Here is a 56,135-nt window from a genome sequence, read left to right as displayed (position 1 = left end):
CAGCTTGGGATTGGTATCAGCCACACTCAGGCTATGCAGTGATAAATAACTTTTTACTGCATTTTTACAGATGACTTACGGCTTCACTGTTAATTGAAAACATCCCTCCCATGTATGGATGTCTGTCATCAGTGTCTTCCTGACTGAAACCTTTGACCAAAGCAATGCCCAAGAGCAGCAGCCAAAGAAAGACAGACCCTGGGGAACAAAGGTGATCTGTAATGGACAGCCCACAGATCAAAGAGTCCTAGAATGGTTTGGGATAGAGTGGATCATATTTATCATCTAAACCCAGCCATCTGTCAAGAGAAAGGATAGTTTCACTAGACCAGGCTGCTCCAAGCCCCATCCACCCTGCTCTGAACACTTGAAGGGATGGAGCATCCATAAGCTCTCCGTGCACCCTGTTCCAGCGCATCACCACCCTCACAGGGAAGAATTTCTTCCTAATATTTAATCTAAACTTACCGTCTCCCAGTTTAACCCCGTTCCCCTTTGTCCCACCACTGCAGGCCCTTCTGCACAGCCCTGCCCTTCACTCGCCCATGGAATTCCCAGTGGAGAACACACATATCCATACCCGGGAGAAATTGGGATGTGCTTGGCTGATGTCTTATTTATGTCCTAGAACTGATCACCTAAAGAGACATACACTGGAGACAGAGAATAGCACAGGGGGACTCGAGGAAATGAACTTCTTCTCTAGAAGCCTTTTGCCACAACCAAGAGAAATGAGAACGACCAATGGGTGAGTCAGCAGGACCAATTAGACTTCTGTCTCAGGTGGCAGATAGAGGTACCCAGAGGAATGTATGGATTATCCAGCACTTGCAGAGGCCAGTTCTGCTGCACTTGGAAGGGCTCCATCCTGGCGTACCTGGGGTCCAATTTCCCAAGCCCAGAGTACAGTGTGGCTTGGATCCATTCTGGGCTGTGCCTTCCTGGGCTTAGTGTGAGTACTGGTCCACACAGTGGAACTGCCCAGACTGGTCCTGTTCCCTGCAGAGCCCATGGTGGGGAGAAGAAATACTCCTCTGAGGGCACAGCCCTGCCCCTCAGTGTTCCCATGTGGTTGCCCATGGAGTGCAAGGTGTGTTGGAGGACAGATCTCCCACGGCCAGAGGCTCTTGGAAGGCCAGGCACAGCCTGGCCAGGAAGTGAGAAGCACTGGGGTGTGAAGAGAGCTGGGGCTGGCCCTGCCTCAGAGCACTGGGTGAGCCAGGGAAGATGAGTACGAGCAGGGTCATTCTCAGGGTTTGTGCTGGGATAGGGCTGGTGCCCGTCCTGTACCACTGAAGCTGCCCAGTGCCCAGTGAGGTGGACAAGGATGGTGTCTGTGCAGGAAAGCACAAGGGGAACTTCACATGGTCCATGGGGTGTTGTGTGCCTGAGCCATTATTCTGAGCCCAGCTTTGCCTTCTGGAGTCCCTTTTTTTGCAGCCAGGTGACCACGGATAAGCAAGGGATGCCAGGATTTAGAGTTTTTCTTGGGGCTGAAGTCCAAGGTGTAAAATGATGCCATTGAAAACCATACGCAAACGTGAATCAATGAGGAAGCGAAAAGTCATTTGCTCCAATTCATGGTAGATGGACACCTGAAATAAATCCATGAAGAAATAAGGGATAATTGTCTTGCAGAGAGCCAAAGTGGCTGTGGGGTTGCTCTATGCATCATCTGCCCAGTTCCCCTCTGCCTGTGAGTGGAGGTGTGGTGGCCAGAAAGTGGCTCTTTGGGCACTGGGTGCTCAGCTGTGGTTGGCCCTGGGGGTGTTGGGTTCAAGGAATGGAGACTGCACTGCGTAGCCTGATCATGGCAGATACTGATCCCAGCCGGAGAGTTGTCTCAGCCCTGGATGTCTGGAGAGCAGCTGGGCCCTGCCAGGGCCTGAAGGACTGTGAGAGGTATGGGTGTCATCTGCCATTGGCCATGTGTGCTGCTCATGGGCACTAGAAAGGGCAATGGAGAAGAGGAGAAGGAAGAGATGAAGTTGTGGGCTTTCCCCAGACATTGTGGTTTCCCATCCTCACTGCTGCCACCCTTTGAGCCATGGTGTCCCTAAAGCCCTTTCACTGTACAGTTAGCAGGGATGATTTTGACGCCTCTATCACAAAACGCAGTAAACAAAATCTACTCAAGGGAATTCCAACCTATAATTTCACCAATTTCTACAATGAACAGACAGAAGAGTTGCCACAAAAGATATGAGGACTCAGAGGCCCAAGCTTGGATGCACAACAACTTTAATGAGTCTAAAGAAGCAAAGGAGGTGGCTCACAGAGAGCAAAAGGAGCAGCCACTAAGAGGCAGTGGAGCTCCTGCAGGGTGTCCATCTGCCTGCCCTGGAGACGGAGGGAGGACAACAGATCCCTCTGGGCTGGTCTGGGGAGACACAGAAAGCAAAGGAAAGAGATGGAAGAGTGGGAGATGGAAACATCATCATGAAGCTCGAAACACAATGTGCCGGAGTTCTGTTTTCAGTCCAGCCCCATGTTGTGAGGTCTTGGAGGTTCTTGCCCCAGGACGTTGCCAGCAGCTTTAGCAGGGCCGACACCTGTAGCGGTTGGTGATGCAGGAGAGGTCAAAGCCCCCGGAGTTGATGGGCACTCCGTCACAGCTGAGGATGCTGCCAACGGCAGCGGAGGTGGAGGATCCCACCACGGTGTTCTGTGGGAAGGAGCTGAGGATGGGCCCGGGCAGGGTCACCACCACAGGGGAGGGCTGGATGGCAACAGTGGAGCTCTGGCACTGCCTGACACAGCACTCATTGCAGCTGTTGGCCAGCGGGGTCGGGCCGCAGGGCTGGCAGCAAGGGTTGCAGGGCTGGCAGCACGACATGTCTCTGGCTCACAGGGGCACCTGGCACACAGGGCAGGGAGAAGCACAAAGCAGACACACATGAGAAGCAGCCCTGCACCCAACCCCCCTGCAGACAAGGCACCTCCTGCACCACATGACACTGCCCAGCCCAAAGCCCAGCAGCCTCCTCAGCCAAGTCCCAGCCTCTCTCTGCACAACACCTTCTCTCCCCTTCCCTCTCCCAGCAGAAGCAGCTCCCAGCCCAGGGCTAACACAGCCCATATCAGCTGAGACCTGCAGTGAGGAAAGACGTGGTCTTGAAGCAGGAGGAGAAGGAGAAGAGGCTTCCCACTCACCTGATTCCCGAGCAGAAGGAGGTGAGAGAAGTGGATGCGAGAGCAGAGACTTGGGCTGCCTTTTATAGCAGTCCTGCACTGCCCCAGGCCCACAGGCACCTTTGTGCAGGTCGTAATTTTCTGACCAGCTCATGTCAGTTGTGAACCATCCCAGCTAATGGTAGGGGCTGTGTCCTGGTTTCCTGCACTGCTGCCTTTTCATTTCCTGGTACATGCCAAGTGCTTTCCTACATGAAGCACCATCTCTCTAAGTGCCAGGATGAGTGACTCCAGGATTTGTAGGGCAGAAAGATGCCATTAGAGGAAGAAGTTTTAGATGAAGGGCTGTTGGCATGGCTTGAGGGCAGGTGATTTGCCCCAAGGTCATTCCTGTGGTCTTGTCTTTGGCAAAGTTGTCAGGAAATGGACACTGCTCTTGTGCTTCTTGTACACGTGCCCAAGGACTGCCATGGGAGGGGACATGACACATCCTTGTCTTTTGCTTCCACCTCGTCTCTGTGCTGGTCACTCTTACACTCAAGTGGGCTTCTGCTGGGGGGTTGACCCTATTGCTACTCTACGTGTACTCTCAGATCAGTGCACTGGGTCCTTCGTGTCATGCCCCCTCTGTGCCCTCTCTGGGTCCTCTGTCCTTCCAAGGTGTGCTGGAGTCCTGCCCTGCCAGGGTGCTCCTCTGCATCTCCTCTGCAGAGCCTTGATGTTTAGTGGCTCCAGGCCAGTGATGAGCAACCCAGTTTCAGAGCCTGCTCTTTGCTCTGGGTGAGATGGAGACTTGGTGAGTAGAGCAGGAAGGTGCTGGATGTCAAGGTCTTGGACTCCCTGGAAGAAATTCAGGGGAGACCTTATCACTCTTTATCATTTTCTGGAAACAGGTTGTAGCGAGGTGGCTGTTGTGTCTTCTCCCAAGTAACAAGGGACAGGACAGGAGGAAATGGCCTCAAGTTGTACCCAGGGAAGTTAAGATTGGATCTTAGGAAAAATTTCTGCTCTGAAAATCTTTGAAAGCTTAGATGTGGCACGAGGGAACAGGGGTTAGTGGTGGAGTGGGCAGTGTTCAGCTTACAATTGGACTCCACGATCCTAAAAGCATTTTCCTCCTTCTGTGACTGTGTAGCTTCCATCAGCAGTGGGCATTTGAATTGGACAAGTAATTGTGAGGGAATGAAGAAGTCAGTGCAACCAGGAATTACCACACATACAATGAGCCTTTTCTTCTCCATGGATCTTCTAACCCTGGTGGGGAATGGCCTCCTCCTTGTCACTGTGTGGAGCAATCAGTACCTGCAGACCTTCCTGCATTTGTTCTTCCCCGTTGGATTTCCCATGTGGAGATCTGGTCCATCACCACTGCTGCATCCAAGGCGATGAAGACCTTCCTTGTCACCAGGGAAACCATTTGTTTTGCCTGCTGGCTGGCAACTAAACATCAACCCCAGCCAGTAACCAAGGCCTAACAGCCACTCGCTCACTCCCCCACCAACAGGATTGAGGATAGAATTGGAAGGGGGAAAAGCTAGAAAATCTGTGGGTTGAGATAAAGACAGTTTAATAGGGAAAGCACAATCTGTGTACAGAAGCAAAGAAAGACAAAGAATTAATTCTCTGCTCCCCATGAGCAGGCAGGTGTTCAGCCATCTCCAGAAGAGCATGGCCCCATTCTGATGACAAAACCACCATGTCTCCAAATGTCCCCCCCTCCTCCTTCTTCCCACACCTTTATATACTGAGTATAGTGCCACATGGTCTGAAATATCCCTTGGATCACTTTGGGTCACCTGTCTTGGCTGTGTCTTCTCCCAGCCTCCCATGTACCCCCAACTTCCTTGCCAGCGTGGCAGCAGGACAAGCTGAAAAGGCCTTGGCTCTCTGCAAACTTAGCAATAGCAGAAACATCTCTGCATTATTAACTCTGTTTTGAGCAAAAACTCAAAACATAATCCCATCCCAAAACCTGTGAAGGAAGTTATTTCTACCTCAGCAAGAAACAGCAAACCGTCATTTTCTCCTTCTTCCTGACTACCTGAGTTCATGATCCTCTCAGGGATGTCCTGTAATCGAGATGTCACCATCCGCAAACCGCTCCATTTCACCACCCCCATGAAGAAAAAAACCTGCTTCCTGCATGCCCCAACCCCGTGGACATTGGGCTTGTTGTCATCTCAACCCAGGTGTTTCTCCTGCTGGCTGGCTGTTCTGCATCAGGAAAGATACTGCTGGTATCCAAGTCCCCTGGCTTGGCCTGGGGTTGTCCTGATCCAGATGCTGTTGCCACTGTGTTTTGTTTTTGAGGAGATGAGTAGAGGTCATGATGTGAGGCACTGTGGGTTCCCATCTCCACTGCTACCAATCTTTGGAGTTGTGGTCTCCCTGATGGCAACAGTTGTGGAGTAGCCTGGGATGTCTCCATCCAGCTCTACCAGTGAGTGCACAAAGGAAAACCACTACAGAGAGTCCCACATAGGGCTTTCTATAACTTTGTCCCAAAGTAGATTGGGAGAGTTGCCACAGAATGGCAAAGAGGATACAGGGCCCCAGGGTTGCATGTACAACTTTAATCAGTCTAAGGAAGAGAAGGAGGTGGCACAGAGAGCCCCAGGAGCAACTAATAATATGCAGTGGAGTTCATGCAGGGTGTCCATCTGCCTGCCCTGCAGAGGGAGGGAGGGTGACAGATCAACATGGCAGTTGCTGAGGAGACACAGACAGCAGATCTAAGAGAGAGAGGATGGTGGAAGAAGGCAAAACCCTCCAGAATCTCTGTCTGTCCCTCACACAGCAGTCCTTGGGCATGTAGGAAAGACGCCCAGGAGCAGTGCCCATTTCCTGACAACTTTGCCACAAATCAACCACTCAGACATGACCCAAGTGAACATCACCAGCCCACACTACACGTGCCACCAACCCTTGATCAGAGTCTCCTGCCTGTGCTGACGTCTTTCTGACCTGCAAATCCTTGGGCCTCTTATCCCAGCATTTCCAGAAGCTTTCATATAGGAAGGCATGCGGAATTAGGCAGGAAATGAAAAGGCAGCAGTGCAGGAAACCAGGACACAGCCCCTACCATTAGCTGGGATGGTTCACAATTGACATGAGCTGGCCAGAAAATTATGACTTGCACAAAGGTGCCTGTGGGCCTGGGGCAGTGCAGGACTGCTATAAAAGGCAGCCCAAGTCTCTGCTCTCACATCCACTTTTCTCACCTCCTTCTCCTCAGGAATCAGGTGAGTGGACAATGCCATTCTTCTTCTGCTTCAGCTGATATGAGCTGTGCTAGGCCAGGGCTGGGAGCTGCTTCTGCTGGGAGAGGGAAGGGGAGAGAAGGTGTTGTGCAGAGAGAGGCTGGGACTTGGCTGAGGAGGCTGCTGGGCTTTGGGCTGGGCAGTGTCATGTGGTGCAGGAGGTACCTTGTCTGCAGGGGGGTTGGGTGCAGGGCTGCTTCTCATGTGTGTCTGCTTTGTGCTTCTCCCTGCCCTGTGTGCCAGGTGCCCCTGTGAGCCAGAGACATGTCGTGCTGCCAGCCCTGCAACCCTTGCTGCCAGCCCTGCGGCCCGACCCCGCTGGCCAACAGCTGCAATGAGTGCTGTGTCAGGCAGTGCCAGAGCTCCACTGTTGCCATCCAGCCCTCCGCTGTGGTGGTGACCCTGCCCGGGCCCATCCTCAGCTCCTTCCCACAGAACACCGTGGTGGGATCCTCCACCTCCGCTGCCGTTGGCAGCATCCTCAGCTGTGACGGAGTGCCCATCAACTCCGGGGGCTTTGACCTCTCCTGCATCACCAACCGCTACAGGTGTCGGCCCTGCTAAAGCTGCTGGCAACGTCCTGGGGCAAGAACCTCCAAGACCTCACAACATGGGGCTGGACTGAAAACAGAACTCCGGCACATTGTGTTTCGAGCTTCATGATGATGTTTCCATCTCCCACTCTTCCATCTCTTTCCTTTGCTTTCTGTGCCTCCCCAGGCCAGCCCAGAGGGATCTGTTGTCCTCCCTCCCTCTGCAGGGCAGGCAGATGGACACCCTGCAGGAGCTCCACTGCATCTTAGTGGCTGCTTCTTTTGCTCTCTGTGAGCCACCTCCTTTGCTTCTTTAGACTCATTAAAGTTGTTGTGCATCCATGCTTGGGCCTCTGAGTCTTCCTTCATCCTGTAGAAAGCCTTCCATATTGCTTAGGGAAGAGGGTGGAAGAAGCATAAGATGGGACTCCCTGTAGTGCCCTTTCCTTGGGAGATGACAAAAACATCCCTGGCTACTCAACAGCCAAAGATCACCAGCAAGACCGTGGCACCAAAGGCTGACAGCAGTGGTCAAGGGAAACAGCAATGGCTGGGCACAGCCCACAACAGCATCTCCTCCTTCTCCTCCCCTCCATTATCTGGTCCAGTGTCCATGTGAGATACATACCTCAAACAGTCCCTCAGCACAGGCAGGACCCAGCTCCTGCCTAAGATGCAGGGTAGTTCACAAGTCCGGATTGGTATCAGCTGTACTCAACATATGCAGTGGGAAATGACTTTTGGCTGAGTTTATGCAAATGACTTATGGCTTTACTATTAATTCATAACATTTCTCTCATGTTTGGATGAATCTGACCCACAGAAAAGGGAAAAGAAGAGAAAGTGAGAGAGAGAAAGGAACAAAGCATTCTATGAGCAATCTCTCAGCTTTCGGGGTAACCTCTTTCTAATCCCCCACATCTTAATATACAATCTGATTACCAAAATAAAAGGCAAAAAGGTTAACATTAGATGAGCGATCACAGCACGTAACATCTTATTAAGTATTCCAGTTGCTGTTGGCGACCATCCAAATAGAATGTCCCAACAATGGTGTTCCCCATCTTTCTTCAGTCATTCCTTCACGTGGTGGATTTCTTCTACATCAGGAGGAATGGTACTCAAAGTTTTCTGTAGAAGTCGGGTTACAGGAAGAATCCTGGATGAACCATCCTGGGAAATGAAGTCCCAAAGTACTCCCACACATGGGCAGTGAGATACCCATGGTGATTGGGTCAAGGGAGTCACGTGTTACTTTGAGGTGCCTATTAAAGGTGTTGTCTCATTTGAATAAAGACGATTTTGTGCTGAACCCCCAACCAGCCAGCTGGGTCTGTATGGTTTATTTATGTATTACATTAATATGCCATATCTGGTGCCCATGCGTGGAGCAGAACCCTGTATCAGGGATGAATAGAGACTGCCTTGTAACAAGGAAAAATTCGGTAGCATTCGAACAAGTTTGTTTTAAAAACTTGGAACGCTTCTTTCCGAAAAAAAGCCAGACGTCATATACTGAGCTAAAAGCAGGCAGAAAATGTCATTAAACAAAGGACGTTGAATACCAGAGCAAAAAGACGACTAGGACATTGTGCAGGAAAGAACTGCGTGGGAGCTCTGAAAATATGAGTATTGTGAGACCTGAGAGTATTGTGAGAGTATTGAGAGACCTGTGAGAGCAAGCTTTGAAAGAAAGAAGAAGTAAAGCTACAAAGAACTTGAGGTAAGAAGCCTGGGAAGTTAAAATTCAAGGGAAACGACAGAAATTACTAGATCAGGATTCCTGCTAAGCAGAAGTCCTTAGTGTGACTGCTTGGAAAAAATTTGGAGAGACACGAAAGAAAGCAGAGATAGAAGATGTGGACACTTTAAGAACCTCACAAAGAAACTTAAACTTGTCCATGGAGAAACCTTTTGTTTCCCCCACGAGCCCTAACAGACAAAGGGCTCCTCCAAGACACCAGGAGCAGACAGAGGACCGCGTGCAAACCTAAAGGACCCAACAAAGGACTTGGGCTGAGTTTTACGCGGGCAGGAGCGAGCACGTGGCACGGACTGCGGGGTTGTTGGGGAGAGGCAGACCTTGAGTCCACGAGGCACTGCCAAATTGCAGGCACGTGGCAGCCACGCCGCGATTTAGGCGTCACCAATTTGCCCACGGCTAGATTGTCGAGTCTCCCAGCTTGAGGAAGTATGCTTAAAACGTGTTATTCTGCTAAGCTGAGAAACAACAGAGGACATCAGGAGGGAGTCGGTTTTGCCCCCTCCGAAAAAGGACAAGCGCTCATGCAGTGCAGGGACAGAGCGCTGCCCCTGCGCCGGCTGCCTCCGTGCCGCTATTAAAAAATCCTGCCGTACTCGCTACGCTCCGCAGAAGCAGTGCCAAGATCCCTTAAATAGGCGCCAGCCACAACGCCTGCGGGCGAGCGGCGGCACGGGGTTTGATAAAGCACTGTTCGCAGTGTTTGTCGGCGGCGGAGGCGTGAGGGGTCGAGCCGCAGGGCTTGCAAAAGCCCCGACGGCTGCAGTGATGCCGAGGCGGAGCACGGCAGTGGGGGCTCTGGGTCCCGTGCGGTCAGAGCGCAGACCCGACACGGTTTGGCGCCGGCAGCGACAGTTTCGCCAGCGCCTGAAATGGACGAGGGAAAGCTGCCGAAGCCGTGCCCGGAGCCGCGCCGGATCCCGGCCGTCCCGGATCCCGGCCGTCCCGGATCCCGGCCGTCCCGGATCCCGGCCGTCCCGGATCCCCGCCGTCCCACATCCCGGCCGTCCCACATCCCGGCCGTCCCACATCCCGGCCGTGCCTCAGCCCGCGCGGAGCCGGTGGGCGAGGGACGAGCGGCAGGAGTGTGTGTTTTACCTCGCTGCAAAAGCCCCTCCAGCGCCGCCCGTGTCGCGCTGGGTATGCACGGGGGGCGGCCCGGGGCCAGCCAGCAGCGCGGAGGGACAAGCCCCCAGCGAGCCGGCGGGGCCGAGGCCACACGAACTGCAGGCAAAAGGCAGAGCCCTATACAGGTCTGCCGTGAGCAGAGAGGGAGACACGCAGCCCGCAACCGGCACCGACAAAAGACCCCCTGTAGGACAATTCTGCCGTCCGCGGTGGAGAATAATACAGAACTAACAAGCTCCGGGGAGGCCGGGGCCAAGTAATACAGCCACACCCCTTGCTGAAACACAAGCAAGGCTGGGATGCAAACAGCTGAGCTGCCCCTCTGCACAGCTCAACCTCACAGCTCGTGCTGTGTGTCTCCAAGAAGCATACAGAACTAATTAACTTTGTATCTTGTTGTCTTGAAAACCTTTAGTAGAAACACTGCATCTTAAAGGTTTTGTTTCTATTTTTCATCAGTTCCCCAGGAACTTTGCTTAAACTGTGAAGTTGTTAAGATTGTTAAAGTTGTTAAGCCCTCAAAGACACCTGAATAGAAGCAGTTGATGTAACAAAGTGGTTCAAATAACGTGTTTAAAAGGTTCTTAGCATCTCCACACCCTGTTAATTAATGCATTGAGATGTTGTTTATCCCAAAAAGGTATGCCTAGTGTCAGCAAAATGCAAAAATAACTACTTGTGGGTTATAGCTGTGTAAGAGACTGAGTTATCATTTAAGAAATTGTTAAAGTTGTTAAATTCTTAAATACATTTACATCTATTAATAGAAGCTCTGTTAATAGAAAGCCCTTTGCAGGACTGTCAGTCTCTCGAAGCTGGGAAAGGTGAATTTTTTGTTCTTTGCCCCTGTCTGGGGGGCGGGGGGAGGAGGGAAGAGTGAAACTTTTCAAAAACCGAGATGTTACTCCTTATCGATCATTTGTTTGCTGGCAACCAGGTGGAGAGAGATTCTGTCGTCTCCAATCCTTGTCCCAGTCCCTGTCCGAGAGGAGGGAAAACAAAGCATAACAAACTGAAATCTCCTCCATCACCCAGTTTAACTCTTATTAACTTACATCACTATGAGGGAAGGAAAATTTTCTTTGTTGTCTAGAACCCTTGAAATTGCCTTTTGAGTTTGTCTCCACAAAACCAGGACACCAGATGCCTGCCAGAACAAACAATGACAAACTGCTTTCAGTGAGAATGAAGAAAACTTTTCTGATTCCTGTGATATCCACGAATGAAAACTCTCAGAGATCGGAAACTGTGGAGTGGGAACCACTGAATGCTTGCTTTCATGTTTGCAAGTGCAAAATCTTCTAGTGCCAACGTGGTAAAGGGTGTTTATTCTCTGTTTTCTAATTGTTTCAGCAAGTGAAAAGATTCCCCAATAATTTATATGAAGACTTATAGAGGATTTAATGTGAAAATTGAGAATGGTAAACACGTATTTGATCCTTTCTACCCTTACAGCATTAAAACGTGCAACACATGGAGTTACACACAGCCTTCAACCTTGAGGTAAAAAGACAGTAAAAGCATAAAGTGACTTCTTCTTTACTTCAAGAAGGCCATTTCTAGACAAAACTGCAGAGAAACTGAGTGTTTGCCTGACCTTTACATCTGTTTCTTCTGTGCTATCCACCTAAGACTGTCTAAATTGTTATTAACATGTTTGTTAAATTCGTTATTGTTATTAAGGGCAAAAAGCAGCTGCCAAGGATGGATAGACAAAACCTGAAATTCCGGACACTGAGGGCAGTTTGGTCTGGTTGTTTACAGGAGATGCTGAGTTTTGAGCTGTGTTAACATATTGCAATGGTAACTTGTGCATGTATCTTTGAATTTATTAACTTTTGGTTTTCTATAACAAAAAAGGGGGGAAAGAGAAAATGCATGTGCATAAACAGGTAGACATCCTTTAGGTTTGTTAAGCCTTATATTCCTCTCATTAATTTCTTTTCAGATTTTCAAAACAGACATGATGACCAGAAGTGACAGATTAAGAAACATACAACCAATAACCACCTATAAATCTAAAATGTGTAGCTGAAATGTAAAAGCAGGGACATAATAAAAATTCTCAGTATGCATGGATGAGGAATGAATGAAGTGGCCACTTGGTATGAATGTGAAAGCTGTATAAATGAGAGAAGCTGTGTGCACATGTATGTATGTAGACTTGGAGATACTTATGCTTCATGTGCCTTGAGGAAGTTACACGTGCACATACAACACTTGTTCTCTAAGGGCCCTTTTCTTGAAATGGAGTTGAATTTCTCCTGGTTACCAATTACACGCAGGCCCTTGGGGAAGTGAGAGTTGATGTTCTGCCCGGTTATGCAAAACCCCTCAGATTAAGAAAGTTGTTGTTTATCACAAATACACACAAACCCTTAGGAAATAAAAGTTCAGATTTATGTCAGGCAAGTTTCAAGGATTACAGATAAAGGTTCAAATAAGTAAGTTTGTTGAGAGACTAAAGTGGGCAGTGAGCTGAGTCACTGTGACACAGTGGTGATTGTTAAAGGGAGTTTACAAAGTTTAAAATGTACTGTTATATGCAATATTCTGTACTTCCTCATAATAATAAAGAAGAAGGGAGATGTAGGAGTCGGGTTACAGGAAGGATGTTGGATGAGGCATCCTGGGAAATGAAGTCCCAAAGTACTCCCACAAATGGGCAGTGAGATACCCATGGCTATTTGGTCAACTTTGAGGTGCCTATGAGAGGTGTTGTCTCGTTTGAATAAAGAGGATTTGGTGCTGAACCCCCAACCACCCAGCCGGGTCCATATGGTTTATTTACCTATTATATTAATACGCCATATTTTTCTGTCCATTTTCCTGACCTTGTTTCAAGGGCAGTTTTCTCATCCAGGCAAGATTCATTCCCACAGGAATAGGCTGCAGGTCTTAACAATTAAGTCATAACAGTTGGTAAGATACAGCAGGAGCTGAATAACTAAAATCACATCCCATAATGTCAACAAAGTTACAAACACAAACCTTGGGGTAACAAGAATAATAACTTGTAACAATAACATTGTCTACAAATACCACATTACAAGGCTTTCCCATACGGGCAGAGCCATCCCTTCAGGCCCATGCTCTGTGTTCCAGGGGATTAAGTGCAGCACCTTTGGGATTTACTCCTGACACAACGACCGGGTGTATGGGATATACCAAAACATTGTGCATTGTTAGAACAAAAGCTGTGGTTTACTGTTGGTGGGGTCATAAGTGACAATACCTAATTGCCACCAAGAGTGGAATTCCCTTTCCAATTTAGTTGCATTATCATAGGTTATCTTTGGAATGTCAGTAGGCAAATTGTCCTCATCTCATTCCTTTGTAATTGCTGCCCCAGCAAATGGCCCCCCCCAGCTGAGCAGTGTTTGTGGGGCAGAATGCACATAGTTACCATACTGATTAGCATAAACAAAAGGAGGGAGTGTCTCCATTCTGTGGGGCGACCTTGTTGATGTGTGAAGCAAATTTGTTTCCTTCTGGCAATGATTATCCTCCAAGAAGAATAAGCAGACCTTTGGTGGTTAACTTGATCTTCAGTGGGATGTGCTGGTGTCATTCCCAGGAACATTCCTGGAAAGCGAAAACATTACAAATCTCAGCAGAGTTGGTCCAGACAGGTCTCCCCTTAGTCTCCCAAGCTGTCTAACAGCTTGGAGAAGTACCACAAGTTCCTTTTCCCACTCAGAATATCTCTATTCTGTCTCTTTAAATGCAGTTGAGTTGAATAATAAGGAGCTCTTTGGTCCATCAGGGCCTATTTGACCCTGACATTCCTCGGGAGTAATCTCAGCTTCTGCTGCTTCCTCTACCTTTTCAGGGGGGCCTCCTGAAATTAGAAAATTACATATTTACATGTCCAGAGGGAGTGACACTGTAAAATTTTGACAAGTACAGCCTGTGCAGTCATGGGGGAATGTTTATACCCCTTTGGGGTCTGATAAAGCTGTTTTGCCCTCCCTCCCAGGCAAGTGCAAATTGAGCTTTGTCATGTTCCTGGCACTGAAACATAAAAAACCATTTCTTTTACATCCAGGCTTGCCATCCAGGAGTGGGATGCCCTCTGAATTTGAGTTACAAGTTCTGCAGAATTTAGCACAGCAGCAGTTAAAGGTGTGGTGTTGGCATTTAAACAGCTGGAATAAACTGTAAACCACGACTGTCTGTTTGGCCACAAAAGAGAATTAGAAAGGGAGTGTGAGCAAGTGATAGTCCGTCTTTTCTCCAGATCTGTTCCCAGCCTGTCAATGCCAGCACTCCACAGCTGCTGGTAATGTGGCTGCCAGGTTTGCAATAGTGGATAGCACAGCTGTTAGTGGGGCCAAATGAGCCAGAAGGACAGAAATTCCACCTCATGTCACTGTAAAAATCCAGCAATCCCTGAATCAGAGAGGGCAAGCACTCTGCAGCCTCTGGATTTCTTTTAGGGTCGGGGTTAACACTGGAACAGAAGGACCACACACTCCCATCCAGGGGTGGGACGCCAGGTTTGATCGTTCTGAACATCAAAACCCAAAATAGTTTCATTGTGATCTTCAATTAAATAGCCAGTGGCTGACATCCACTTCTCACCGAGGAGTCATAATTAACCTCAGCAGTTCATGTGTAGCCCTTGTTCCATTTGCTACAGGGATTTTAAATCTTTGCTGTCCAGGTCGCACACGCGGCTTCTCCGCATCCCACTGTGTTAGTATTGAATGTTGTGCTCCTGTATCTATTAGAAATTTTATTAGTTGTTGATAATAACCAATTGAAATGTGAATGTCTGGGCTATTATTGTAATTGCATTGATTGTTTTCCACTTGCTGGATTTCCGTCTCACCTGACTTGTGGCCATGATGCTCTTGCAAAGCAGCCTGTTCAAATGAGCAATTTTTCGTGTGTGATTTCCTGCTCTACCCTGAAGTTTTGTAGTAGATCTGGCTTCATGCATGGGAGAATTTGGGAGGGATAACGAATCATCTTTCCCTTGTTCTTTGTTATCAGGATTACCCCTCTTGAAAGAATCCTGGACATCCCACTGACTGTACTGACCCAGCTGGATGGATGCTGAAACAGGACTGACATCCCATCAGGTGGATTAACACTGAAACCATGAATGAGATCCTATCAGCTGGATTGATGCTGGAAGTAGGACTGGTGATCTCTTTTTTCTCTCTTTTCCTTTTTCTTTTCCTTTCTTTCTTTCTTTTTTCCTTTCTTTCTTTCTTTCTTTCTTTCTTTCTTTCTTTCTTTTTCTTTCTTTCTTTCTTTCTTTCTTTCTTTCTTTCTTTCTTTCTTTCTCTCTTTCTTTTTCTTTCTCTCTTTCTTTTTCTTTCTCTCTTTCTCTCTTTCCTTCTTTCCCTCTTTAATTCATCTCTCCATCTTGAATTTCTCTCTTCCTTTTCAATCTACCTCTTTATCCAAACCCCTCTGCCATGTGTTTATATAGTAAGGCATGGACTAACATGTCAATTTTCAAGCCAGGTATCTAATTTCCTACTAACACATTCTGATTGTTTGCAGACTCTCTGATTTTTGTTGTTCCTTTCAACTATGAGCAGTTACGAATCTTAAGTGCTTTCTTCCCCTTAAGAATGGGACTCCACAGTCTGTATAACTTGATTATGGCAGATACTGATCCCAAATTGGGAATCATCTGATCCCTGGATGTCTGGACAGCACCTGGGCACTGCCAGGTGCTAATGGACTGTAGGAGGTATGGATGTCATCTGCCTTTGAGCATGTGTGCTGCTCATGGACCATGAACAGGGTAATGTAGGGGAGGAAAAGGAAGAGATCGGGTTGTGGGCTGTCCCCACATATTGTTTTTTCCAATCCCCACTTCCACCGTTTGAAGCCTCTTTCCCTGGAGGCCATTGGCCATGAACTAGCCGAGGATGTCTTCATCACCTCAAAAGGGAAAAGGCATGATATAAAATCCACTGCAAGGAGTCCCACTCCTTGCTTCTCCACCTTTTACCCTTAGGAGACTGGAAGAGTTGTCATGGAAAGAAGCAAGACTTGGAGGCCAAGGTTAGGATGCACAACTTTAATGAGTCTAAAGCAGAAAAGGAGTTGGCTCATAGAGAGCACCAGGGACAGCCGTTAAGATGCAGTGGAGCTCCTGCAGAGTGTCCATCTGCCTGTCCTGGGCTGGCCTGGTAAGACACAGGAAGCAAAGGAAAGACACGGAAGAGCAGGAAGAGGAAACATCACGAAGCTCTAAACGCAGTGTCCCAAAGCTCTATCTCCTGCCCAGCCCCATGTTGTGAGGTCTTGGAGGTTCTTGCCCCAGGACGTTGCCAGCAGCTTTAGCAGGGCCGACACCTGTAGCGGTTGGTGATGCAGGAGAGGTCAAAGCCCCCGGAGTTGATGGGCACTCCGTCACAGCTGAGGATGCTGCCAACGGCAGCGGAGGTGGAGGATCCCACCACGGTGTTCTGTGGGAAGGAGCTGAGGATGGGCCCGGGCAGGGTCACCACCACAGGGGAGGGCTGGATGGCAACAGTGGAGCTCTGGCACTGCCTGACACAGCACTCATTGCAGCTGTTGGCCAGCGGGGTCGGGCCGCAGGGCTGGCAGCAAGGGTTGCAGGGCTGGCAGCACGACATGTCTCTGGCTCACAGGGGCACCTGGCACACAGGGCAGGGAGAAGCACAAAGCAGACACACATGAGAAGCAGCCCTGTGCCCAACTCCCCTGCAGACAAGGCACCTCCTGCACCACATGACACTGCCCAGCCCAAAGCCCAGCAGCCTCCTCAGCCAAGTCCCAGCCTCTCTCTGCACAACACCTTCTCTCCCCTTCCCTCTCCCAGCAGAAGCAGCTCCCAGCCCTGGCCTAGCACAGCCCATATCAGCTGAGACCTGCAGTGAGGAAAGACGTGGTCTTGAAGCAGGAGGAGAAGGAGAAGAGGCTTCCCACTCACCTGATTCCTGAGGAGAAGGAGGTGAGAGAAGTGGATGCGAGAGCAGAGACTTGGGCTGCCTTTTATAGCAGTCCTGCACTGCCTCAGGCCCACAGGCACCTTTGTGCAAGTCATAATTTTCTGACCAGCTCATGTCAGTTGTGAACCATCCCAGCTAATGGTAGGGGCTGTGTCCTGGTTTCCTGCACTGCTGCCTTTTCATTTCCTGGCACATGCCACGTGCTTTCCTTTATGAAAGGTCATTTCCCTAAGTGCTGAGATGAGTGGCTCAAGGATTCGCAGGGGAGAAAGACGTCAGCACAGGCAGAAGACTCAGATCAAGGGTTGTTGACATCCCTTGAGGGCAGGTTATATTCATCTTTGTCATTCCTGTGGTCTTGTTTGTGGTAAAGTTTCAGGAAATGGGCACCGCTCTTGTTCTTCACACCTGCATGACCAGGAACTCCCATGTGAGGAGACACGCTTCATTTCCTCAGCAGAGTCCCCAACTGATGATATTTGTAGGCCTTATTTGAGCATACAGAGTTCTGCTTGGCTCCATGCAGACATGCATGAACACCCACGTGTCAGTCTGGGTTGTGGGACCCTCATGATGAGAGTATGTGAAGGTCATGTCCAGGGGTCCCCCCCGGTGTGTCCAAAGCACCACAGAGTAGCTAGCTGCCCTTGCCAGAAGTTGCCCATCTGCAGCTGAACAGTGCTGCCTTCAACTCTGCAGAGAAGTGTCCAGATAAACTGAAATGCTGCCCCTGTGTTCCGCACCCTTTTCTCTTGCATTATGTGCAAGGAAAGTCTACCCACTTCTGCAGGCCTGAATAGATCCCCTTATGCTGGACTGTTGCTGGTGACTGGGATGGGATACAGGCTCCTCATTCCCAGGCCAACACCAGTTGCACTTCTACAGCTCATCAGCCTGGTGCTCAGTGGGGCAAAGTCTGAGACCTCCCAGGAAATGGGTATTGGATTGAAGGGACCGATGTTCAGGTGCTGTTCTCCTGTGAGATGTAGGATGGATGGACACACCCAGCATAGAGGTAGCACAGCAGAGTGCTGTCCCCTTCCCTTTGGTGGTCTTACTGAGCTCTTTGCCAGGTGGTGCTGCTGGGAGACTTCAGCCAGAGTCAAGTTCCCTTCCCACTGGAGCAGCTTTCAAGCTTATGTTCTAGTGCTTGACGCCAACTTGAGTTACATCTCCACCTGTGCACTTTGGGAGGTGTTGGTTCCACAGGCACGAGCACTCCATGGCGTAGCTTGAGTGTGGCTGTTACCAATTCCAATTCTGAATTAGCACCAATTATATCAACAGTCCCTGGGCCCTGCCAGGCACTGAAGGACAGTCTGAGGTGCACGTCATCTGTCCCTCTGTGCTGGTCATGGACCCTACACCGGGTAATGGAGGAGAAGAATGCGATGAAGTTGTGGGCTGTCCTCAGGCATTGATGTTTCCTATGTCCAGTGCCAATACATTTGGAGCCAGGGTCTTCCTGATGGCCTTTGGCTGTGAAGTAGCCAGGGATATCTTCATCTAGCTCCAAGAGAAAGGGCACAAAGGAAAATACACTGCAGAGTGTCCCACCCACTGCAACCTCCACCTTTGTCCCGCAGCAGACTGGAAGAGTCGCAGCAGAATGAGAGGACTGAGAGGCCAAAGCTAACATGCACAAAAACTTTAATCAGCCTAGAGAAGAATGGGTAACAGGTACCCACCAGAGTGGCTGGTGAGACACAGACAGCAGAGAAAAGAGTGAGAAAAGCAGAAAAAGGAAACAGTGGCCTGAAGCTCCATCATGTCCCCAAACAATGGAGTCCTTGGGTATGTAGGTGAGATGCACAAGAGCGATGCCAATTTCCTGACAACTTTGCTACAAACAAACCCTCAGAAATGACCTAGGTGAACATCACCTGCCCACAAGTGATACCAGACCACGACCTGATCCTTATGCATGCACTGACATCTTTTAGATCCAGAAATCCGCGGGCCTTTAATGTTGGCAATTACAGAAATTTGCATAGAAGAAAGCACTTGACATGAGTGAGGAAATGAAAAGGCAGCAGTGCAGAAAAACAAGGACACAGCCCCTACCATTAGCTGGAATGGTTCACAACTGACATGAGCTGGTCAACAAATTATGATTCCACAAAGGCACCTCTGGGCCTGAGGCAGTGCAGGACTGCTATAAAAGGCAGCCCAAGTCTCTGCTCTCGCATCCACTTCTCTCACCTCCTTCTCCTCAGGAATCAGGTGAGTGGGAAGCCTCTTCTCCTTCTCCTCCTGCTTCAAGACCACGTCTTTCCTCACTGCAGGTCTCAACTGATATGGGCTGTGTTAGCCCCAGGCTGTGAGCTGCTTCTGCTGGGAGAGGGAAGGGGAGAGAAGGTGTTGTGCAGAGAGAGGCTGGGACTTGGCTGAGGAGGCTGCTGGGCTTTGGGCTGGGCAGTGTCATGTGGTGCAGGAGGTGCCTTGTCTGCAGGGGGGTTGGGTGCAGGGCCGCTTCTCATGTGTGTCTGCTTTGTGCTTCTCCCTGCCCTGTGTGCCAGGTGCCCCTGTGAGCCAGAGACATGTCGTGCTGCCAGCCCTGCAACCCTTGCTGCCAGCCCTGCGGCCCGACCCCGCTGGCCAACAGCTGCAATGAGTGCTGTGTCAGGCAGTGCCAGAGCTCCACTGTTGCCATCCAGCCCTCCCCTGTGGTGGTGACCCTGCCCGGGCCCATCCTCAGCTCCTTCCCACAGAACACCGTGGTGGGATCCTCCACCTCCGCTGCCGTTGGCAGCATCCTCAGCTGTGACGGAGTGCCCATCAACTCCGGGGGCTTTGACCTCTCCTGCATCACCAACCGCTACAGGTGTCGGCCCTGCTAAAGCTGCTGGCAACGTCCTGGGGCAAGAACCTCCAAGACCTCACAACATGGGGCTGGACTGAGAACAGAGATTCAGGACATTGTATTTAAAGCTTCACGGCATTGTTCCCTTCTTCTAGTCTCTCCTCTCCCTTTTTCTTTGCTGTTTGTGTCTCCCCAGGCCAGCCCAGGGGGACCTGTTGCCCTTTCTGCAGATGGACACCCTGCAGGAGCTCCACTGCATCTTAGTGGCTGCTCCTCATGCCCTGTGTGAGCCACCTCCTTTGCTTCTTTAGACTCATTAAATTTTTTGTGCATCCAAGCCTGGCCTTCTGAGTCGTCCTTTGTTCTCTCAGAACTCTTCCTGTGGGCTCAAGGATTAAGGTGTAGAAGCAGTAGGTGAGACTCCCTGCAATGGATTTTCCTTTGTGAAAATCAACTTCACTGAGGGGCACGACCATTCTCTTAGAGGAGTATTTCTTCTCCCCACCATGGGCTCTGCAGGGAACAGGACCAATCTGTGCAGTTACACTGGAAGAACAATACTGCTGCTAAGCCCAGGAAGGCACAGCCCAGCATGGATCTGAGCCTCATTATACTCTGGGCCCAGGAGATGGACCCCTGGCTTTCTCAGGATGGAGCCCTTCAGAGCACAGCAGAACTTTCCCCTACATGTGTTAGATAATCCTTCCACTCTTCTGGGTATCTCTATCTGCCACCTGAGACAGAAGTCTAATTTGGACCTGCTGACTCATCCCTTGGGACTTCTCATTTCTCTTGGTTGTGACAAAAGTTCATTTCCTCGAGTCCCCCTGTGCTATTCTCTGTCTCCAGTGTATGTCTCTTTAGGTGATCAGTTCTAGGAAATAAATAGGACATCTGTCAAGCACATCCCCATTTCTCCCAGGTATGGACATGTGTGTTCACCACTGGTAACCACATGGGCACTGTACTGGTTTTAACACAGCAGGAAATTAAACTCTAAATAAGCCACTCTCCCTCCTCCAAACCTTCTGGTAAAGGGAGGGACAAAAAGACGAGACTATGGGATGAGATTACAATTTATCAAAAGCACAAAGTAATGGACTAAGACACACACAATAACAACAACTGTATTAATAGCTAAAGTATAGAAAAAGATAAAGTGTTTTACCCACAAAAACGGTGTTCACTGTAGCAACTGGGACACCCTCGCTGGTCAGCAAGAAAATTATTTATTATTTATTTCAGGCCTTTCTTTATAGAGGAATTAGTTTCATTTCTGGTCTGTGAGCTAAGCATCTTCAACCTATCAACAAGCAATACTTGACCCTATAAAACTGCAGTACACATATTTCTACCTATTAACAACTAATGTCCATCTTTACACCTATCAGCTTTCAACACGCTTTCTTCTTTTCTTCAATCTTCTTGTTCTGGGTCACATGACCTTTGGCTCCACACACATTGTAGACACTTCCTCCCTCCTTCTGCCACATTCTCTTCAGTTCTGGCAATGTCCTCTGCTTTGGTAACCATTTGTGTGCTTGCTCTGGTCACGATCCTCCACAGTTCACCACCAGGAATGAAAACAATATGGAAGACTATGGAGAGGAAGAGGCTGAAAACAAAAGATTGGTGAGGAGAAAGAAAATAAGTTGGTTTTAGAATTGTTTTCACTCAAAAAACAACTTTGAAGGTGGGAAATACTAAGAGTATTTTTAGTATGGGAAGTTTCACGTATTTTACTTGGTGTGGATTGTCTTCCATCTGTTGAAAGAAATGGAACTCTCTCAAAGAAGATAATAGAATGTTGTTAAAGACTTCAAAGTACTCTTTCCCATCTATCAGTACATCAATTCTCACCTGGACACTCTCTGTAGGATGTGCCCACGTATCCCCAGACAAAGGCAATGTGGTGACTGTTCCTGCATGCCACCCCCCACGGCCATCAGGAAACAAAGGGAATATGGCACAGGAGCTCCCTCGGCTGAAGTTTCCCACTGCCAGCCAGAAAGCAATGAAAAGCAACAACAAACAAACCCCAGAAACAGGGTCGTATGAGCAGGGGTAGCACAGCCGCTTTGCTGGGCTCAGGTACAGGCAGGTGCCTGTGCCACCTCTTCTATGGCTTCACCTCCCTGCAGGTCCATCCCATGGGTCACTGCTGCTTGTTTTCTCCCACTGCTCAACTGCCCTCCTTTCAGCTCAGTTCAGCTGGGTTTGGCTGGGCTCCTTTCCTTGGACAGCTTGGCTGGGTTGGGGTTGCCCTTGCTGCTGGTTCCTTCCCTGCCAGAACCCTCCCCGCTGGCGCTGTCAGTTCAGCACCATGGTTGATCAAGGTTTTGCTGCTGTCCCTTTCAGCACCAATGCCCACAGCCATGCTGTCATCTTTCCTTGGAACCACATCCTCCAAAACAACATGTAGGAACAAGGGACGGTGTGCTGGGGCTGTTGCCAACAGTCCCTCTGCTGGAGATAGAGCGAGGCAAGATGGTGCACTTCCAGTCCAACACCTGGGTTGTTTTCTCCCAAGACCATGACCCCAGAGATGACATGGGTGGTATAGAATGACAACCTGGTCACACCCACACAGCGCCAAACTCCTCCCCCCTCTTGGTAACCAGGACAGGTGCACTGAAGGGTAGGGCTGTGCAGAAGGATGTGTAGTGGTTGGACAAATGGAAATGGGTTTAAACTGACAGACAGGAAGTCTGGATTAGATATCATGAAGAAGTTCTTTTCTGTGAGGGTGGCGAGGCACTGGAACAGGTTGCCTGGAGTTGGATGTAACACTTTCATTCCTAGAAGTGTTCAAGGCCATATTGGATAGGGCCTGGAGAAACCCAGTCTAGTGGAACGTGTCTCTGACCATGGTGGGGGACTGAGACAAGATGATCTAAGCCAAACCACTCTATGACTCTATGACTCTATGATCTGTGGGCTGTCCATGACAGGAACCGTCTTCCTTTGACTAATGCTCTTGGCCACTGGTTAGGTCAAATGTTTCAGTCATGAAGACATGGACAGACATCCATATATGGGAGGAATGTTTTCAATTAACAGCGAAGCCAAAAGTTTTTTGCACAAACTCAACCAAAAGTCATTTACAACTGCATAGCCTGAGTGTGGCTGACACCAATCCCAAGCTGTGAATTACCTCAGCCCTGCATGTCTGCACAGAGGCTTTGCCTGCCTGTGCTGAGGAACTGTAGGAGGCACATATCTCATCTGCCTGTGCTTCTGTGTGCTGGGCATGGACCCCAAAGTGGGTAATGGAGGGGAGGAGAAGGAGGAGATGAGGCTGTGGGATGTCCCCAGATATTGTTTTTCCCCTTCACCACTCCTACCACACTTTTGAGCCATGGTCTCAATGAAAATCATTGGCTGGGGAGTATACAGTTATGTTTTCCTCAGCTCCAAGGAAAAAGGGAAAAAAAATCCACTGCTGGGAATCCCACCCATAGCTTCTCCATCTTTTTCCCTGATCAGACTGGAAGAGTTACCACAGAAAGAAGGATGACTCAGAGGCCCAGGCTTGAATGCACAAAAAGTTTAATGACTATAAAGAGGAAAAGGAAGTGGCTCACAAAGAGTACCAGGGACAGCCACTAAGATGCAGTGGAGCTCCTGCAGGGTGTCCATTTACTGACCCTACAGAGGGACAGATTGCTCTGGGCTGGCCAGGGAGACATGGAGAGCAAAGGCAAGAGATGGAAGAGTAGGAAGAGGAAACATCACCCTGAAGCTCTAAACACAATGTTCTGAAGCTCTATCTCCTGCCCAGCCACATATTCTGAGGTCTTGGAGGTTCTTGCCCCAGGACGTTGCCAGCAGCTTTAGCAGGGCCGACACCTGTAGCGGTTGGTGATGCAGGAGAGGTCAAAGCCCCCGGAGTTGATGGGCACTCCGTCACAGCTGAGGATGCTGCCAACGGCAGCGGAGGTGGAGGATCCCACCACGGTGTTCTGTGGGAAGGAGCTGAGGATGGGCCCGGGCAGGGTCACCACCACGGGGGAGGGCTGGATGGCAACGACGGAGTCCTGGCACTGCCTGACACAGCACTCATTGCAGCTGTTGGCCAGCGGGGTCGGGCCGCAGGGCTGGCAGCAAGGGTTGCAGGGCTGGCAGCACGACATGTCTCTGGCTCACAGGGGCACCTGGCACACAGGGCAGGGAGAAGCACAAAGCAGACACACATGAGAAGCAGCCCTGCACCCACCCCCCCTGCAGACAAGGCACCTCCTGCACCACATGACACTGCCCAGCCCAAAGCCCAGCAGCCTCCTCAGCCAAGTCCCAGCCTCTCTCTGCACAACACCTTCTCTCCCCTTCCCGCTCCCAGCAGAAGCAGCTCCCAGCCCGGGGCTAACACAGCCCATATCAGCTGAGACCTGCAGTGAGGAAAGACGTGGTCTTGAAGCAGGAGGAGAAGGAGAAGAGGCTTCCCACTCACCTGATTCCCGAGGAGAAGGAGGTGAGAGAAGTGGATGCGAGAGCAGAGACTTGGGCTGCCTTTTATAGCAGTCCTGCACTGCCCCAGGCCCACAGGCACCTTTGTGCAAGTCATAATTTTCTGACCAGCTCATGTCAGTTGTGAACCATTCCATCTAATGGTAGGGGCTGTGTCCTGGTTTCCTGCACTGCTGCCTTTTCATTTCCTGGCACATGCCACGTGCTTTCCCACATGAAGGCTTTTGAAAGTGCCAGGAGGACAAGCCTAAGGATTTCCGGGACATAAACATGTCAGTGCTGGCAGAATGGTCAGATCATGGGCTGTTGGTATCCCTTGCGGGCAGGTGATGTGAATCTGTGTCAATTTGTGTGTTTGTTTGTGGCAAAGCTGTAGTGGCAGAGTACACTTCTCCTGTCTTGGCATCCAGGCAGGAGACCCTTCTGCGTAAGGTTGAGCTGTGGGGGAAGGGGTCTCAGTTCTCCCCTGACATTCCTAATTTCCCCTATGCACCCAGAGACGTGTGGATGAAGCTTCTGTTCCTGTGAGGGGCTGGGGTTGTTGCCTGAGGGAAAAGGCGAAGTTGTTGAGAGAGCTTCTGCCACTGAAGTGTTCGTACTCCCTCGACTCCCAGGATGGGACTGGAGTTGCCATGAGCTGCAAAGAGACAGCCAAGGGCTGTTCTGATGGGTGCTCTCTCTATGGCTCCATGGCAGCAACTGGCCGTTGCTTGCCTGTGTCATCCTGCCGGCCCATGGGAATAACCTTCCTGTCCTGGAGGTGCTCTGTGTGATGGGGTTGGGGATGTGCTCTCTGCAAGGCACCTCAGCCCTGCAAATGTGTGCAGTGAACATTTGGGGCTGCCTGGGCACTGCGTGGATGTGATGAAAAAGCAGGGGACTTGTCTGAGGTATCCTTGCTCTTGGATCTAGGCAATGCCCCCTTCTCCTGGAGATGGGTGGGAAGGTGTGGAGGAGGCTCTGGGCTCAAGCCAAGGTGATTTCTCCCTCATGACAATCTTCTGTCTGAGTCTTCTTCCTCAGCACAGCTCCACCCACAGCAAAAGGATCTGCCTTAAGTGCTTGTGGGTCTGCTGACCCTCTGCAGCACCAGGGTCCTCCCAAGAGTACAGCACGATTTGAGATCACCATCTGTAAGGGCATTTTCCAAGGCAAAGGGCCATACTTCTGGGTAGAGACATAGCAAGGGAAGGACTGATAGTCACTGGCTCTGGAGTAGCCGGAGCTGTTGTCCTCACCTCCAAGGGCCAGGGCCTGAAGGAGGCCAACAGGCAGTGGGTCCTATCCTCTTTGTTCTCTAGAAATGAGAAAGGGTCCCTCAAAACAAGATGTCTCTGAGAAAATGCCACAATGAAAGGATCATCATGGGCAGCCAAGAGGCAGTGCTCCACAGAGGGAGAGAGGGAGGCAAGTTGCCCCAAGGTGGTTTTGTTGGGCTTCATTGCCCAGGGATCAGAAAACAGCAAAGGAATAGAGGGGAAAGGAAAAAGCAGAAGGAGAGAATGAGGGACAGGCCATATTCTCAGAGAATCCAGTCTGGCCCCTCCCAAAGGACTGACACCATTAGTAGCAGTGGGACCAGCTCAGCCTCTCTCAAACCAGTGGCCACGATCTCTGTCGTTCTGTCTGGCATCATCTTCTGGATTCACAGGGCTCCTTGTCCAGTCTGTCTGCAGTGTCTGTAGCAAGGGGGGCACCTTCTGCTGCCACAGTAGTAGCTGGTGATGCAGGAGAGGTCACAGCCCCTGGAGTTGAGGGGCACTCTGTCACAGCTGAGGATGCAGTGGAGGTGGAGGATCTCACCTGGGAGAGAGGGCAGGCAGGAAGCAGAGCACAGGGACACCTGAGGAACTGTCTGTAACCCCACTAAAAGGAAGCAGAGGCACCTGCTGGGTGGGGAGGTAGAGACTATGCAAGGAGAATGAGGGATCCTTTCCCTGAGCACAGAGCTGTTCCCTTGGATAACAGCAAGGCCCAAGGACACCCCTGTCTTCCTGTAGCAAGGAGCCACATCAGCCCAGTCCCAGCCCCTCTCCATATCAGCCCTCCATCTGTACAGCCCTCAGGACCACATTGTTCAGCTGAGATTGTCCAGGAAGAATGGGAGACCCAGGTGAAAAGGGGGATAAATCTCTTTTGTCTACCTCTGGAGTCTCTGAATAGGAACTCTGAACAGCTGTGTGGTCTCCCAGAGCCATGCAGTGCTCCCCAGAGATCGGCTGGATGTATGGATTTCCTCTGAGAGGACTCATTCCACCCCGACAAGGCTCATGTCTTCAAAACCTTAAGACAATTTATCATATGTGTTTGTGACTTATAGTGAGGCATGACATTGGCATCACTAGAGTGCCAAATGGATCTTTTGAAGGAATTTCCAGTCCAAGCATTTACTCTGTCTATGGGACTTCAAACCAATACAAAAGTTTCTGTGTTTGGAGGAAAAGTCTGTACAAAAAGATCTTGGTCTCAAAACTAGGAATGGTGGGAAATACTTTAAAGGCATCAGAAGGGTCCTGTTCCATTTCTCATGCCAGTGTTGAGCTTGAACTCCTAACTTTTGGAGATGAAGTCCTGGTATGAACAGGAAAGCCTTGGAAGGAAAATAAACTTGGAGGATTCACTTTCTCTTTCTACATGAGTTTGCTCAGAAGTAATCAATCAAACAAACAAAACCCAGTTCTGATTCTGTGTTTTTAACTGAAGAGTTATATTAGCAAGCTATATTAGATCTTTGTGTTCCTACGCTTCCCAGGGATTCTTGGCCACTTTATTGGATTCAAAGAGTCCTCCCAGAACAGCCCCTGCCCATTTCATGTCAGCAATGCCTTGGGAGCTGTGGCACAGCCGAGGGCTGTCCAGTTGCCCATGGGCAGGAGGGTGTCTTCCACCCTTGGGCAGTGTAGAAAGGTGCTGCTCATTGCTCAGAGTTGCTGCCATGGGGCATCTGGTGCTGCCACAGCTCATGAAAACTGGCAGCAGGAACAAGTCAGGTGCTGCAGCCTGGGGGCACAACACCCCAAAACAACACTGTGTGGCCCATGAAAGGCCAGTGCACTCAAGGAAACAGTGGCTTAAAGCACTAAGTGAGCAGGAGCCACAGCCCTGAGGGCACTGCAGTGACTGGCAGGAGCAGAGCTGTCCATGGTGATACCCCATGTCTGGAAGTAAGGGCACCTCAGCCCCAGGGAATGTGGTGCCCTGAAAGCAGTCAAAGGGGAGGGTGATGTCACAGAACAAGGTATGGCAGAAGGTTTGAAAGATTAATTACATTAGGATAAATAAGCTGTTGTTTGACTTGTATATAATTTGGATATATCCACCTGCACTTAACACGTGCAGACCCTGCCCCCCCTCTGCCCCTGCCATGGCTTTTCCCCTGCCTCTATATCTGTCATGTTCTGCTCTTTCCCAGATTTCCAGCCTGCCCAGCAAGGCAGGGGGAGGCAAGGACAGGAAAGAGAGGTAGCCCTGGCATAGGCAGGCTCTGTGCCTTTGAGCAGAGGGGCCCAAGCAGCCCTCCTTTGCCCTACAAGTTTTTCACAGCTCAGGCCAGACAGTGAAAAATTTCTCCTAGCCATGGCCCCAGGGTGCTGTACTCCATGGGTCCCAGGCACACCAGGAGTCCGGAAGCAAGGAAGAGGGTAGCTCTGGCTATTGCGTGTCTGATCAAAAAGCCAGCAGTGCAGACAGAGGTCCCTGCTCCCCTGGCCTTCAGAAAATTTCCCAGGATTTGGCAGCTGGAGGGTTTTGGGCTTCTCCCTGCAACTGCTGAGCTCTCTAGGCTGTCAATCCCATGTCTGTCACATGGCTGGAAAGGTCTGAAAGGCTTTTGACAACCTTGTCTGGATACAGGGAAGTCCATTCAGATGTGGTGAAGGGCCACATCCAGGCTTTTCTTGACCATCCGGTTGAGCCACCATGACCCAGGGACACCTACTGGCAACTCAGATGGGTGTGAGGCTGCCACAGAATGGCACCAGTTTCCCCAATTGTAGCTGAAATCAGCTCTTGACTGGCCTCAAGTGTGTCAGATCTTGGGAGTTTTGGAGTCTGCTCCCCACAGCCCAGGACCTGCCAGCTCCTTACTTGCTCCAGCTGGGAGGCAGAGACTTTCACAGTCATGGCCAGGATACCAACAAGCACTGTGGTGTCAGGGCTCCTGGATGGTCATGAAGATGGTCTGTCCTCTCTGAGGGAGAAAGGTATTTCCCTTTCTAAAAAAAAAATAAGGAGGAAAAAAGTTGTGGATCAAGGTAAAGACAGAGGGATTACTTGCTGCTTACCGACAGAGGTAAACCCAGGCTTGACTTGAGGTTTATTTTACCAATAAACCAGAGAAACATTGCAAGAAAATGCAAAAAAACCCCACAAAACTGAACTAAAATGCCTTCACTCCATCCCCAATTCTTTTTCACAGACACAATGCCTCTTGCTCATTCCTCGTTCTCCTATTTCCTCCACCCTTAAGCAGCACAGCGGGATGCACAATGTGGGATTGTGGTCAATACACAACAGTTTCTTTCTATGCAAAGATGGACTTTACCAGACCTGATCATGAAAAGCAGCAAGATTTTGGCAGTTTGCCTAAAGTTCACATCTTCTTGCCTTTCCAGACACAGTTGCTAGGCATGCAGGCTCAATCTTTCTGGGGGGGGTGTGGAAGTCCTGGTGCTTGAACACAAAAGGAGTTTGACTCAAATAATGTTTGACTTCCCTTGTGCCACACAGAGAGTCTGTTCTACATCTCCAAGCAGAGCACAATCCAGATCCCAGTCCCTTCACTCCAGCATCCATTTGAGGCAAGGTGCTGCAACTGCCTCACTCAGCACTAGGTTGATGAGCTGTTGAAGTGCATCTGGCACTGGCCTGGACATGAGGAGCCCCTGTCCCATCCCAGGCACAGCAACACTCCAGCATAAGGGGATCAATTCAGGGGCTTCAATTCAGTGGTCTGATAGAACCGCTCAAAAGTCTGTACGCTCATACAAGGACAGGAAAAGTTCAGCAACTGGGGACTCTGCTGAGGAGACGCTGGGATGTCCCCCCACACGGCAGTCCTTGGCTGTGCAGGTGAGAAGCACAAGAGTGATGACCATTTCCTGAAAACCTTACCACAAACAAGACCACAGGAATGAACATCACCTGCCTGCATGAGATGCCACCAGGCCTTGAACTGAGCATTCTGCCCATGTTGACATGTTAATGTCCCGGAAATCCTTGGGCTTGCCCTCCAGCACTTACAGAAGCCCTCAAGCAGGAAAGAATGTTCCATGTGCCAGGAAATGAAAAGGCAGCAGTGCAGGAAACCAAGACACAGCCCCTACCATTAGCTGGGATGGTTCACAACTGACATGAGCTGGTCAGAAAATTATGACTTGCACAAAGGTGCCTGTGGGCCTGGGGCAGTGCAGGACTGCTATAAAAGGCAGCCCAAGTCTCTGCTCTCGCATCCACTTCTCTCACCTCCTTCTCCTCGGGAATCAGGTGAGTGGGAAGCCTCTTCTCCACCTGCTTCATCTAACACAGACTGTGCTACTCCAGGGCTGGGAGCTGCGTCTGCTGGGAGAGGGAAGGGGAGAGAAGGTGTTGTGCAGAGAGAGGCTGGGACTTGGCTGAGGAGGCTGCTGGGCTTTGGGCTGGGCAGTGTCATGTGGTGCAGGAGGTGCCTTGTCTGCAGGGGAGTTGGGTGCAGGGCTGCTTCTCATGTGTGTCTGCTTTGTGCTTCTCCCTGCCCTGTGTGCCAGGTGCCCCTGTGAGCCAGAGACATGTCGTGCTGCCAGCCCTGCAACCCTTGCTGCCAGCCCTGCGGCCCGACCCCGCTGGCCAACAGCTGCAATGAGTGCTGTGTCAGGCAGTGCCAGGACTCCACCGTAGTCATCCAGCCCTCCCCCGTGGTGGTGACCCTGCCTGGGCCCATCCTCAGCTCCTTCCCACAGAACACTGCTGTGGGATCCTCCACCTCCGCTGCCGTTGGCAGCATCCTCAGCTGTGACGGAGTGCCCATCAACTCCGGGGGCTTTGACCTCTCCTGCATCACCAACCGCTATTGTGGCAACAGGTGCCTTCCCTGCTAAAGCTGTTGGCAATGTCCTGGGGCAAGAACCTCCAAGACCTCACAACATGGTGTTGGACAAGACATTGTATTTAAAGCTTCACGGCATTGTTCCCTTCTTCTAGTCTCTGCTCTCTTTTTTTCCTTTGCTTTCTGTGTCTCCCCAGGCCACCCCAGGGGGGCCTGTCACCATCCCTCCCTCTGCAGGGCAGGCAGATGGACACCCTGCAGGAGCTCCACTGTGTCTTAGTGACTGCTGTTGGTGCCCTCTGTGAGCTACTTCTTTAGACTCATTAAAGTTTTTGCATCCCAGCCTGGACCCGAGTCCTCCTTCATTGTCTGACATCTCTTACATTCTGCTCAAGGAAAAAGGTGGAGGAAGGAGAGGGTGGGACTCAATGCAGTGCATTTTACTTTTCACAGATAAGTTATACAGCAGCTCTTAGTTCTTTGCTGCTTTTTATCAGGAGCCATGCAAACTCAGTGTGACCTCTCTGTAAGGACTGCACCAGTTCACTCTAGCCAGCCCTCACCCCTTACCTTGCTACCTAGACAAATTTGAGGGCTGGGAAATCAGCAACTGTATGAAGCTTATAATTGATAATTGATAATTGATAATTGATAATTGATGGATTCTGTATTTGCGATGGGGCCACCTTGGCTGTATGGACAGACTGGGGAATAAAGTGCTGGAGAACACCACTGCAGAAAGGGATCTGGGAGTCTGGGTCAGTGGCAAGTTGGATATGGGTCAACTGTGTGACCTGGCAGCCAGAATGGCCAACTGTGTCCTGGGGGGCATCAGGCACAGCATTGCCAGATGGTCAGGGGAGAGGAATGTCCCACTCCGCTCTGCACTAGGGCAGCCTCACCTAGAATATTGTGGCAATTTTGGGCACCGCAATATAGGAAGGATATAAAGCCATTAGAGACCATCCAAGTAGGGACAGGGAGATGGTGAAGGGTCTGGAGGGGCCATTGTGCTGGTTTAAGAGTTAACCAGCAGGGGAAATGAACTCAACTCAAAGGAGAGATTATAAGTCAGAATAACAATTTACTAAAATAATACAGTAAGTACAATAATACAAACAAACAATTGGTCTTAACCCACAAAACCCAAATGTATAACCCAGTACCCTGGGGCATGAACAACATGGTGTTCCTTGGGCCCCGCTTGAGTCCAAAGTAAAGGGAGAGGGGAAGAACCTGCTGGTGGGAGAGCTGTTGCAGTCTAGTCAAAAGTGGTGATTGCAGTGAGATGCTGGGGGGAGAGCTGTTGCAGTCTGGTCAAAGTGGTGATTGGAGTCCAGTATAGGGTGATCCAAGTCTGTTTGAGAGCGATGAGCCACAGTCCTTCTCTGGATCCCACAGAGTGGTTAAAAATGTTCCAAGACTCCAAGATTATATATCCTGCAATTCAGGCAGGAATGCTCAGCACTTCCCTCAGGGCGGGGAGTTCCACAAAGGGTGTGAGGACAGGAGCATCCTCCTATCTCACAGGCCTCTTAACACCTAGTTTATAGCCTGAGGAGTCAGGCTCTATGGGCAGATGGTGTAAATGGTTCATTGATAACAGTTTCTGGGAAATGGCATGGAAGGCTATAGAATACACAGTTTTGGGTTACACCCATACCCTGATGGACTGGTCTCAGTTGTCCTAACTAGGACAGCCATACAAGAAGCAGTTGAGGGCACTTGGTTTTTTCAGCCTGGAGAAGAGGAGACTGAGGTCAGACATCATCGGGGTCTGCAACTTCCTCACGAGGGGCAGCAGAGGGGCAACTCCAATCTCTTCTCAGTGTTGACCAATGACAGGATCTGAGGGAAGGGCATGAAACTGTATCAGTGGGTGTTTAGGTTGCATATTAGGATAAGGTTCTTTCCCTAGAGGGTCTTTGGGCACTGAACAGGTTCTCCAGGGCAGTGGTCACGGCCCCAAGGCTGCCAGAGCTCAAGGAGTGTTTGGACAACACTCTCAGGGACAGAGTGGGATCGTTGGTTTTCTTCTGTGCAGGAGTTGGACTCAATGAACCTTATGAGTCCCTTCCAACTCAGGATATCCTGTGTTTCTCTGATTCTAGCTTTTGTGAGACAATCCCTTGATGAGGAGTCTCTCCCTTTCTGCCTGAGACCTGTGCAGAAGGAACAACCCATCAGTAGCTTTTCCTACTGACCTGGGGTCAGATGTTAGGGAGGAGGAGCTATTCAGTCCAGAAAGCTGTGGCAGAATCACAGAAGATGATGCACCTGCACAATCAGGATCAGATGTATCAAAAGGGGAAATGTGCACTTAGACCACTCACATTCCCACTTCCCACCTGTACCCACATATTCCAATCTAATTGTCATTTAGTCTTACAAATTTCCTACTTTTCTCTCATGATGCTCTCACACACACCTGTGGATACAACCAAGCACAGGGACAGAATCAAAACCGTCATGCCATTGGGTTACCAGCTGCCACATTTTATCCCTTCTATATGTCAGAGGAAAGCTACTCTTTCACCTTCCTGCCTCTTCCCTAGACATATTCAAACTCTTTTCTCCAGATACCTCCTACTCTTTGACATCTTCTGTTTTTTTCTGTCCTGTCCCTGATGATCTTCTGCCATCCACTGCTCTGCCAGATTTGTCTGCACCCAGCCCTGTCATGGAAAGGGGAGGGACTTATCCATCTGTGTCTGCTTTGCTCCTGGGTGGAGAAAAGGGGTAGACAGAACACCTGAACCCCATGGGTGTCCATCAGTCTCTCCCTACAACTGCATTTTCTCTCCCTTGCTCCCCCCAGATGGAGGACATTCCTCAAAAGAAAGATCTCTGTAAACAGCACATGCTGCAGAAACCCCCATCCAGGGAGAGACACAGTCCCTCATTGCAGCAGGAGGATGACAATCCAACGCAACCCTATGCTGTACAAACAGCCCTTCTCTGACCTTTCACATAGGCACACAAACATCCTCTGGCAGCCTGTGCCATGCTGACCTCCACACTCCACCTCCTTGGCAAGTCCAATGAAAACCCTATTTGAATACCTTTCAGTAAATGCCAAGGACATTCAGCTCGGAGCACTCCTTTACTACTCTGCTAGGGGTCTCTGCTAGTGAAGTGAGCAGGAGTTGCAAAGTTTCAGTTGTCAGCACAGCAGCTTTCAGGATCACATTGTTCAGGGGGGATGGGAAGCCCAGAGGACACAGGAGACAGGGATAAAACTTTCCTATCTACCTCTGGAGTCAGTCACTTTGGATACTACCTTGCATCCACTCAGGAAATTCTCAGTAGTAGCCAGATGGGATAAAACTACTACCAGAGCATGGAAGGAGCAGGAGTGAGGGAGCTGGCTTAGGGATGGGTGCAGGTGTGGGTAGTGGTGTTCCCAGGAATGTAAGCCTCTGGGGAAAGGAAGGCTGGGGGCTGCTGGAAATGTAAACAACTGAACTTGGCAGGAATCACACAGGAGGAGTCAGAGCAGGCAGCTGCAGCTTCTGCAGATGAAAGGCGTCACCTGGCAAAGGCCAAACCATTTTGCCAGGAAGCTTGCTTTTGAGAAAAATCTTCTGAGAGGAGAGACAGTGGGTGGTTCCCCCTGTGTGGTGATGCCAGCTGATGCAGTTCCCCTTTGCTCCCTGAGGCCATGAGGCCCTGAAGCCTCATATAAGGCCAAATGTTTGAGAACCACTGTTTCCAGGCAGAGCCTCATCTGAGGCTTGTGGAGAGATGGGTTTATGCCATGGCTAGATTTCTGTGTCGCTGTTGCTGGTGGGGATTCTTGGCCCTTCCAGAAATGATGCTGTTTTATGGAGCCATTGACTCCAGCCCTGATATTCACCACCTTCCTTATCCCAGCTCCCCATGCTCTGATTCCTCTTCCCGTAGCTCCTGGCTCAGGTCAAGGACCTAATGGGGCAGAGGACTCCCCCATCCCCATAGAACCACCAGAACCTGTAACCTCAGAGCTTTTAAATGAGACAGGAGCAAGGACCCTGGGAAACAGCTCAGTCCCTGGAGGCTGCCTGGTGGTAGCATGAAATGTTTCGTCTGGGTTTGAGATTCTCCTCAGTGAGACTTGAGTGCTGTAGCCTTGCCTGTGTCCCCTCAATGCCTGGCACTGTTGGGGAGTGTAGGAGGCCGGAAAACAAACGGCTGGTGTGCGTGTGTCTCATACAGCAATAGCAGGATAGCAGTGGAGCCAACCAAGGACTGTTGGTAAGAAGGCACTGTGGGAAAAAACAGGATATGGCTGGAGAGGGGGCCATACAGAGGTAGGGCAGCTCTTTTCTGGGACAAACATCCTTTTTCTGGCTCCTGGAGCACAACACAGTACAGAGCAAGCACAGGAACAAGGTCGAGAGTCAGGCATGGACTGTTGACAAAAGGCTGACCCAGCAGAGGGAATCATTTGTGCAGTTTTAGGAGTCTGTTTATGTGCAGAAAGAAGTTACAGAATATCCTGCTTCCAAATGAATATCTGATGTAGAATATGCAGTTTTGAAATAAGAAAATGAAGTACTAAAAACATCACTGGCTTCTGAGAGGGAGACTGAATTAAAACTGGGAATCCATTATGACTGAGAATGATCATCTTAGGACTGTTCTTGCTTTGGCAGAGTGCAGGGAAAGACAATGATTGGAGAATTTGGATAGGAAAAAGCATAGGAGAGAAAAGAGAGGCAATAGAAGGGAGAAAAGCAGCTGAGTTATTACTGCTATTTAAAATTGAGCAACTTCAGAAAAAATTACAGGAAGAAAAAGAAAAATAAGCAAAATTTGGAAGAAAAGTTAGAGATGATGCTTAAGCAACATACCAATGCACTCAGAATTGTACAGATTAGAAAATTAACTGTATCACCTGAAGGCTGGGATGGAATTATAAGGGGTGATCCCTGTGATAATGAACTAGGGGGAAATTATTCTTTATCTCTTTCAAATTCACCCATGTCTGATGCCAGATCCACATCAAAACCCCGAGGTGGAGTGGGAAGCCATACATGAAAAATGGCCCATTTGATCTTCAGGGGCTGATTTGCAAGAGCATTATGCTCACAAGCCAGGCAAGATTGAAATCCAGCAAGTAGAATCCTCTCAATTCACTCACAGTCATCACCCGGACATTTGGATTCCACTTGGTTCTCATCAACTGTTAATAACATTTCTAATAGACACAGGAGCACAACATTCAATACTAACACAGTGGGATGAGGAGAAGCTGCGACCTGGACAGCAAAGATTTAAAATCCCTGTAGCAAATGGAACAAGGGCTACACATGAACTGCTGAGGTTAATTATGGCTCCTCGGTGAGAAGTGGATGTCAGCCACTGGCTATTTAATTGAAGATCACAATGAAACTATTTTGGGTTTTGATGTTCAGAACGATCAAACCTGGCGTCCCACCCCTGGATGGGAGTGTGTGGTCCTTCTGTTCCAGTGTTAACCCCGACCCTAAAAGAAATCCAGAGGCTGCAGAGTGCTTGCCCTCTCTGATTCAGGGATTGCTGGATTTTTACAGTGACATGAGGTGGAATTTCTGTCCTTCTGGCTCATTTGGCCCCACTAACAGCTGTGCTATCCACTATTGCAAACCTGGCAGCCACATTACCAGCAGCTGTGGAGTGCTGGCATTGACAGGCTGGGAACAGATCTGGAGAAAAGACGGACTATCACTTGCTCACACTCCCTTTCTAATTCTCTTTTGTGGCCAAACAGACAGTCGTGGTTTACAGTTTATTCCAGCTGTTTAAATGCCAACACCACACCTTTAACTGCTGCTGTGCTAAATTCTGCAGAACTTGTAACTCAAATTCAGAGGGCATCCCACTCCTGGATGGCAAGCCTGGATGTAAAAGAAATGGTTTTTTATGTTTCAGTGCCAGGAACATGACAAAGCTCAATTTGCACTTGCCTGGGAGGGAGGGCAAAACAGCTTTATCAGACCCCAAAGGGGTATAAACATTCCCCCATGACTGCACAGGCTGTACTTGTCAAAATTTTACAGTGTCACTCCCTCTGGACATGTAAATATGTAATTTTCTAATTTCAGGAGGCCCCCCTGAAAAGGTAGAGGAAGCAGCAGAAGCTGAGATTACTCCCGAGGAATGTCAGGGTCAAATAGGCCCTGATGGACCAAAGAGCTCCTTATTATTCAACTCAACTGCATTTAAAGAGACAGAATAGAGATATTCTGAGTGGGAAAAGGAACTTGTGGTACTTCTCCAAGCTGTTAGACAGCTTGGGAGACTAAGGGGAGACCTGTCTGGACCAACTCTGCTGAGATTTGTAATGTTTTCGCTTTCCAGGAATGTTCCTGGGAATGACACCAGCACATCCCACTGAAGATCAAGTTAACCACCAAAGGTCTGCTTATTCTTCTTGGAGGATAATCATTGCCAGAAGGAAACAAATTTGCTTCACACATCAACAAGGTCGCCCCACAGAATGGAGACACTCCCTCCTTTTGTTTATGCTAATCAGTATGGTAACTATGTGCATTCTGCCCCACAAACACTGCTCAGCTGGGGGGGGCCATTTGCTGGGGCAGCAATTACAAAGGAATGAGATGAGGACAATTTGCCTACTGACATTCCAAAGATAACCTATGATAATGCAACTAAATTGGAAAGGGAATTCCACTCTTGGTGGCAATTAGGTATTGTCACTTATGACCCCACCAACAGTAAACCACAGCTTTTGTTCTAACAATGCACAATGTTTTGGTATATCCCATACACCCGGTCGTTGTGTCAGGAGTAAATCCCAAAGGTGCTGCACTTAATCCCCTGGAACACAGAGCATGGGCCTGAAGGGATGGCTCTGCCCGTATGGGAAAGCCTTGTAATGTGGTATTTGTAGACAATGTTATTGTTACAAGTTATTATTCTTGTTACCCCAAGGTTTGTGTTTGTAACTTTGTTGACATTATGGGATGTGATTTTAGTTATTCAGCTCCTGCTGTATCTTACCAACTGTTATGACTTAATTGTTAAGACCTGCAGCCTATTCCTGTGGGAATGAATCTTGCCTGGATGAGAAAACTGCCCTTGAAACAAGGTCAGGAAAATGGACAGAAAACTTTGAGTACCATTCTTCCTGATGGAGAAGAAATCCAGTGGGTGAAAAAAGATGGAGAACACCATTTTGGGTGGTCACCAACAGCAACTGGAATACTTAATAAGATGTTACATGCTGTGATCGCTCATCTAATGTTAACCTTTTTGCCTTTTATTTTGGTAATCAGATTGTATATTAAGATGTGGGGGATTAGAAAGAGGTTACCCCGAAAGCTGAGAGATTGCTCATAGAATGCTTTGTTCCTTTCTCTCTCTCACTTTCTCTTCTTTTCCCTTTTCTGTGGGTCAGATTCATCCAAACATGAGAGAAATGTTATGAATTAATAGTAAAGCCATAAGTCATTTGCATAAACTCAGCCAAAAGTCATTTCCCACTGCATATGTTGAGTACAGCTGATACCAATCCGGACTTGTGAACTACCCTGCATCTTAGGCAGGAGCTGGGTCCTGCCTGTGCTGAGGGACTGTCTGAGGTACGTTTCTCATCTGCCTGTGCTCCTCTGTGCTGGCCATGGACCCCAGAAAAGAGAATGAAGGGGACAAGAAGATATGCTGTTGTGGGCTGTGCCCAGCCATTGCTGTTTCCCTTGACCACTGCTGTCAGCCTTTGGTGCCACGGTCTTGCTGGTGATCTTTGGCTGTTGAGTAGCCAGGGATGTTTTTGTCATCTCCCAAGGAAAGGGCACTACAGGGAGTCCCATCTTATGCTTCTTCCACCCTCTTTCCTAAGCAATATGGAAGGCTTTCTACAGGATGAAGGAAGACTCAGAGGCCCAAGCTTGGATGCACAACAGCTTTAATGAGTCTAAAGAAGCAAAGGAGGTGGCTCACAGAGAGCAAAAGGAGCAGCCACTAAGATGCAGTGGAGCTCCTTCAGGGTGTCCATCTGCCTGCCCTGCAGAGGGAGGGAGGACAACAGATCCCTCTGGGCTGGCCTGGGGAGGCACAGAAAGCAAAGGAAAGAGATGGAAGAGCGGGAGATGGAAACATCATCATGAAGCTCGAAACACAATGTGCCGGAGTTCTGTTTTCAGTCCAGCCCCATGTTGTGAGGTCTTGGAGGTTCTTGCCCCAGGACGTTGCCAGCAGCTTTAGCAGGGCCGACACCTGTAGCGGTTGGTGATGCAGGAGAGGTCAAAGCCCCCGGAGGTGATGGGCACTCCGTCACAGCTGAGGATGCTGCCAACGGCAGCGGAGGTGGAGGATCCCACCACGGTGTTCTGTGGGAAGGAGCTGAGGATGGGCCCGGGCAGGGTCACCACCACAGCAGAGGGCTGGATGGCAACAGTGGAGCTCTGGCACTGCCTGACACAGCACTCATTGCAGCTGTTGGCCAGCGGGGTTGGGCCGCAGGGCTGGCAGCAAGGGTTGCAGGGCTGGCAGCACGACATGTCTCTGGCTCACAGGGGCACCTGGCACACAGGGCAGGGAGAAGCACAAAGCAGACACACATGAGAAGCAGCCCTGCACCCAACCCCCCTGCAGACAAGGCACCTCCTGCACCACATGACACTGCCCAGCCCAAAGCCCAGCAGCCTCCTCAGCCAAGTCCCAGCCTCTCTCTGCACAACACCTTCTCTCCCCTTCCCTCTCCCAGCAGAAGCAGCTCCCAGCCCAGGGCTAACACAGCCCATATCAGCTGAGACCTGCAGTGAGGAAAGACGTGGTCTTGAAGCAGGAGGAGAAGGAGAAGAGGCTTCCCACTCACCTGATTCCTGAGGAGAAGGAGGTGAGAGAAGTGGATGCGAGAGCAGAGACTTGGGCTGCCTTTTATAGCAGTCCTGCACTGCCCCAGGCCCACAGGCACCTTTGTGCAAGTCATAATTTTCTGGCCAGCTCATGTCAGTTGTGAACCATCCCAGCTAATGGTAGGGGCTGTGTCCTGGTTTCCTGCACTGCTGCCTTTTCATTTCCTGGCACATGCCAAGTGCTTTCCTATGTGAAGGGTCATTTCCCTAAGTGTTAGGATGAGAGGCTCAAGGATTTGTAGAGCAGAAAAATGCCAGTGGAAGAAGGTGCTTTAAATCAAGGAGTTTTGTCATCCCTTGTGGGCAGGTGATTTGCCCCAAGGTCATTTCTGTGGTCTTGTTTGTGACAAAGTTGTCAGGTAATGGACACTGCTCTCATGATTATTGTACATGTGCCCAAGTACTGCCATGTGGCATGGGGGGAGAACTGGAAGGGTAGAAGTGAAAAAAGTAATGTCTTTTACAAAAAAGACAGTTTAATAATTAGATACCAGTTGAAAGGAGAGGGGAAATAAAAAGAAAAATGAGCAACAAAGAGAAAGAAAAATATTCAGCAAAAGAAAACAAGTGATGCAAAAGAAAACAATTCCTCACCACCTGTCCCAAGTAACAACAACCCCCACCTACTTCACCCCCCCAGCTTTATTGCAAAGTGTGATGCCATATGGTCTGGAATGTCCCTTTGGTGAGCTGGGGTCATCTGTACCTGCTGTGTTCCCTCCCATCTTGCCCACTCCCAGCCTTCTCACGGGCGGGTCAGTCTCAGGATCAGAAAAGCCATGTCGCTGTGTAAGATGTCAGCTCAGCAACAACTAAAACATCCCTGTATTATCAACACTGTTTTCGCACTGTTCCCAAACATAGCCCATATCAGCTACTTTGAAGAAATGTAACTATCCCAGGCAAAACCTGTGCACTCCCTGGCTTGTCCTGATTTGCTGCAGACATATATAAGATGAGCTTGATCCAGAAAACAAGCAGGACAACGTAAAACTGTACACATTACAGACCTATTGTGTGAAGTGACACAGGCAGGAGACCAGAATAACCACAAGACCATGGCTGAAATGCAAAGACTAAATTTATTTAATTAGCTTGCTAATCAGAGAGTCCTAAAGCAACACGTGGGTGGAGACAGAGAACTGAGGACACAGCACCATCAGGCTCAGCTCATCCCCACTGCCAGCGGGGCTGCTGTTTGCACCCATTTATCAAGGGCCACACATTGTTTACCTCCATGCTGTGATCTCCCTGTGCTTTTCATGGTCTCTGAGCTTTGATCTCTCTCTCAACAGGGAGCTCAAGCATGACACTCAACCTACATTATCTCCCCACAGAAATCTACTTTTCAAAACAGACAGAGGATAAACAGCAGTAGGCATAATATATGGTGTTTCCCAGACTTGGCATTCTGCTTTTAACCCTTTCCTCCCAACATTCCATCCCCACATTCAAGAGACCACCTACGCCTGGGCTGGAAGTATAGGACAGGGTAATTTGCAGAGGCATTTAATGGAGCATATGGGGGGGGAAAGGAGTAAACATATAATGCTCTAACGTAAAAGTCCCAGTCCTCCTGTTAGGGAACGAAACCACTCAGCTGGTCAGGCACCACCTTAGTCTATGTATGAAGTCTTGTCGATGTCAAATGTTCCTCTCAGTGCAGCTGGTTCAGCATCACGTTGAAGCAGCACATCCTGTCAAATTCGGAGCAGTGTATGTAGTGCTGAGGAGGTGTCTCTGCAGCAACTGGACTGGTGAGATTCCCAGGTGTAGTGCAGGTACTTCCACATTCAGGGCAACAGTTGCCTTTGATGTCCAATTCAAACCTCAGGGAAAGAGATACTTCAGGTGCTCTCTATTTGCCACATGGAGAGGAAATGGAAAAAGTTACTCCACACAAGTATTTACACAGGAATCCTGCAGAAATGTATCCAGAGTATGTGCATGTTGTATAAGTTTACAAAGCATGATGAACCAGCCCGTGGTAAGGAAGGAAAATGGGAGTGTCACCACCTTCCAGTAATACATACGCTGTTGCCCCAGCTCCCTCAGCTAAAATTACTCCAGGCCTGGTAGCTTGAGATGGGTCGATTGCCCACACAGGTTTGAGCTTTTTCAGACTGAACTTGAATTTGGTGGTAGGTTTGTGGCACCAATAACAGAATTCCAGCATTATCCTCTGTGCTGGTTTAAGAGTTAACCAGCAGGGGAAATGAACTCAACTCGAAGGAGAGATTATAAGTCAGAATAACAATTTACTAAAATAATACAGTAAGTACAATCATACAAACAAACAATTGGTCTTAACCCACAAAACCCAAATGTATAACCCAGTACCCTGGGGCATGAACAACGTGGTGTTCCTTGGGCCCCGCTTGAGTCCAAAGTAAAGGGAGAGGGGAAGAACCTGCTGGTGAGAGAGCTGTTGCAGTCTAGTCAAAAGTGGTGATTGCAGTGAGATGCTGGGGGGAGAGCTGTTGCAGTCTGGTCAAAAGTGGTGATTGCAGTGAGATGCTGGGGGGAGAGCTGTTGCAGTCTGGTCAAAGTGGTGATTGGAGTCCAGTATAGGGTGGTGGTCCAAGTCTGTTTGAGAGCGATGAGCCGCAGTCCTTCTCTGGATCCCACAGAGTGGTTGCAAATGTTCCAAGACTCCAAGATTATATATCCTGCAGTTCAGGCAGAAATGCTCAGCACTTCCCTCAGGGCGGGGAGTTCCACAAAGGGTGTGAGGACAGGAGCATCCTCCTATCTCACAGGCCTCCTAACACCTAGTTTATAGCCTGAGGAGTCAGGCTCTATGGGCAGAGGGTGTAAATGGTTCATTGATAACAGTTTCTGGGAAATGGCATGGAAGGCTATAGAATACACAGTTTTGGGTTACACCCATACCCTGATGAACTGGTCTCAGTTGTCCTAACTAGGACATCCTCCTTAGATAAGGCCCGGATACTTGTCAAAGATACCTGAAATACAAGAACTCAAGAATCTGATAGTAACAGAGGCTGTAGCATAAGGGGATAAACTGGAGTACAGGTCACTTGCCTACCCATGAATGAGGATGGGGATGTGCACAGTCACACTATCTTGGCCTATGATTCTTTCAGTTTCTTGCAATGCCCAAATTGCAGCTAGAATTTTGTTTTTCATTTGGGTATAATGTGTAGCAGAGCCTTATAATGCTTTAGACTGAAATGCTATGGGTTCTTTCTGATTTTTAGGCCCTCTTGTCTGCCACAATCCTACCTATGTCATCTAGAATTGCTCCTCCTAGCTCAAAAGGATATCCTTGCCTAAGGCTGTACAATTGCGCAGGCTCAATCAAAGCATTCTTGCAGGCATCAAAGGCTTCTGGTTGTTACTTGTCCCATTGCCAAACAACTTTCTTCCCAGGCAATTTCTGCAGAGAGTGCAGTAACACTGCCAGGGGTGGAATAAAACTTCTCCGGTACCCTTAAAGGCCCAGAAAAGTTTGCAGTTGTTTCAGTGTAGTTGATACATGTAATTGTTAGACTGTTTGCTGTACCATGTTCAGTGTTTCTCTAGGCTACCCATGCCAAACTATTCCCAAAAATTGCACAGTAGTACTAGGGCCCTGTATTTCCTTTGGAATAACTGCCCAGCCTCAGTCCTGTAAGTGGGCTTTCAGCAATTCAGCAACTGCCTCAATTTCTTGTTGTGCCTGTGCCTTAATCAATAGATCATCAATATAATGGTGAACAGCAATAGCACCCAACAAGAGCTGATACATGAGCTGTCACCATCTGGTGGCAAATGGAGAGACTGTATTTATATAACAGAGGTAATACCTGAAAAGTGTATTGCTTTTGCTGCCACGTAAAGGCAAACTGGTCCTGGCTTTCTGAAGCAATGGCTCTTGAAAAAAAGCATTAACAAGGTCCATTACCACCTTCCAGGGCTGTAGATTTTTGCTGATTTTTTTCCTCTGGTACTGTAACTGCAAGTCAGGGTGTCTTTATCAACAGTAATCAACAGTGATTCTCCAAGTAGCATCTGATTTTCAAACAGGCCAAATGGGATTGTTGAAAGTAGTCATGGTTTCTGTAATGATTTACACTCGGAGTGCCTGAATTGTTTGAGTCGTTTCCTCTTATCCCCCTGGAATGCAATACTGCTTTACATTCCCCACCTTGGCAGGTGCTGGCAGCACAACAGGGTCCCACTTCAGGAACCCACACAAAACAGTTATGGATCAAGTGGCAAATCCTGCTTGAGGAGTCCCAAAACAGAAACGACCGCTCAGTGCTTCAGCGGTTTGCCCTGCCAGCACATCAATGCCCAAGATATAGTCTTTTATTGGGGCAATTAACACCTTCATGACAAATGGGTGGTGTATCCTACCATTAAAGTAACTGTGCTCTGAGGGTGGGGGTGGAACTGCTCCCCAAGCTGCAGATGTGGGCAGTCTCTTCATTAGGAGCAACATCACTGTGTGATACAGTAACTTCTGCACCTGTATCCACCAGAGCTGGCACATGCAAAGTTCCTGCAGGTGGCCACTCCACAGTCAAGAGGAACAAAGAGGTGTTGGTCCCGCTTCCAGTGAGAGGCTACAGTGGCAGCAATCTGGGGGGACCCGCAAACCCACTGTTTCCACATCTGCCAGGAGTTTGGGTGCTCAGAAGTGGCAGGAGGGATGGTGGGGGGATTTTTTCTTTTCACAGGCACTAACCTTTGCCAACAGTGAAACATTTCTGATGTTGTGATTCCATCTATTTCTGACTGTGGAACACTGGCTGGCACAAGATCATTCAACATTTGTTTCCTACTCACCCGTGAGGTGACTCTTTCTGGCTTTGCCAGTTGATTTTCTCTCCCTATCCAAACAGCTGGCTCTGAGATCACAGCCCCAGTACCCCTCAGGGCATTTGTTAAGGCACTTTTGTCATCAGTAGCATTCATGACTGTTGATATAATCAGTGGTTTCAATTTATCAGGAGCCCCTTTCACAAACTGAATTTTGTTATTTCTCATAACTGCTGCTCCGTCTGGATCAGATCCTGTGCTCTGGGCCTGAGCTACCCCATCTGCCACAGTGAACCAACACCTTCTTCCATGTTGCACCAGATCCCAAAGGACAACACTGACTCAGCAGGATCTGCATGTGCTGTTAAAGCTGCTGCATGTGGCCATTGATACAGCGTAGGGGCAACAATACCCCTGGTATTTCATAGCTGAGCTCACCCCTGTTGGATTTGATTATCAGTGGCTATAGGAGTTAATAGATCTTTTTCACCCACTAATAAGTGAATAAAGACAGCACCACTGTCCCAAACTTATAAAACCTATGGTAATATGCTCTCCTTGCTCTTCTGTCAATAAGACTCTAAAAATTCCTATAACTCTTTTGGGGTATAGATCTGTGTGACCTGTACCACCCTGTCTGGCAAACCCTGCTGTCCCTCCATTTCTATGAGTGGTCATGTTTTTGCACTTTCTTATCTTGCAAGCCTACCTCAAATTCAGTCTTGGAGTCCAAATATTTCCATCCCACTTCTTGGCATCCCATAGGGGTTTCTAAATAAGACCGTGGACTTCAGAAGTTAAGACCTTACTTTTCACATACTTTGGCCCTCGTTTGGTGACAAAGTGTGCCACCAGCCATGCTATAGTGCATTGCTGCTCACAACACCACTCCTTTGGAACAGTAAATGCTTCTCGCGTGAACTCCTTTGCAGCCTTTGGAGCCCCAATTTCCTCTTTCAGTGCTCTCAGTGGCTCCATAAGGCCATAATCTCATGATCAAGAGTTCTAAGACTGGTAACTAACAACCATCACAATTTCCCTGCTAACTTGTGAGGGGACTTCCAGGCCACTTTCCACTTTAATCCAGACATAGCTAATGCAACTGTCTGTGGGGTACCCACCTCCCCAGCACCTGTTTAAGGCCAGGCCTCCATCAGAGCCATTGTCACTAGGAAAGTGCCTACAGGAGTCCAGTGTTCAGTGATGAGCCATTCAAAATGTGGGGAGTCACTGCCATGGCCTTGCCAATCCCAGACTTTTCCTGAGCCATGGCATGGCTGTTCATAGATTCTGCTGACTATGCCAATTGTGTGAGTCAACTCAGGTGACCAGATGGAACAACCAAAAAAACATGGTTGAATGCAAAGACTAAATTTACTTTATTACCTCACTAAGTGGAAGATCCTAAAGCAACACTCAGATTTCCTTGCCATTCTTCCAATTTAAATCATTTCCTCCCAACCCAAGAGATTTCTAATGAAATAGAATTTCACAGAGGCATCACCCATGTGACAAGTGTGCTCAGCAATGGGCAGCACTGAGACTCTTTTGGAGACAGTTGGAACTGACTCACTCACACAGGGCAGGAGCCACTGGACTCTTCTCACAGAGCCCAGCCCAGCAGCTTTCTCCCCCAGCTCCCAAACCTTGCCACATTTACACAATACAGTGGGTCCAATGCAGAGTGAATGTCGACTGCAGAAGAGTGAAGCTGACAATGAAGCAAGTCCTGATGGTGAGACCGGTTATACTCTCATGGAGCTGCACATTCTCTCTGCAGAAGGATCTGGACAGGCTGGATACATTGTCCAATCCAGCAGGGTGAGGTTCTACAAGACCATATGTCAGGTCCTACACTTTGGCCACAATAACCCCCTGCAGCTCTACAGGCTGGGGGCAGAGCACTTGGAAAGAGGCCCAGTGGAAGAGGACTTGGGGCTGCTGGTGGATAGTGGCTGAACATGAGCCACAGTGGGCTCAGGTGGGCAAGAAGGCCAAGGGCATCCTGGTCTGTATCAGGAATAGTGTCCAGCAGAACCAGGGCAGTGACTGTGCCTGTCTACTGTGCACTGGTGAGGTCACACCTCGAGTGCTGTGTCCAGTTCTGGGCCCCTCAGCTGAGGAAGGACATTGAGGTGCTGGAGTGAGTCCAGAGAAGGGCAATGGAGCTGGTGAAGTGCCTAGAGGGTGTATCCTGTGAGGGGATGCTGAGGGAGCTGGGGAGGTTTAGCCTGCAGAAGAGGAGGCTCAGGGGAGACCTCCTCACTCTCTACAACTCTTTGAAAGGAGGTTGTAGCCAGGTGGGGGTGGGTCTCTTCCCCCAGGCAACCAGCAGAGTTCAGGCTGCTCAGGGAATTAGTAAACAAGGTGTTTCAAGGTCATGATGGGTTGATCTTGGCAAACAGCCTGGTGCCCATGAGGAGATTCTATCACTGCCCACCCTCACCTGGGCGAGGGGAGAAAATACAATGCCAAGGTGAGGGGTCAAAGTAAGGTCAGGGGAAACACTCAGCAATTATGATTCATCGGGGGGAATCAAATTTAATTTATTTTCAATTACCCATAGACTAGGACAAAGACAAATAGTAATAAATCTAAATCCACATTGGCCCCCAGCCTTCCCTCTTCTTAGTTTCAGGTTCACTGCCAACTTCTACACCTTCTTCCCACCAGTGGCACAGGGGGAAAGGGGGTTGTGCTCAGCCCATTCTGGAAGTCTCTGCACTCCTTCCTGCCACTCTGCTCCCCTGCTCCGCTGTGGGTCCCCTGCTACAGGGTGGGTCATTTCCAAAGGGTGCAGTCCTTTAGGAACAAAATGCTCCAACGTTACTCCTTGACAGGCTCACAGGTCCTGACAGTAGGACCTGCTCCATTGTGGGCTTCTCTCCACTGCAGTGGATATGCCTGCCAGGATTCTTTTCGAGTGCAGGCTTTTCACAGTACCACAGCTTTCTTCATGGTACACCCACCTACAAAGGGCTCCATAGAACAGCTGATCCCACTCAGCTCTTTTGTGTGGCTGATCCCAATCCTGACACATGAAACACCCCAGCCCTGCGTGTCTGGACACAAGCTGGGCAGAACAGTCAATGTAAGGGAGGTGTAGGAAGGGATGAGGTTGTGGGCTGTGTTTAGGTATTGCTGTTACCTATACCCATTCCTACCATATTTTGGACCCACCTTCTCTTTTGGTGTGGTCTTTGTAGTGGGTTAGCCAGGGATGGGTCTGGGAGCTCTAAGGGAAAGATCACAAATTGAAATCCACTAACCCTAACCCTCTGCCTTCCTCCACATTCTTCCTTGATCTCAATAGATGTGTTGCCACAGAAAGAAGGAGAACTCAGAGTCCCAGGCTTGGATGCAAAACAACTTTATTGAGTCTAAAGAAGCAAAGGAGGTGGCTCACAGAGGGCACCAGCAGCAGCCACTAAGATGCAGGGGGGGTGTCCCTCTGCCTGGGCTGCAGAGGCAGGGAGGCCAAAAGGTCCCCAGGAGGGTGGCATTGGGTGGTGGTGACAGAAAAGGAAGGGAAGAGAGAGAAGAGAGGAGAAGAAGGAAACAAGAGCCATAAAGTCTAAATGCAATGTCCCAGCGTTGTGTTTTCAGTGCAGCAGCATGATGAGAGGTCTTGCAGGTTGTTGGCCAAGGAGGTTTGCAGGGGCTTTAGCAGGGGGGACATCTGCCACGGTAGCAGCTGGTGATGCAGGAGAGGTCAAAGCCCCCGGAGTTGATGGGCACTCCATCACAGCTGAGGATGCTGCCAACGGCAGCGGAGGTGGAGGATCCCACCACGGTGTTCTGTGGGAAGGAGCTGAGGATGGGCCCGGGCAGGGTCACCAGCACAGCCGGCGGCTCAATGACGACGGTGGAGCTCTGGCACTGCCTGACACAGCACTCATTGCAGCTGTTGGCCAGCGGGGTCGGGCCGCAGGGCTGGCAGCAAGGGTTGCAGGGCTGGCACTGCTGGCACTTCTCAGGGCACGACATGGCTCGAGCCTGGGGCTGCACCTGGCACACAGGGCAGGGAGGAAGCAGAGCACACGCACACCTCAGCAACAGCCGGCAAAGCACCACCAGGAAGCCAAGGCAGCTGCTGCTGCTTGGGGAGGGAGAGGCTCTGCAGGGGCCAACAAGGGAGCCTTTCCCTGAGCCCAGCAGGGCCTTCAGAGATCAGACAGGCCCAGGCTGCTCCTGCCTCAGCTGTAGGAAAACAGCCCCCTCAGCCCAGCCTCCGCCTCTGTCCCTAACAGACGCTCTCCCCTCTGCCCACACGACCACCATCCCCGAGCACTCCCACAAGACCAAGGAGCAGGGATGGGCTGCAAAGCTCGACCCTGTGCTAGAGAGGGGGGAGGAGAAAGGGGCTTCCCACTCACCGGCTTGCTGAGGAGAAGGAGGTGACAGAAGGGGTTGAGAGAGCCACCAGTTCGGCTGGCTTTTATACTGGCCCCACAGTGCCTCAGGGCCCAAAGGCCGTGCTGCGTAAGTGACAATTTTCCTGCATGATCCCAAGGAACGGAAACACCTCAGGGAATGAATGGTATGGCATGAGGTGGTGATTCCCACTACCCTGACATTGCATTTCCTGGCCTACATCATCACCGTTCCCTCATGGACACTTCTGAGTGCAGGTCTGAGAGGTTCCAGGATTTCTGGGGGCAAGAATGTGTCAGTATGGGCAGAAGTGATGACCTGAGTGCACAAGGGATACAGAAGAGGCAGGTGATTCCAACCTGGGGCACTCTGGTGGATTTCTGTAATGCTTCCTGACTTCTGTAATTCCTACTGGCAGGAAGGGTCCCAGCTACTCCCAGCCCTCCGTTCCTTGGCTCTTCACCCAAAGTCCTCCCCTGAATGTGGGTCTTGCCCTGCTGGTCAAAACACTTTGGCTTCCTTCGGTGCCTGGACAGTCCCTGAGGCTCCTCTGGCACTGCTGCCTGAGCATCTGTGCTGCTCAGAGGCCCCCTCCCTGCTCTGGCAGGGAGCTCCCCGGCAGCTCCTCACTCCCATCCCATCCCCTCTGCCCCCTGTGCTGATCCCCAGGAATGGGTGGGGGAGTGTGACCATGCCCTGGAGCGTGTGAGTGTCTGCACATCCCTGTGCTTGTGCTCCCCTAGGAACACACCCCTGGGAGCCTCTGGCCTGCAGTGTCTCTCTGTGCACAGGGGAAAGCACTTGAGTGCAACCTGCTGTGTGAGTCCTTGGGCATGTTTGCTGTGTCTGTGCATCTGGGTTTGTCCTTGTGCTCCCTGGGCAGGTTGGGAATGTGTCAGTGCCTGCGGGGGTGTCCTCAGCTGTGTCTGAGCTCATGGCTGAGCCCAACCATTCCAAGGCCTGTAGTGACATCCCTCCTCAACAGTGCCGGGCACTGGCACAGTCCCAGCTCCCCCTTTTCTGAGGAGAGCTCGTTACTGGAAAAGTGATATTTCTTTAAAAAGAGTCTATGCAGCCTTTGGTGAAGATGTGAAAAATATCTTTTAAGTTTAGCACAGTAGTGTTTGATCCCTATATTCATGGTTAATACTTAGTTTTGTCCCACATAGTGCTTAGTACAGATGCCTGAGTTTGATGTGGCTTTGTGTTAAGTCCCTCCATCTGTGACTTATAGTCTTGTGACAGCAATAGCTTCCTTATTTCCCTATATCAGTGATTGATATGGACTCTCAAATGTCTTAGTTTTGAGAGCAAGGATTGTGTGTCAGAACAAAGATTGATAAGAGAAGTTTGTTATGACCTGACCACGTGCTTGAGATACTCTCAAGAAGAGAGAACACACTAGAACATCTGGAACCATAAAAGGAAAACATGGGGAATGGGACGTTCCCAAGAGATGACCAAAAACTCTCAAAAGACCCCTATGAATATCCAAAAAAGTCCACAAATATATTTAATGTATATGCATGGATTTAGGAACTGTAATGAATATGTAATAAAAATTTGATGAATACGTGCTAGCTTTATGAATATAACCTGGTCTGTTTGGTTGCTGGGTGTGCATGTTCTGTGGAGCTTTTCACACTCACCCAGCAGGGTGTGGACTCAAACCTAACAGACTGGTTCATGAGCTTGTTTACTGGTTTTTGGTGACAACTGGAGAGGGCCACGGCACTCAGGTCTCACCAAGGAGAATCCTGACCCCAGGCCATCACTCCTCATGCTACCTGCAGGCAGCCTTGGGGCACGGAGCTGTTTCCCAGGGTCTTTGCTCCTGTCTCATGGAGAAGCCATGGCTGGGATCAGAGGTGAACTCTGGCACAGCTCAGGGGAGCCCTTGGGTGATGAGCCAAAGCCTGGAGGCATTTGAGCAGCTGGGAACTTTCCTGTCAGCAGGACCAGAGTGCCCCAGGCTGGAATCACCTACCTCTTCTGTATCCCTTGTGCACTCAGGTCATCACTTCTGCCCATACTGACACATTCTTGCCCCTAGAAATCCTGGAACCTCTCAGACCTGCACTCAGAAGTGTCCATGAGGGAACGGTGATGATGTAGGCCAGGAAATGCAATGTCAGGGTAGTGGGAATCACCACCTCATGCCATACCATTCATTCCCTGAGATGTTTCCGTTCCTTGGGATCATGCAGGAAAATTGTCACTTACGCAGCACGGCCTTTGGGCCCTGAGGCACTGTGGGGCCAGTATAAAAGCCAGCCGAACTGGTGGCTCTCTCAACCCCTTCTGTCACCTCCTTCTCCTCAGCAAGCCGGTGAGTGGGAAGCCCCTTTCTCCTCCCCCCTCTCTAGCACAGGGTCGAGCTTTGCAGCCCATCCCTGCTCCTTGGTCTTGTGGGAGTGCTCGGGGATGGTGGTCGTGTGGGCAGAGGGGAGAGCGTCTGTTAGGGACAGAGGCGGAGGCTGGGCTGAGGGGGCTGTTTTCCTACAGCTGAGGCAGGAGCAGCCTGGGCCTGTCTGATCTCTGAAGGCCCTGCTGGGCTCAGGGAAAGGCTCCCTTGTTGGCCCCTGCAGAGCCTCTCCCTCCCCAAGCAGCAGCAGCTGCCTTGGCTTCCTGGTGGTGCTTTGCCGGCTGTTGCTGAGGTGTGCGTGTGCTCTGCTTCCTCCCTGCCCTGTGTGCCAGGTGCAGCCCCAGGCTCGAGCCATGTCGTGCCCTGAGAAGTGCCAGCAGTGCCAGCCCTGCAACCCTTGCTGCCAGCCCTGCGGCCCGACCCCGCTGGCCAACAGCTGCAATGAGTGCTGTGTCAGGCAGTGCCAGAGCTCCACCGTCGTCATTGAGCCGCCGGCTGTGCTGGTGACCCTGCCCGGGCCCATCCTCAGCTCCTTCCCACAGAACACCGTGGTGGGATCCTCCACCTCCGCTGCCGTTGGCAGCATCCTCAGCTGTGATGGAGTGCCCATCAACTCCGGGGGCTTTGACCTCTCCTGCATCACCAGCTGCTACCGTGGCAGATGTCCCCCCTGCTAAAGCCCCTGCAAACCTCCTTGGCCAACAACCTGCAAGACCTCTCATCATGCTGCTGCACTGAAAACACAACGCTGGGACATTGCATTTAGACTTTATGGCTCTTGTTTCCTTCTTCTCCTCTCTTCTCTCTCTTCCCTTCCTTTTCTGTCACCACCACCCAATGCCACCCTCCTGGGGACCTTTTGGCCTCCCTGCCTCTGCAGCCCAGGCAGAGGGACACCCCCCCTGCATCTTAGTGGCTGCTGCTGGTGCCCTCTGTGAGCCACCTCCTTTGCTTCTTTAGACTCAATAAAGTTGTTTTGCATCCAAGCCTGGGACTCTGAGTTCTCCTTCCTCCCATGACAAGTCTTCCAGTCAGATCAGGAAGAAGGTGGAGGAAGCAGCGGTTGCTTTCCCTTCAGTGGATTTTAATTTGTGATCTTTCCCTTGCAGCTCACAAACACATCCCTGACTGAGGGGGTGGTTAGACACCGGAAAAAGTTACCAAGAACATTTGTGGATTCCTAAGCCTAATCCCTGGATGTGTTCAAAGTCAGATTGGACAGTGATTTAAGCACTGTGGTTTAGTGGGTGGCATCCTGTCCATGGAGTGGGGGGGAGCTTGTGGAAATAAATGATTTTTAGGATACTTTCCAGTTAAACCAGTCTAAGATTCCATGATTTGAATAGAATTCACTTTGATAGAGGAATCCGCAGTGTGAGAAATGTGCTCAGCAATGGGCAGCGCTGAGTCCCTTCTGGAGACAGCTGGAACTGACTCTCACACACACAGGGCAGGAGCCACTGGACTCTTCTCACAGAGCCCAGCCTGGCAGCCTTCTCCCCCAGCTCCCAAACCTTGCCACATTTACACAATACAGGGGGTCCAACGCAGAGCAAAGCACAATTAGATGAATAACAAGTTCAACTACAAAGCACCAGCCCAGGCATCAGACAGGGATGGATGTAAATGTGAATAACCTAAAGAAAAGTGATAGCACTGCTCCCTAGGCAAAGAGGGAATTTGCCTGGCCTCTCTCTTGATGGAGGAGATGGGTTTGATCCATTTGGCCCCAAAGCACATGTCCCTGCCTGCCTAGACACAGTTGCTGGCAACTCTGATTCAGCTTTTTGGGGAGCTATGGAAGTCCTGGTGCTCAAACACCAAAACGACTCCACAGCTCTTTGACTGTCCCAGTGCCACCCAGAATGTCTGTCCTACATCTCCCAGCAGAGTGACATCTCGACCCTGATCCCTCCAGTTCCACACCCATTTGGCACAGGGTCTCAGCAACATTCCGCCAACAGGGAATTGATTCAGGGATCAGGGCCTGCACAGTGGGCAGGAGTTATTGGCTTTCCCCCTGAACAGAAAGCAAGAAATGGAGGGTGCAAGAGGCAGAGGCTGCATTTCAGTTCTCTGGACACTCCTCTGCAGGGTCGAAGGCAGCACCATTCAGCTGTAGATTGGCTCCTTCTGGTGGGGGCAACCGGCTACTCTGTGGTGCTCACGGACACACCAAGGGCAGATCCAGTGCTGGAACCTTCCACTGCCCTCCTGATGGGGATCCCACACACACAGACTGACACACATGTGTGCCTTGAGCCCTGCAAAAATCTGGACACGTTTAGAAAGACAGAAAAACATAAAGAAGTGGGAACTGTGCTGAGGAGATGTTAGGAACCCCTCTGCAAAACAGTATGCAAGTACCCTAGTGTGGCATGATGGATAGGTTTACAATTTAGAGGAGGCTTGGAATTCTGGGGCAAAATGCAGTATCTACTCCCTAGAAGGGAATGTGGCCATCATGCTCTTCATACAATAGAATCATCTGCTCAGAGGAACAGAACAGATAGTGGAACAGAGTGGAAACTACTTGGCCCCCCTCCATTCAAACGCCAGCAGAAAGGGGGAACATTGTGGGACTCTGAAGGTCATGAGACAATACGGTGTCTGTCAGCCAAGGGAGAATCAAGGTGTTCTGCTGCTGAGCCAACAACCATGCCAAACCCCCTCTGGAGGTGCCAAAGCACCACCACCCCCCTCTCATTAGGTGTGGCAAGACAATTTTACGCCAACCAGAAATAAACAGTATTTATGACTAAAGCCACCCAAGCTCCCCAAAAACACAGAGTATAAAAGTATGTTGGGGATGGGGGAAAGTTGGGAGAGGGCTCCACCAAAACTGCTGGGGTCAGTCAAGGGGCTGAGCCCATCTCTTCCCCCCACAGGGACACCTATTGCAGAAGCATAATACTCTACACATGTTAACTCTTGCTTTTAGGACTAGAGCTTGTGCTTGCTTAATATATATCAGTAGATTGCTTTAAAACACATTTTTGTAGCCAGACACTGTCACTGACAACCATAAAACTTATTAACCTGCCACAATTTGTATTATAAAGAGTGTTATTCCGTGAACTGTTAAGAGTGAGTCCTTTCACGTGCTGGCAGCAGATAACACTTTGGCAGGACCTGCTGAGGAGTCTTCATGTTGTTGGTTGAGCCCCCCCGATAAGGGCAGTCAAATCCCCTTTGATCTGGTGAATCTGTTGCTGAAGGGTCTCAGTACAAGACGCTGACACAAGGGTCACCCTGGTTGGACACAAGGGTCTCCACTTTCCTGGGGGCACCAACCAGCAAAACCTAAACCCTCCACTTTCACATGACACCTGGGAATGGACCAGGCAAATGAAATGTACCTTGTCTTCCCAAAGGATCTGTAGAGAGTGTACAGAGAGAGGACAGGGTGAATGAGACCAGCACAACTTCCATGAGAGCACTTTAAACAGAGAACAGGGTCGAACCCTGCCAGCAGAACCTCATCTGAGTGAAGCAAAGGGTGCCTGTCACAAACAGAAGGGAAGAGAAAGACAAAAGGATGTTTCATGGCCACTCTCATGGAAGTCCTTGGGAATGTGGGCAGAAATAACAAGAGCAGTATCCAGTTCATGAAAACTTTACCACAAAAAAACCACCCAGAAACGACACAGGTTCTTATCACCTGCCTGCACGGGAAGACACCAGCCCTTGATCTGAGCCTTGTGCCTGCAATGATGTCTTTATGTCCCGGAAATCCTTGGGCCTCTCATCCCAACACTTACAGAATTCTTCCTACGGGAAAGCACGTGGAATGCACAGGAAATGAAAAGGCAGCAGTGCAGGAAAGCAGGACACAGCCCCTACCATTAACTGGGATGGTTCACATTTGACATGAGCTTGTCAGAAAATTATGACTTGCACAAAGGTGCCTGTGGGCCTGACGCAGTGCAGGACTGCTATAAAAGGCAGCCCAAGTCTCTGTTCTCTCACCCAGTTCTCCCATCACCTCCACCTTGGGAATCAGGTGAGTGGACAATGCCATTCTTCTTCTTCTGCTTCACCTGATATGGGCTGTGTTAGGCCAGGGCTGGGAGCTGCTTCTGCTGGGAGAGGGAAGGGGAGAGAAGGTGTTGTGCAGAGAGAGGCTGGGACTTGGCTGAGGAGGCTGCTGGGCTTTGGGCTGGGCAGTGTCATGTGGTGCAGGAGGTGCCTTGTCTGCAGGGGGGTTGGGTGCAGGGCTGCTTCTCATGTGTGTCTGCTTTGTGCTTCTCCCTGCCCTGTGTGCCAGGTGCCCCTGTGAGCCAGAGACATGTCGTGCTGCCAGCCCTGCAACCCTTGCTGCCAGCCCTGCGGCCCGACCCCGCTGGCCAACAGCTGCAATGAGTGCTGTGTCAGGCAGTGCCAGAGCTCCGTCGTTGCCATCCAGCCCTCTGCTGTGGTGGTGACCCTGCCCGGGCCCATCCTCAGCTCCTTCCCACAGAACACCGTGGTGGGATCCTCCACCTCCGCTGCCGTTGGCAGCATCCTCAGCTGTGATGGAGTGCCCATCAACTCCGGGGGCTTTGACCTCTCCTGCATCACCAGCTGCTACCGTGGCAGATGTCCCCCCTGCTAAAGCCCCTGCAAACCTCCTTGGCCAACAACCTGCAAGACCTCTCATCATGCTGCTGCACTGAAAACACAACGCTGGGACATTGCATTTAGACTTTATGGCTCTTGTTTCCTTCTTCTCCTCTCTTCTCTCTCTTCCCTTCCTTTTCTGTCACCACCACCCAATGCCACCCTCCTGGGGACCTTTTGGCCTCCCTGCCTCTGCAGCCCAGGCAGAGGGACAGCCCCCCTGCATCTTCGGGGCTGCTGCTGGTGCCCTCTGTGAGCCACCTCCTTTGCTTCTTTAGACTCAATAAAGTTGTTTTGCATCCAAACCTGGGCCTCTGAGTCCTCCTTCCTTCTGTGTCGACACATTCATTCAGCTGAGAGAAAATGATGGACAGAGTCGAGGGTGGGACTCCTTCCAGTTGATTTTTCTTTATGCCCTTTCCCTTGGAGCTCACAAACACATTCTCTGGGACTCCACAGCAAAGACCATCAGGCAGAAGATGGCTCCAAGAAGTGTCAGGTGTGGGAATGGGAAACAGCAATGGCTGGACACAGCCCACAACCTCATCCCTTCCTACACCTCCCTTACATTGACTGTTCTGCCCAGCTTGTGTCCAGACACGCAGGGCTGGGGTGTTTCATGTGTCAGGATTGGGATCAGCCACACAAAAGAGCTGAGTGGGATCAGCTGTTCTATGGAGCCCTTTGTAGGTTGGTGTACCATGAAGAAAGCTGTGGTACTGTGAAAAGCCTGCACTCGAAAAGAATCCTGGCAGGCATATCCACTGCCGTGGAGAGAAGCCCACAGCGGAGCAGGTCCTACTGCCAGGACCTGTGAGCCTGTCAAGTAGTAACACTGGAGCATTTTGTTCCTAAAGGACTGCACCCTTTGGAAATGACCCACCCTGTAGCAGGGGACCCACAGCGGAGCAGGGGAGCAGAGTGGCAGGAAGGAGTGCAGAGACTTCCAGAATGGGCTGAGCACAACCCCCTTTCCCTCTCCCCCCGTGCCACTGGTGGAGGGAGAAGAAGGTGGAGAAGTGTAGGGATAAATAAGTCTTTTTGTGGAAGATTTTGTTACTGAGGAGTTAGTTATTATGCTTAGGAAAGGCTTCCCTTGCCAGCTTTTGCAAAATATTGCAGTTCTCTCCCCTCTTGCATTG

The 56,135-nt window shown here is 50.0% G+C and overlaps 9 protein-coding genes and 1 pseudogene across 10 annotated transcripts; 5 read left to right on the top strand and 5 right to left on the bottom strand.

Moving 5' to 3' along the window:
• Nucleotides 1-2,506: 2,506 nt before the first annotated feature.
• On the bottom strand, nucleotides 2,507-4,044 carry LOC120325236 (feather keratin Cos1-2-like). Its single transcript, XM_039390972.1, has 2 exons — nucleotides 3,154-4,044; nucleotides 2,507-2,857 (listed from the first exon to the last, which is right to left on the bottom strand). The coding sequence occupies exon 2, from the start codon at nucleotides 2,834-2,836 to the stop codon at nucleotides 2,537-2,539; it is 300 nt and encodes a 99-aa protein (XP_039246906.1). The 5' UTR covers nucleotides 2,837-2,857; nucleotides 3,154-4,044; the 3' UTR covers nucleotides 2,507-2,536.
• A 2,304-nt stretch (nucleotides 4,045-6,348) lies between these two features.
• On the top strand, nucleotides 6,349-6,986 carry LOC120325237 (feather keratin Cos1-2-like). Its single transcript, XM_039390973.1, has 2 exons — nucleotides 6,349-6,374; nucleotides 6,636-6,986. Exon 2 carries the CDS (start codon nucleotides 6,657-6,659, stop codon nucleotides 6,954-6,956), a length of 300 nt encoding a protein of 99 aa, XP_039246907.1. The 5' UTR covers nucleotides 6,349-6,374; nucleotides 6,636-6,656; the 3' UTR covers nucleotides 6,957-6,986.
• Nucleotides 6,987-16,090: 9,104 nt separating this feature from the next.
• On the bottom strand, nucleotides 16,091-16,816 carry LOC113999880 (feather keratin Cos1-2-like). The gene is made up of 2 exons (XM_027743680.2): nucleotides 16,738-16,816; nucleotides 16,091-16,441 (listed from the first exon to the last, which is right to left on the bottom strand). Exon 2 carries the CDS (start codon nucleotides 16,418-16,420, stop codon nucleotides 16,121-16,123), a length of 300 nt encoding a protein of 99 aa, XP_027599481.1. The 5' UTR covers nucleotides 16,421-16,441; nucleotides 16,738-16,816; the 3' UTR covers nucleotides 16,091-16,120.
• A 2,084-nt stretch (nucleotides 16,817-18,900) lies between these two features.
• LOC113999881 (feather keratin Cos1-2-like) lies at nucleotides 18,901-19,596 on the top strand. The gene is made up of 2 exons (XM_027743681.2): nucleotides 18,901-18,979; nucleotides 19,276-19,596. The coding sequence occupies exon 2, from the start codon at nucleotides 19,297-19,299 to the stop codon at nucleotides 19,594-19,596; it is 300 nt and encodes a 99-aa protein (XP_027599482.1). The 5' UTR covers nucleotides 18,901-18,979; nucleotides 19,276-19,296.
• A 3,796-nt stretch (nucleotides 19,597-23,392) lies between these two features.
• On the bottom strand, nucleotides 23,393-23,710 carry LOC113999885 (feather keratin Cos1-2-like). The gene has a single exon (XM_027743685.2). The coding sequence runs from the start codon at nucleotides 23,690-23,692 to the stop codon at nucleotides 23,393-23,395; it is 300 nt and encodes a 99-aa protein (XP_027599486.1). The 5' UTR covers nucleotides 23,693-23,710.
• Nucleotides 23,711-29,758: 6,048 nt separating this feature from the next.
• On the top strand, nucleotides 29,759-30,111 carry LOC113999882 (feather keratin Cos1-1/Cos1-3/Cos2-1). Its single transcript, XM_027743682.2, has one exon. It carries the CDS (start codon nucleotides 29,792-29,794, stop codon nucleotides 30,098-30,100), a length of 309 nt encoding a protein of 102 aa, XP_027599483.2. The 5' UTR covers nucleotides 29,759-29,791; the 3' UTR covers nucleotides 30,101-30,111.
• Nucleotides 30,112-38,231: 8,120 nt separating this feature from the next.
• On the bottom strand, nucleotides 38,232-38,963 carry LOC113998352 (annotated as a pseudogene).
• An 8,058-nt stretch (nucleotides 38,964-47,021) lies between these two features.
• Nucleotides 47,022-48,423, bottom strand: LOC113998353 (feather keratin Cos2-2-like). Of its 2 annotated transcripts, none has more exons than XM_039390975.1 (2): nucleotides 48,389-48,423; nucleotides 47,022-47,663 (listed from the first exon to the last, which is right to left on the bottom strand). In XM_039390975.1, the coding sequence occupies exon 2, from the start codon at nucleotides 47,640-47,642 to the stop codon at nucleotides 47,319-47,321; it is 324 nt and encodes a 107-aa protein (XP_039246909.1). In that variant the 5' UTR covers nucleotides 47,643-47,663; nucleotides 48,389-48,423; the 3' UTR covers nucleotides 47,022-47,318. The 2 variants fall into 2 exon arrangements, with proteins under 2 accessions (XP_039246909.1, XP_027596818.1); XM_027741017.2 differs by lacking the exon at nucleotides 48,389-48,423 and adding an exon at nucleotides 48,032-48,062.
• Nucleotides 48,424-50,327: 1,904 nt separating this feature from the next.
• LOC113999893 (feather keratin Cos2-2-like) lies at nucleotides 50,328-51,350 on the top strand. Its single transcript, XM_027743691.2, has 2 exons — nucleotides 50,328-50,358; nucleotides 50,727-51,350. Exon 2 carries the CDS (start codon nucleotides 50,748-50,750, stop codon nucleotides 51,069-51,071), a length of 324 nt encoding a protein of 107 aa, XP_027599492.1. The 5' UTR covers nucleotides 50,328-50,358; nucleotides 50,727-50,747; the 3' UTR covers nucleotides 51,072-51,350.
• A 3,314-nt stretch (nucleotides 51,351-54,664) lies between these two features.
• LOC120325238 (feather keratin Cos1-2-like) lies at nucleotides 54,665-55,173 on the top strand. Its single transcript, XM_039390974.1, has one exon. The coding sequence runs from the start codon at nucleotides 54,683-54,685 to the stop codon at nucleotides 54,986-54,988; it is 306 nt and encodes a 101-aa protein (XP_039246908.1). The 5' UTR covers nucleotides 54,665-54,682; the 3' UTR covers nucleotides 54,989-55,173.
• Nucleotides 55,174-56,135: the final 962 nt, after the last annotated feature.

This window comes from Pipra filicauda, unplaced genomic scaffold, assembly GCF_003945595.2.
Source record: "Pipra filicauda isolate LSUMZ 115617 unplaced genomic scaffold, ASM394559v2 scaffold898_size56135_pilon, whole genome shotgun sequence".
Classification (NCBI taxonomy): domain Eukaryota; kingdom Metazoa; phylum Chordata; class Aves; order Passeriformes; family Pipridae; genus Pipra; species Pipra filicauda.
This window is presented reverse-complemented; position numbering and strand designations above follow the sequence as displayed.

Coding starts and splice junctions, on each gene's coding strand:
- LOC120325236 (XM_039390972.1), bottom strand. CDS start 2,836: ATGTCGTGCTGCCAGCCCTGCAACCCTTGCTGCCAGCCCTGCGGCCCG.
- LOC120325237 (XM_039390973.1), top strand. CDS start 6,657: ATGTCGTGCTGCCAGCCCTGCAACCCTTGCTGCCAGCCCTGCGGCCCG.
- LOC113999880 (XM_027743680.2), bottom strand. CDS start 16,420: ATGTCGTGCTGCCAGCCCTGCAACCCTTGCTGCCAGCCCTGCGGCCCG.
- LOC113999881 (XM_027743681.2), top strand. CDS start 19,297: ATGTCGTGCTGCCAGCCCTGCAACCCTTGCTGCCAGCCCTGCGGCCCG.
- LOC113999885 (XM_027743685.2), bottom strand. CDS start 23,692: ATGTCGTGCTGCCAGCCCTGCAACCCTTGCTGCCAGCCCTGCGGCCCG.
- LOC113999882 (XM_027743682.2), top strand. CDS start 29,792: ATGTCGTGCTGCCAGCCCTGCAACCCTTGCTGCCAGCCCTGCGGCCCG.
- LOC113998353 (XM_039390975.1), bottom strand. CDS start 47,642: ATGTCGTGCCCTGAGAAGTGCCAGCAGTGCCAGCCCTGCAACCCTTGC.
- LOC113999893 (XM_027743691.2), top strand. CDS start 50,748: ATGTCGTGCCCTGAGAAGTGCCAGCAGTGCCAGCCCTGCAACCCTTGC.
- LOC120325238 (XM_039390974.1), top strand. CDS start 54,683: ATGTCGTGCTGCCAGCCCTGCAACCCTTGCTGCCAGCCCTGCGGCCCG.